Source organism: Camarhynchus parvulus, chromosome Z (assembly GCF_901933205.1).
Source record: "Camarhynchus parvulus chromosome Z, STF_HiC, whole genome shotgun sequence".
NCBI lineage: Eukaryota > Metazoa > Chordata > Aves > Passeriformes > Thraupidae > Camarhynchus > Camarhynchus parvulus.
The window spans coordinates 70,231,092-70,300,860 of NC_044601.1; the positions used below are offsets into that span (position 1 = coordinate 70,231,092).

The window sequence follows — 69,769 nt, forward strand, 5'->3', positions numbered from 1 at the left end:
AGTCCTACACCAACATGGGCAGAAACACCTTCTGCCACACCAAGTTGCTCCAAGCCCCGTCCAACCTGATCCTGAACACTTCTAATGATGGGGCATCTACCACCTCTCTGAGCTACCTGAATGCTTGATCACTGATTAAAAATGTTTGTAAAATTACTTATTAGGCACTTTGAGTCCACTTTGAGCAAGTTGCAATACCGGAGAGTGTAGGGGGATACAGTATGGGTAAATGAAGGTGGTATAGAATGTAAGGACGCAGGGTGCCTTACGCTGTGCACTTCAACAGTGGCAGCAGGCTGGGGAAAGTTGTGACAATGAGGAGAGTCCATGGTCGTGCTGGTTGCAGTTGGATAAAGCTGTTTCTCCTCAAAGTGAGACCCCTGCCCGCAATGTCCCGCAGTTGTCTGGCTTATACCTCTGGCCCGGTTCTAAAGCCACATTCGACCTTCTCAGCACCAGCTGGGAACCTGCAGGAGGTCTCGCCCTCGAACTCGACACTCACATGTCAACATGGGTACAACCGCACCCGGTCTGCTCCCTCTCGGTGTCCGACGGGACGTACCCGGGGCGCGGTGCCCCCTCAGGGCCGGGCCCCCTCGGGCCCCCTCAGGGCGCGGCGCCCCCTCAGGGCCGGGCCCCCTCGGGCCCCCTCAGGGCGCGGCGCCCCCTCACGGCCGGGCCCCCTCGGGCCCCCTCAGGGCGCGGTGCCCCCTCAGGGTTGGGTCCCCTCGGGCCCCCTCAGGGCGCGGTGCCCCCTCAGGGCCGGGCCCCCTCGGGCCCCTCAGGGGCGCGGTGCCCGCTCTCCCCTCAGCCGGACCCCGCTCACCGCCCCGTCCCGCGCTGCCCGCGCTCCCCGCGCGGCGCTTCCTTCCGGGCGGCAGCACCGCCCCGGCGAGCAGCCATGGAGCGCGGCGCGGCGGGGCTGCTGCCCCTGAGCCGCCTGGCCCGGCCGCTGCTCCGCAGGCTCAGCGAGCTGCTGGACCGCGCGGCGCCCGGCAAGGGCTGGCGGGAGCTGGCGCAGCGCGCGGGGAGCCGCGGCACGGTGCGGCTGAGGTGAGCGCGGGCGGCGGCGGCGGGGCGCGGGCAGCGCTGCGTGTTTATCTCTCTGATCCCCTAAAACACTGACAGTCTGCTTGGTAAGTGACGGTATCACCACATACTGAAGGTATCTCGCCCCCAGGTTTGCGTGGCAGCGTGATTTAAGGAAGGAAACGTTGATAAATCTTTTTAGTGGAAATACGTAACCTTGTATTCTCTTTAGATCGCTGTCATTATTTCTTTATTTGTGTTGATTGAATCCGCTGTGATTGAAAGTGCGTGATGACAACGACACCAAAGTTGAATCTATAAAGTTCAGACACAGTCAACTACGCTGCACAGTCGGTGTGTTAGGCTGGGCTCCAGCAGTCACTTGTTTAAAACAACTTTAAAATCAGTTTCCTGTACTTTGAAGTTAAGAGTCTGACTCACTCTTTACGGCTTCTGAATTAGGCTCATGGAAATGAAAGGTGCTGTACTACTTTTTTCTGCTGACACTTTAAAAGTGAAAAATAGAAGATTTCTTAATACATTTGCTGAGAATTGTGAGATATATGCATCTCTTTTACCATCCAGCTCACTAATACCAGTTTCTGTCTGTGGAGGTGTCACTGAATAACCTCTGAACTCCTGAAACTTGAAGGAAATGCTGCAAATATGTCCAAATCAGCTAGGAATTTCCCATCTCTATTTTTAGAAATCTTTTTATTTATCTGCAAGTGATTGTTTACCCAGGTTCTTTCTGAGAAAAAGGTATTGAGAAGGTGTGTGCTGTGTCTCTCTCACATTACTCCACAGCCCTCTGGACTTGGAGCAGTGCTCCCTCCAGGTGCTGGAGCCAGAAGGCAGTCCTAGCTGGAGTCTCCTGAAGCTGCTGGGGGATCGGGGCTGCACTGTGGTGGAGCTGGCGGAGTCCCTGCAGGCCCTGGAGCACACAGAGGCTCTCCGGTGTCTCAGCCATTCAGGTCAGTTCTGCGCTGTGCTTTCACTGCAGCCCTGGATTTTAGACTGGCAGCACTCAAGGTAGCCCTCTACAGTAACCAAAAACATCTTTAGTGCTTGGATTCTGGTAGTTGGGATCCAGATGATTCCCGAGGTTATTGGCTGATCTGATTCTGAGGTTAAATGTGAGCCAAGCCTTCATGCAGTGTCGTTGCAGACTTGGACTTGGCTGGGTGTTGTCATTCAGTCTGCTGACTGGGGTTTGGTCTCCAGTGGATTTGGTTTGGGACTATCCTGTAGCAAGATCTGGAATGGTTTAGGTTCAGAAAATAACTGTGTCATATTGGAGTGGTGTCAGAGTTGCTCTCCTGGCAGTTAAGCTTTGAAGTAGAAAATTTGACCTTGCAGAAAACCCCAGCCCTGTGTTCTGCAGGACTCAAAGGCATAAAGCTGAAACCAAAGATTCAGCTCATAAGAGTGCATAAGGAATAGCAGGAAAATATGCTCTGTTGGACTTAAACTCTGACTGCTTTGATTCCCTCAGGCTGGGCCTTAATCTGAACAGCTCAAAGAAATTGTTGAGAGTGAGCAAACATTTAAAACTGATAATACCTTTCCAAAAAGGGATCCATGATACCATGAGACATTATTTCCTTTAAAATTAAATACATGAATGATATACTTTAAATCTTTTATGAGCTCCATCGAGTACTGATCAATTTGAGCATGGATTTTGTGTAGTGGAAGACAATTTTGAATGTCCTAAAGTAATATAACTAATTGGAACTGTGTGTATACACAGTACAAACAAATTATTTTCAAGTATATTTAATGACAGAAATGTTCTGTGCTCCAAGGGCAATTTAAATGCAAATATAAATTATGGACTTGTATTTCTTCAAAACTTTCCTATGTGTAAATTCTGTCTTAAAGGTGTAAAGATTGTTGTACAGCCAGACTCTCAAGCAGTGCTATCTGGTCAGGTCGCCAAGTTGTGCTGCTGGGCAACAGGACACCCATTTGTGCAATACCAGTGGTTCAAGCAGGAAAGAGAGGTAAGAGTCCATAGAGAATGCAGCGTTTTTAAAACATAATGAATTTGGATTGTCCTTTTTTTAAGACTTATTCACAATGAGAGAAGATTGCTGTATATACTCATAAAACTCATAAGTTTAAGCAATGCTGGATGATCCTACAAACATGCTAAAACAAAACTGTGATTCCTTGTGTTCACACCACTTCATTACTGGGGGCTGTGAATGTGGAATGGGGCAGAAAGGAAGCTGTAAGTTCAGTTGTCTCAGCCTACCAGAAAGTGAAGGAGTTGAGGATGGTGTTAAGGACTTGGAAATAAATATTATAATGCTTGATCCTGGTTAAGATTAAACCAATCGAAATTGAAGGATTTTTGGTTCACCTCTGGTGCAGGTTCCCCACGGTAATTCTCCAGAACTGGTTTTGAGTCCAGTGAGTGTAAAGGATTCTGGCTTTTACATCTGTCGAGTGAACAGTGAATCTTCTTTCATGTTCAGTCGGTGGGCGCGCCTTGACGTTTGGGAGCTTCAGGATCCGCCTCACGGTGAGTGGCAAAAACACCTTCTGAAAGTGCCTTCCTGCTTCCTCAAGGCACTTGGGTCCCTGTTGCTGTGCTTAGGTTGTCTCACACTTCCTTTTCTTGTTACTTCCTTTCCTTTTTTTTAAGGGCTCTTAACAGGTTTGCCTGAAAACAAGTTGAGCATTTGTAATCAGCCTCAGCCACAAAACCTGACAGTGGGGGATGCTTTGGTACTAGAATGTGGAGCTGTTGGAAACCCAATTCCTCATTACCAATGGTTCAGAAATGGATTTCCTTTGGCAAATGGGAGCAAAAATGTCTACACAGTAAGTTACTGCAATGGGTCACACTTGGGAGCTAATGTTAACCACTTTGAGCTTACCACACAAAGTTCCCTTGAAGAAAATAATTTCTCCAGAACCTTGGTAACTTCTGATTAAATGCTTACTTGGAAGTGCTGCTTTTAGTTTTTTAACTCTTTTTTGCCTGTGGGGCTTAGATGCAAGGCTTAAATACCTGATGCAGGTATTTTTTGGAGGTCTGTTGGGATGATTGTGATGATGCTTGCATAGGTAACATACGTGGATGTGGGACATCAAGGAACATACTGGTGTCATGTGTTCAATGACCGGGAGGACGAAGACAGCAAGAAAGTAGAAGTCATTATAGGTAAGGAGTTCCTCTATTTCATACAGGTCAGCTCCTTTGTCCATTTCTTCCACATGACTAAAATTTTTTTTGAAGCTTTCAGTATTAAGACAAGCACATGCCTTCTCTATTTTTAGTTTATCCATTTGTTAAAACACCTGTGCTTGCATCCAGCAAATGGCATTTTAGAGTTTTGGGGTTTTATGGTAAGCAGCACAGAATTGCTGTCCCATTTTGGCCCTGCCAGTATGTATGTGGCTTGTTAGCAGATTGCTAGCTGATTTATGCTTTTTGACAACTAAAAACCACTTTAACCTTGCTGGGGATATGAACTCTGTTACATGGAGTCCTTCAGCAATCAGGAGAGGTGAGATTGATTGTTCATTTCAAGTAGAATGAATGAATTTCAGTGTCTGTGTATTTGCAGTGAACTGAAGAGGACTTCCTCACCTGAGAAATACCATAGAGTAGTACTCCTAAGTTTCAGGAATCATTACTGTACAGTGTTATGGCCAATGCAAATTTACACTGCTGTAAAGTGAGCCACATTGCACAGCAGCTTGACAGTGCCCTTTATCTTCCACCTTGTGTGCTAACTCTCATAACTGAGAGCTCATCTTCCAATTTTTTTCCCTCCTTAAAACACAAGGAAGGAAAGCTGTAGCGGTGGAGTGCACAGAAGGTAAGGTAAACCTCTAATTGTAGTTTTAAAAATTGGTGATGGGAGTGACAGGTTGTTGAGTGTGTTGCTGAAAGGCATGTGTGGGTTTTCAGGCAAACCTGGGTTTAAACAGTGATGGATGATGCAACAGTCCTTCTGCATGTGCTTCTCTCTTCTTTGCCTGGACACCATGATCTAGATCACACAGGAGAAAAAACAGGCTACTTCCTTCTTTTGTGGTATTCAAGTGATCTGGGGATTTCTTTGGTGGGGCTCAGGAGGCAACATCCTAGCAAGAAAATCTGGAGATATTCAGGAACCTGGGTGATCTTGGAGAGCTGGCTGTAGCTAGTTCCAATGCCAGCTCCATGTCTGCAGAAGTGTTTCTAGCAACATCCTTAGGATGATTTCTGTTCCCCTCTGCATTGTTGCAACAGGGAGGAGAAGTGTATTGTGACCCAGATGTTGGTGCCATCCCTCTCTGGACTGCTGAGCATCTCAGAGTCTGCAGTATCCGCAGCACAGGGGATTGGGTACAGTGATGTGAGGCTGCTCCCAGAGAGCACTGCTGCTTCAGAGATGTTCATTTTCTTTTCCCTGCTTTCCAGTGTTCTCAGAATAAAGAGGTGAAACCCCTGGTAGCTTAGGATGTTTGAAGATTGTGTCTGAAGTCTTTCTGAATACACATGGCTTCCCAAAATCAGATTTTTTGCTCAGGATGTTGCTTTTTCAGCAGCCCTTCAAACATCTGTTCTTCAGTGGGATGATTCTGATACCTTGTTCCTTTTTCCCTCAACCTACTTGCATGCCTGTGGGATTGAGGTGTCCTAACTGTCCCCCCTCTTTGTTTTTACATTTACTGTACTGCAATGCTGTGTCTAGCACAGCTTAATGTATTGCTGTAGGATTTTCTCTTCTCTGTGTGGAATAAACACAAAAGGTTTGATTTGCACAAATGCAAAGTCAAAAGTATTTTAGAAATGTAGTTTGTTTTCTGTGTTCAGCTTTGTTTAATAATGGCATGGCACTTATGTTTTTACTAATAAAATGGGGTTTCTGCTTCTTGTTTAAACTATTATTTTATTGGTGTTTTCCTTCACAGAAGATTTAAGTGATCTTCAGGAATCAGGTAAGTGATAAGTTTTGAAAAACTTTAACTTGGTATCTTCATTTTATGTTACACTGAAGGCTTGCTGGATTGCAGTATGAACTTTACAATATTTGGATGTACCTGTAACTGAGAATTGAATAGGAGCTGGTATCACTTAAGAGCAGCACAGCTTTCTAGTTCCAAGAGATTGAACTTGAAGCATATAGAGAATCATAGGGGTGCTGTTTGTAAAATAACCCAAGGCTGCACATATACTTACATGGATACAAAGGGAATTACCTTTTTTGTCCGGGGTTTCTTGGGACTCTCAGTTTTAGCACATTCCTGCTTTCTCAGATAATTAAAGAGAAAAAGATCTGAGGTGTCTTGCTATCAGTCATGTTGAGTGGCATATTTCTCCCAGTCATGTTGGAGTCAGCCAATGTGATTTGAAGCCTGTTAGGTGGTTAGTGTAGTAGTGTAGCTCCAGAGGGGATTATCCCTGATACAGTTTTCCCAAAACCTCAACTCCCAAAGATAGTTTCCTGGGTTAGATATCAAATACGTTTTCCCAGCCTCAGTTTCAACCACTGAAAGGCTTCTCTGTCATACTGTGTCATGTTATACAGGTGAGCCACTTTGGCACACTGCTTACTGTTTCTCTTGCCACAGCACTGGCTTTGCCACCCCTCTGTGAAGTACAGAATAAAATAATTTTCACGTTCAGATGGGAATCCCTGCTAAGCATCTCCCACCTTGCATGTTGCATTTTGTTGGGGAGGATGAACTGGTCAGATGTCATTGAAAATGCCAATGTGCAGTTTGTGAGATTCAGCATCTATTCTTTCTTAATCTATAGAATTAGCTATTCACATCCTGTCAGGATTGTTTGCTGGAAGAGGGTGAAGGAAATCATCTAAACAAAAACAACAATACCAACAAAACACCCCCAAACCCCACCAAAACCAAAGAGGGCTTTTTCTTGCATGGAACTAGCGACGTGTTAGAGAAAGCAGTGCTACTAGACTGTGGCTGTGGGGAAGATGCAGTTCATTTTCTGTAGTCACTGACACGCTGCTCTTTTCTTCTATTTCAAACAGACCCACAAGAAGAATCAAGTCACAGACCTGTGGGTAAGTAGTTTTGTACTGAAATGACTGTATGCATTTGACATCTAGGATGCAGATGTTGCTGCTCCTGAGTATTGCTGCTCCTGATACTGCCTGTGCAAAACCCATGGGGCAAATAGAGAGCTCCAGGGAGGGAGATCTGTGGATATTTGCGTAGTCCTTTTAGAATGATTGTTTGCCCTTTCAGGAGTAAACTGTGCCAAGGGCACCAGTGTTTTTAGTGACCTGTGAAGCGTTTGCAGCTTCTCATCTGTTTCAGTTTACTGCTTCAGATTCCTGTGCCAGGCCTTAGCCAGTGTGTTACTGCATTCCTTTGAACCCTTGGAGCCAGTGGTGTTGGGATGATGTGATAGAAAGCATCGCTATCCTGTCTGCTAAGGAAATGCTGTCCTTGCAGCTCTCCCCGTTCCGTCCTGTGGATGCTTTGGTGCTGAGCTGAAGCTCTTAAAAAGATGGATAGCACATGTGATATGAAGAATAGTTGCTGGGTTTTTAAATCACATTCTAAAATTTGCATTGTAGACTTGAGTGGTCAGGCATGTTGTCCCGTTGATACTTAACCAGATGGAAAGGCTGCTGGCCTCTGTCAGAATTTTATGGCTCTTTCAGGTTCATTAGTGTGAGGGGGAGTGTAAGTGTTCCCCTCTCACATGCAGGTGAGTTTTTTCCTTCAGGCTGAAAAGAGAGTTGAGCTGTGTTGTTGATGTGGGATGACTTGTAAAATCAGATAAAATATTGTCCCTGTAGTGAGATTGATACCCTTTACACTCTGGAAAACTTTAAATTTAAAGGTGTTGAATCCATGGAATATAGAAATGTGACATGGTTTTTCTCTTCCTCTGTGTGTCTTGGCAGCCACAGACAAGGTGGCTCTGTTAATAGGAAACATGAGCTACTGGAATCATCCCCAGCTCAAGGCTCCAATGGTAGATGTCTATGAATTGACCAGTTTGCTAAGGCAGCTGGATTTCAAAGTTGTATCTTTGCTGGATCTTACTGAGTCTGAGATGCGAAATGCAGTGGATGAATTTTTACTTCTCCTGGATGAAGGAGTTTATGGTAAGGACACGTAAATCCCTTCTGAAGTAGGTCCATTTTGTATGTATCAAGTAGCAAACATCTGGTATTTGCCTCAGCTAAACAACCTTCAGGGTAAATATGATGTATGTAGAATGGGAAGAATAAGTTAAAGGCACCCACCAGCACATCCTCTGACTTTGGTTAAAATGCTATTGTTCCTTTACTTTTACAACAGATCAGATGTTTGAACTTCATTCTTTAACCACACCTAAAACTGCAGTGCAGGCTTTTATTTTGTTTGATAGTACTTGCTTGCTTAGATTTGATTTTGGGCCGCAAAGCACAAGACAGAAGTGGGGGAGAGTATGATGGAATTGATGTATGGAGCAAAAGCCTTGCATGGAAAAGGCCAAGAGTGATCTGGTTTGGAGCGTAAGAAAAGTTCTTACGTTTTCTGCTGACTGCCATTATTTTGTCATTTTTCTAAGATTGTATTTGCTAAGATTGTATAGAAAACTCCAGAAATTATTTAGGACAGAGAGCAAAATGTTTTCCCAGGTCCCTATTTATTGGATTGCAGAATTCCTGTAGTAAAAGTCCATTTAAGAAAACATTATTTGATCCCTTTTTGGAACACAAGGTTATCTTATTTCTTAGCATGACTTTTTTTACGGATGTGTTACCTGATGCTCTCTCTGTGCAGAACTGCCTGCTCTGACATTTGGGCATTTATATCTGAGCCAAAACCTGCCTGACACGAAGCGTCAGTCTGGCAGGAATATGAGGCTTTTGAGAGCAGTTTGCTTTTATTATTCCCTGGGAAATAGATAGGCTTATCTATTTGGGTAAGCTTTGAGATTTTTGCACCTTCTCAATTTTACTCCCTAATTGTGGATGTGAATGTAGCAAATGAAGTACTGAAAGGCCTTAATTAATTTCTCAGCAGCACCATATGAAAGCTCTTACATGGCATATTTTTGCAGTTGTACTTTTCCAGCCAGTTGATACAAAAGGTAAGCAGAACAGTGTGGTGTTTTTTTCAGTGGTGTTTGGCAATAACTACTTCTGTTTAAAGGATTACTTTGTTCTTTCTGCATAGTGGCTATGAATGGCTTAAAGCCTATAAAAGATGCTGTCAGTGCACAAATAGGTAACGATTTATTGCCTTTTCTAGTGGGCATAGCTTCAAATAGAAGAGGCATAATGACTACTGCTGTTTAGTCCCTGCTACATATAAACCTGATGCTCGCTAGGTTGTGTAATTCTGGCTTACTGCCAGGAAAGTGGCATTTCAGATGCTGGTCCTTAAGAGCAGGAGTAGTAAACAAAGTGATGATGACTGTCTCCTCTGCTGTCTTAGTCTGTGCTGTTCTAAATGTAGCTTGCAATTAACATTGTATTGCACACAGGGTAAAAGCACAGACCCATGTGTTTGAAAGGCTAAAAATATTTAGGTTGCTTTCTTTTTAAATGAGAGGGGCTGAGAGAGGGAGGGAGGGAAGCAGGTATCAGTTAAATGCTGACGTCTCTGAGGAACTTGAGCCTACTTAAAATTGTTGTGTGCGAGTCTCTGTTGAGGCCCTCCAAATATGTTTACTCCACTTACCCCAGGTATGCGCAGATTTATTTCTGATCTTGAGCTCAACATATTAACTGTTGCAGGTACTTGGCACATAGCACAGTCATCTGCCAAGGATAGAAAAGGGATGTAGTCAGTCAGTCCAATTACTTACAGAATATATGCCCAGATACATAGAATCTTAAATATAACCCTGATTTAAGTCCAGAGCTGAGCTCTGGAAATCACATGAAGACTTTCTTTTTAGCCTAGGGCCTAGAAACAAGGTTATGCAGTTGCACTTTATACCATTTTTAGGTCTCTTGAAGCTCGCCAGGCTCAGGTAGCCCTCATATTTTCATTTCTTGTAGCTATGTGTACTGAAAAGGTGAAAACATCAAGCATGCCCACCTCCATGAGCTAGTATGTTAGAGTGAGGCTTATTTTGGATTTTATCTGAATCTGCCAGTGTTGCAGTGACTTAAATTTTTCAGCAAATGTTAGTAAGAATAACAACATAAGAATATGGTGTCTCCAGCCAGCATAAATGGTCAGATTTCTGTTGACTTTTATTCAGCTGAGCACTATACTCTAATTGCAGATCTGACCCACAGACTGCTTTGACTAGGTAAATAAAAATTCTTTTTAGAAGGTGGAATTTGCATCATTAAGGAAAACCAGCACTGGGAATAGGCAATAGGAAAATTCAATTAAATCATACAAGCCTCTGGTAACTGCATTTTATGGCAGTAGAGATTATTGAGTCTAAGATCATCTAATCTTCATGCAAATTTAAATGACTTAAATGTTTAAAATTTGCATGAATATATTGGACATATTGGACATTTTTATTCATATAAGGAATATCTAAGTCCTAGCTTGCAGTTCCCTTTCTCAGGGTTGAGAAAAACTTTCTTGTTTTATTGAAGATTCTAAATCTTAAAATGTTGTAGACTGTTGTGCAGTGACACATGAGGGACATGATGGCAGGATAATAATTTCTGGGTAGATAAGCATGCAAAGAGTTTGTTTAGTAGACCCAGAAGAGTCATGAGTCTGTGACTAGGAGATATAGCTGCAATCAGCTGAACATAAGCTGTTGGTAGTCGGTAATGGGGATGTGCTCTGGAGTCCTACCAAACTCCTCAGCATTATTTTTTTTTCCTGTCTATAAGCTGCAGACTTAGTGCTGCTCAGAGCTTTGTAATTGCACATGTGGAGAAGATGTTTTATGGTTGGCACATTTCCTTGTTCCTGTCTGTGAATTACACATAACAGGCTGTCTCTGTTAGAGGTCATAGCTATTAGAGCATTTTAAGAGTATTTAACTTGGTGTGTTTATGCAAATGTCTAACTGATTCTATTGCATGTGTGATTTTTGTGCTTCTTTTAATTTATTGTGTTGGTGTATTGTGGAGTTGATGTAATTGTGGCTTGGGGTGGCTTCAGTGAACTCCCTGGCCCAGAGTCAGCACCGTGCATGACGGTTTTGACCCATTTTGAAATGGACAGAAGTCTCTGATGCCCTGCTCACTATTGCACCTGTTTTGAACTCAGGTTTGTTATATTATGCTGGCCATGGCTACGAAAACTACGGGAACAGTTTCCTGGTTCCTGTTGATGCCCCGAACCCCTACCGCTCAGCAAACTGCCTGTGCGTGCAGAACATCCTGCGGCAGATGCAGGAGAAGCGGACGGGACTCAACGTGTTCCTGCTGGACATGTGTCGCAAAAGGTACCCCCTGCACCCCCGGAGGGACAGCTGCCCTCAGCTCTCTGGGCTCTTCACAGAAACCTGGGCCTCCTGCACATGACAAGTCTTTAGGCTGGAAATTCACTGTACTGCAAAGTCCATGGTTCTGAGGATTCACAGCCTGCACCTGAATGCTTTTAGCAACAGTAGGATTCACCCAGAGATTTCTGCCCATGGCCTTGGATAGAGATGTGAACCTGGTGCTTAGACTTTGTCCCCATGGGTACATACCTGCTTCCTGATTTCAATTACATTTGTTTCTTTTCTGCTGCTGTTTTTTAGACATTATAAACAGACTGATCAGATAAAAGTAAAATTTGGCATCTTAAAAAAGAAACAGGGCCCTTTCTCCTGGGATCATTATCCATCTTCTTCATTACAGGGAGGAAGGAAAGCCCTGTGATCAAAGGCATGTTAACTTAGCAGAAGGGCTCAAGTGAAGTGCTTATGTTAGAATTCCTGAGAGCCGTGGATTTTGCTTCCATACTGAGGATGTTGTATCTTTATTTAGAGGTTAAAAACCAACTGATTTATGGGATTTTTTCTACACAAAGTACTGTGTTCTTTCCATGTTGAGAAACTACTATGATCAATTAAACTTGCACTTCAAATCAGCTCTTCGGTCAGCACTTCTGGCAATTGGTCTCTGAGGGATGTTTCATAACAGAAAGTTGCTGGCACTTCAGTATCTGTGGAGCCTCCAGACTTCTTTGCTAATGAAATGCCCACGACGAATTCAGCTTCACAATCTGCTGTCCAAATAGAAAATCCATCTACGTAAGCTTTGTACTGACAGCGCCATGTTTGGCGGGGAAAAGAGAAATTATAAAAACATGCCATTTTTGAAATAACCTAAAATGGGTGAATATCAGAATTGTGTTTTGCAGAGATTGCAGCCAAACTCTACTGGTTACTAGGGCATGCCCTTCTCTGGGTAATGCCTGGTGCCTCTGCCTTTACGCTGCCCCCTCAGGCAGAGTGTTGATGGTGCTGACTTTTGTATTTGAGCAGTCAGGATCCATTACACACTTGGAGGAGTGAAACAAATTACTGGTTCTGAACTCTCTCTGTTTTGTGCTTTGATTTTGTTGCCATTGTGAGTTCTCAAATAACTATTTTACTTTCTTGTGTTTCCATTTATTACAGAAATGAATATGATGACACAATTCTTATTTTGGATGCTCTGAAGGTTACGGCCAACATTGTTTTTGGATACGCAACGTAAGGAAGTTATTTTTCTGTGCCACAGAAATGACTGAGATTGTATAGCTGATCTTTTTCAGAATTGTGCTGTGGGCCAGTAACCTTGGTCACTTTTCAAGTGCAAAAACTGCTGAATAGAAGTAGTCAGGAGCTTTACTAAAGTTGTCAGTAAGAAATTTAAGCTCCTCATATGAGCAGTTTGATAAACAGGTCTAGTCTGTGATGTCATTTTTAAGAGAAACTTCCATCAGCTGCTTGCAAGGGAAGATGAAGAGCAGGTTGGCCTTGGACATAACCTGGTTTTCAAATTGTAGTGTTTCTTTCCCCATTCCCAGTATAAATTTACTCTTAATCCTGCACATTTTTCAGTGTTTTTTCCTTGACTGATTCTGATGATCTCACAGGTGCCAAGGAGCAGAAGCTTATGAAATTCAGCAGCTGGGGTTGGCCAATGGAATCTTCATGAAGTTCCTGAAGGGCCGTTTGTTAGAAGACAAGAAGGTCACTGTTCTGCTTGATGAGGTTGCAGAAGGTGAACTCCAGCTAACTGCACTAACTGTCTCCTCAGTCTGCATTACTGAAAACAACTTTGCTTCTGTGTCTTTCCTCTCATGGTGAATGTGTTACATGAATTAAATCTTTTTTGTTGTGCTTTGTTAGATAGCAGGTGCTACTGGGCAGCGTATGAACAACATTCCTGATGCTCAGCTTCTTTAATAGTGTTCAGTTTTATACTTTCCTCTTCAGTGAACCTTACTTGTTCTGAGTATCTTTCTGCATGGAGCTTTGAATTGTCCATCCACAGAACTGCTCTTCTGTCGTGTGGTGCCAGCTGCTTGTGGTAGTCCAGTCGTTTGCATGATCATTTAAACAATTAACATAATCCTACTTCCCTCAGGGTGCTATAGCAATGATAATGATTTGTTCTCTAAGTGCAGTAAAAAGAGCAGTGCACTGTGTTAATTTGCCTGGCTCAGTGATTGTATTTTTGATAGGAGAAGCACTAAAGTGAAAAGTGTGGAGGGAAAGCGTACTGCTTCTGTGCAGACACCTGCTCCAAGCACAGAACACTGTCAGACTGGTGTGTGCAGGTGCATCAGCCCAGCTCTGCCCTGGGTTCAGCAGCCTGGGGCAGCTGCAGGTCACAGAGCTTTGTGTTCTGTTCAGGAGTGCAGGGAAAGATTGACTGGTCAGGCAGCGTGACAAGCAGTGGGAGTATTCCCAGGTGTTGGGTGCCAGGGAGTACACAGGTTCTGTGCAGACAGTGCCAGAGGAATGTTCCCATTAAGTGTTCCATGGAAAAGGCTGTAGCCTGCTGGCTCCGTGGTTCTTGCTGTGCCTGTGCCACAAGAGTGCAGTGCTGGCTCATGGTCAGCTTGGTGGCCACTAGGTCCCCAAGCAGGTCCTTCCTTGCAGAGGTCCTTCCCTGCAGATCTGTGTCCCAGTGAGTCAGGGCCCTTCGTGGGCCTCTGCCAGAGATCATTCCTGCTTGGGAGCAGAAATTAGTGTTCCCTCTTACTGGACTTGATGACATTCCTCTCTGCTCAATTCCACAGCCTGTCCAGGACCCTCTAAAGAGCAGTACAGTCTTGTGGGGGATCAGCCACTTCTCTCAGTTTTTAATCATCTGCAAACTTTCCAAGTTTTGTTCTCTCTCCTGACACATAGGTCATTAGTTGCTGTTAAATAATCAATACTGGATCCTTGTATCTAAACCTAAATACTCCCCTTGCCCCCAGTTCTTTACAGTAATCTCCTCCAATGGAATTACTCACATTCTTGAAATTAGCCACTCTAATTAGGACCTTACCCAGTCAGAGCTGTGATGCTGCTTGGACTGGCTCTGGGGAATAGGGGACGATGTTGGCCAGGCTGCATGCAACCCCTCGGGGCTCTGCAGAACTGCTCTGGCCTTCAGGGAAGGAAGAGCTGAGCAAGGAGTACCTGTAAAACTGCAGCTCTTGATGCATGTGCTGGCTCTGCCATAACCATAGTAACCACACATTGCAGGAAGGTACTTAATTCAGTTGGAATTGCAGCAGCATTGATTTTGAAAGAACCTCTCTGCATCTTGTTTTTAGATATGGGCAAGTGTCCCCTTACCAAAGGCAAGCAAGCCCTGGAGATCCGCAGCAGCTTGTCAGAGAAAAGGGCATTAACTGATCCTGTTCAGCAAAGCACATCTTCTGCAGAGTGCCTGGCACGGAACCTGCAGTGGGCCAAGGCTCATGGTACAGTACAGTCTGCTTTCAGATGATCCTGCTGCCATGATGGGAGGAGGGAGGGCATGCACTACTGAGTGGAAATGGAAGAAATTCAAGGCTATAGCTACATTTTCATTGCTATGTTCAGTTGAAAGGTTTTGGGTTGGGGTTTACCCCTACATGAGATAGTAACAAACAAGGTGACATGTAGAATTCATGTATATTCAGTATATTTAAGACCACTCAGACCCTGGAAGGGAGACTTATGGGTTGTCTGTCTTCTGGGACAGTGTCCCAGAACTGCTTGTCTAGCAGTGACATTTGTAAGATGTCACTGGTCTCATTCTAAAGTCATCACCTAAAATAGCCAGGTGAACTGTATGGTAAATGTGCATGATGAGAAGAAGTTTTCAATGCAGACAACTAAGAAAGCTAAAATAAGATTGAGAGGAGTTCCAGGCTTCCTAGCCTTTTAAGAAGGCCAGTGGGGTTTAAGACTTGTTTTTACCTTTTTCACCTAAACCTGTTGGAGTACATCTTCAATTTCTTTGACAGTTGGGGCAGAGGGTCAGGGATGGCATTTCTAAGACCACTTGTCATATAGGAAGGCTCTCTCAGAGATGCAGATGTTTATTTGATCCCAAGCACTTAATTCTTGTTTGTTAAATGATTGAAAAAGAAAAATGCATATGCTAAATTTATATTTAGACTGTAACAATGTGTTATTTATTGGCAGAGCTTCCAGAAAGTATGTCCCTTGAATTCCAGTGTGGTGTTCAGATTCAGTTGGGGTTTGCAGCCGAGTTCTCCAATGTCATGATCATCTATACACAGATAATTAAGAAGCCCCCTGAGATCACAGCTTGCAGAGCCCACATCACAGACTTCCCTCTCGTAAGTGCTTCCTGCTGCTGTCTCATGACCTTGCTCCACTGAAGTTGAAAATATTCTGCTCCACCCATATCAAGTTGCATCTTGTGTAATAAAATGGGTCTAAAATGCTCTAACTTCTCAAACTGAAAGAAATACTATTTTATGATCTACAGATTCTGTATCATCAATTAAGTTCTATTTTTTTTCTTGCAATAGGACTTGGATGTAGATCCTAAAGAGGCCAATAAAGGAACTCCTGAGGAAACTGGAAGCTATTTAGTATCAAAGGACCTTCCCAAACACTGCCTCTACACCAGGCTGAGTTCACTGCAAAAACTAAGGGTTAGTATATATTGTTCATTGCGAGTTTGCCCAGATAATTGACACTATTTATGTTGCTTTGCAGTTCTGTTGAGGGAGCTGTGTATTGTTAGTGTAGTAACTTCTTTGGAAGGAAAGAATGGATAATAACACAGTTCAGTGACTTTAATTTCAGCTGAAAAGTAAAAGGCAGGGAATTGATGCATATGCAATCCTGAAACTGGTGTGCAAGGCCCTTTGTATTTTCCAGGCCCATGCTCTGAGGGTGTTCCTATGCATTTTAGGAGGAACATGTCCTGAAGCAGAGCTGCCTCTTACACAGTCATTAGTAGGAGATGAAAGTGCTGTGTATCATCAGCCTGTGCTCCTGGGCACAGTTTTTGGAAGGTTCTCTTCAGCAGACTGGGGCACTGCTAAGCCTCTGTATCTTTGTGTCATGAACATCTGTGCCAGACACAGCCTGGCATCTCTTCTTCAGTGCTTTTGGCAGTTGAGGTAACACAAGTGCTTCTGGAAACACAGACTGTTCAGTGAACAAGCAGTGACCAAAAGAGGACCTCAGGAAACAAGGCCTGCCCATTGTGTGTCTCTAGCTCCTAAAGAGGTCACTGTGCTTCTCCAGGGGACTGGAGCTTCTCTAAGGGTTTCCTGTAGTGTTTATTTGCAGAGGAAGTATAACTTTTTCTCTCCCCTTCTTTCTGCTTTTACAGGAACATTTAATCTTCACTGTTTGCTTGCACTATGAGTATTCAGGAATAGAAGATACAATGGATGAAAGAAAGGAGATTAATGTTGGGAAGCCCCTTATTGCTAAACTGGGGCTTCACCCTGGATTCAAAACCCAGAACTGTCTCCAGACATGCTGCATGCCTGGTTATCCTTTTCATAATCCAGTAGAATCAAGTCCAGAGGCAGCTGAATACTACATCCCTAGTCATTGCCAACCCAGTTCCTCTCCAGGTGTTTACCATCCAAACTGTGCTTGCTCAGACAGCATCACCCAACCAGAGGCATGTTCCTGCAATGGAACTGCCAGGATGTTGTCTCCAAGACACCAAGTACAGCATTACTCACCCACTGTGGAAAAGCAGAATGTACCAGTAGAGACCACTGATGATACTGTTGAACTGGAATTCTTCCTCTCTGACAGCCTTAGCTTCTCTGAACAGCAATAGCTGGGATGTGTTTGGACTAGATCAGAGTGGCATCCTTGAACAGAGGGGCTTCCACACTGCCTCTCCATCTTCTGGAGTTTGGAAACTTCTGGACAAGGCCCTGGAGAGTCTAGAGTAGGTGCTGGGAATGAGGTTGTGACGAAAATTTTTCATACCTTAAGAGACAAAACTGGACCAATAGATTTAGGAATGAAAAATGCATTCTTTCTATTTTTTTTTTCACCTACTAGTTGTTGTTTGGTACAGAGAAAAATCTGAACTGCTCCAAGTTTCCTATGCTGTTCTTTGGCCATTGTGTGTTAGGATTGGTCACTGATGTTCCAGTGCCTGGGATGTAGCCAGAAAGCAGCTCTGACTGCATTCTCCTCTCTGATTGCCACATGTCCAGTGTCTGGCAGCATCTGAGAGGGCTAAGATCTGTACAAGGAACCCAAAACCTGAAGAGCCAACAAATCGACATCACTTCTGTTTTTAAGAGAACCACAGATTATCAGAGGCAGCAAAGTCACAGAATCATACTGTGGTGGATTGTTTCTATCTTGATTTTTTCTTTTACATAACACTCTTAAGATTTTTGCTGATCTGATACCTGATTGTTCATGTTCTGGAAGAACACTAATTGGAAAGATGAGGGCAAGTGCCTGCTCAGCAAGCAAGGTATTGTATGGTCAGTCTCACAGACATGCTGAGGGCTAAAACAAGAATCACAAGAAAAGTGATGTTTATTAGGTCATTGAAAGTCTTGATGCTTTGAAAATGCAAAAAATATTGGGGTGTAAGGAAACTAAAATCAAAGAGAGTTTTCAGACAGGGGGAGTAGCCTTTCTTGTACTGGTAATATTGAGAGGAAGAATTGCTTTAATTGAGATCCTCATCATAAAAACAAGATAAGTGAATGTTATTGAGGCAGACAAGCCAGTTTCAATCTGCAGTGGAGAGTGCTGCAATTTGGTGGCCTGGCAATGTCCTGGTGTGGCCATAAAACTTTTGAGCTGGGAATGTTAATGCTTCTTTAACTAAATCTGGTGATCTTCAGGTTGCTCTGTGCTGAAAGGTGGATATAGGTACATGGATATAGCTATTTCCAGGATGACAGCCATGCTTGAAGTGATCTGTACATGAGCTTGAATTTCTGTTTTCCTTCTGCAGGGTGTTAAATACCATCATACCTATTAATGAATGAGATGTACCTGCATTAACTATTCTGTGCAGTTGACTTCTAAATCAGATTATAGCTTGAGACATGGTCTAGGAGTGTACTACTTAGCTAATACTTTGTCAGTTTCCTAATTTGTATAAAAGCTTATTATTTTTTCTTACTGGGTAATAAATTGTTGTCCATAAAATTATGTACTATGTGCATATGTAGTTGCTACATTCTTCTACACCTTCCAGCCTTAAAAAGCCCAAAACTTTATTGAAACAAAACATGTAAGGAAAGATTTTCTTTAACAGAAAAGAAGGGGAAATCTGAATCATGAGCTTCAGCTCAAGATATACAGATCTGGGCCTGGGCTGATAGCCTTGCTCCTCGAAGCTCAACCCTTGCCTCCTGAGAGGTGCAAAGGTGTTTGATCTTTAATAGGTACCCTTGGACATACTTGTATATGCACATATGTACTTGTGTGTGTGTTTGTGAATTGATTTAAATCCTCTCTGGGGAGTATAGTATGGATATTGCCATCTTAGATCTAGAATTAAATTCCTGCTGCGCTTATCAGAATTGAATCATTTCACAAATGTTAAATAGTCAGCAGTTAGGTGGTGCCAAATTCTTCAGGCGTAAACCCCTGCCCAGCTCTGAACCCTGTGACTCAGCAGCAGGGCCTCTCTTAGCCTTTGGCATTCATGGTGCCTGTGTAAATCATTGTACATTGATTCTAGACAGATTTTCCTCTGTGTGCATCATGCATGTAGCAGTTACCAGAGTGAGCCCTGCCATTCAACCTCATCACCCGTTTGCACATTTACATTAAACCTGCTTTTGCTGATACCTTTAACAGAGTTCTCTAAGTGACTTGTCCAAATTGTATGACAAAAGTCTGCCTGTGGCAGTAGAGTGTGTAACGGAAAACTTTATCTGTCTGAACCCTCTTTAAAAAGAGAATGGTGATGGAAGGGCATTTTCTCACTGCAGCACTGTCTATAGGAAGTGCTCTAACTCTTTTAATCATTAGTGTTTAGAGTGAAATACTCTGGTTCTTCAGTGCAAGCAGCACCCATTTCCTTTGGCCTAGGTCCAGGAAAGCACTTTAAAAGTTCAACGGGCATAAATTAACATTTCAATTTAAGTGAAATTGGTGGGATTAAAAGACATGCCTAAACCTAGGCAGTTGTTACTGCTCTCTTTGACTTGTGGTACGCTTTCTAAATCAAAGCCTCAGGGGTTTGTTTTTTCCCTACAGTGCAGTTATTTGCAGATAATTATTTTTTGCTGAAGTAATCTGGTAGGATAAATTACTTTGCCCTCTGCATTGCTGTATGGTTTTGTATAACTGAAGTGTTTGTTACCTGGGTTTGGATGCTGAATACGTTTAGAAGGAAGGTTTAAGGTGATCTATGTAAACTCAGGCTTCTCTGGCAAAAGAAGGGTTCATGTGCTTCACAAGACACTTCTCCCATTGTCCCTCACTGCACTGCAGTAAGGTGAGAGTACATTTACCTTCTGTACCTCCATAGAGCTGTGCAGGCTGACTGCTCTTGTTATCCTGAGAGTCCTGAAACTGCCTCTGGCTCCAGAAGACCATCTGCACCATGGAACTCTTCAGCAGATTTCAGGCTGGTGTTGCTGTCTCCGTAGTTACTGCCATGGTTCATGCATCAACTACTTTTCCTCATTCTGTCAGCTAATTAGTAACTTTGGCAGCTTTCACATGCAGTAAGGTCCTGGGCTATGCTCACCTTGACATAGATTCCTCAGTGCTGTAATATGGATATGTTTCAGTATTACTTCTTCCTTGCGCAGAATTCTAGTTCAGGTACAGTAAGATCTGCTCACATTTTAGAGTCCAGAATTCTGAGCTCCAAGTTTTTTGCTGGGAATTGGAGATAGGTTTAAAGTATCAGGTGGAGGAGAGCAGGTTGGGAATTTGATTGTTGGGTTTTTTTAAAAGATTGACCATTTAGTAATTGCAGTAGTAGAGGAATGGGGTGGGGACATTTCCCTGTTGTGGCATTTAGGCAGTTAGTAATTTCTAAGGTATGGCTGCAGCAATTTAGTCATAGCAGGCTTATTTTAAGAGCTGATGAGGAGAAGTGCTGTGTCCCATGCTTGTTGCTGCAGGCAGTGAGCAGGATCCCTGCGGGGGTGTGTTACCACAGCAACCAGCCTCCACATCTGCAGCGCATGTGGGAGGGAACCACCAGGCCTCCCCATCTGCCCCGCAGACAGAATCTGCTGGCACCCTGCTTTCAGCCTTCAAAGCCACTCACAATTAGGATGAAAGGTCTTCAACCTGTTATGCAAATTACTTCACTACACATAAGATCAAGCAGCTCTCAGATGCTTCCTGGGCTCTCTGATGACTTAACGTGGTGGTTATGATTTATTTCATCTCTCTAAACCTGCGCCAGCTCTGCTTTCCGACATCCTGTAAGAAGAGGGATTGACTGTGCGTGGCAGGACAGACTCCCTCAATATGCTGAGTTGGAAGGGACCTACAAGGATCACGGAGTCCAGCTCCTTGCTGTGCACAAGGCCATTCCCAAGAGTCACCCCCTGTGCCTGACAGCATTGTCCAAATGCTCCTGGAGCTCTGGCAGCCTTGGGGCTGTGATCATTCCCTGGAGAGCCTGCTCAGTGCCCTCTAGGGCACCCTCTAGGGGAAGAACCTTTTTCTAATATCTAACCTAAACCATCCCCTGCCATTTCCTTGGGTCCTGTCAAAGTCACCACGAAGAAAATATCAATGCCCAGAGAGGTAAGCACCTTTTCTGTGGGTTACCATCAGGCAGCCTGTCAGCAATTGCTCAGATTATTCCCCTCTGAAAGGGCTGTTTTTCAGAGCTGTAGATGTTTAAAGCAGTCCCAGGAGTCTTCTGTGTTCACATCCTGTCTCCTTTGTGCCTGCCAGCTCTTTTCCTCTCTTTCCTCTTCTGCTGAATGCCAGCAGTATGCATGAGACCTGCCTTGCAGGACCGGGATTGGTCCAGAAATTTTTCAGGACTGCTTTGAGATATTCATAACATACCAAATCTGGTGGTTTTTTGGTCTGTAAGAAGCATAACAGTCTTTTAAGAAGCTACAGAGTCACTATAAAACACTAGTTTGCTGATTCTCAAAGCTTTGTAGGCTTTGTTTCATCCCTGCCTCTGGGATATGCAGAAAATTGCTGCAGATTCTGGTTCAGTGTTGCAGCTGCAAGAAAACACAATTTTGTAACACCCATTGGATTACTCTAGCCCTTATTTTAGTGGAAATAGTGGGTTTATTTGAATCAGAAAATAGCTGTGCTTCATGACAAGCTGTTTAGCCATGGTGGCAGGTGGAGAACTGCAGCTGTTTGCACCTCACTGCATCCCAGCACATGAATCAGAGGTGGGACTCATGACCACTGCAGAGCCTCCCTCTAGTTCCTCTCTTGCTGTCTGCACTGGGATAATCCAGGTTTTAACAAGAGTACAACATGCTTTCCTGTGGTGGGATACACAGGAGCAAGCCACTTGCCAGCTGGAGTGAGTTTTACTTGGAATGAGGTGTTTTACCCTCCACTCTGGTGTTGCCTTGCCATCAGCATCTTTTTTCCTTTTCTGATCTGATGAGAAGAGCCACGTGCCCAGCAGGCCCTTAGTACCCTGCATGTGCTGGGACACCTCTACACCTCCCATCATCCTGTTCTATAAAACAATCCATGGGGACTCCTCATCTCTGCTGTTGGCAATCCAATAATCCCTTCTTTTCTTTATAAGCTCTGATAAACAAAAACCTTTTGTTGTTGTTGTTTTGTGGAAACTGTAAGTTTCCACAACTGGAAAAGTTCTGTCGATATCATGCAACAATTCTTAACAGAATATGATAGCAAAGAAGGATTAAACCCAGGTTTGTTACCTAAAGGTTCCCAAGATAAATAACTGCCCTTTCTCAAGTAATTTTGTGTACAGTTATTTTCCTTTTGGCCTATAGTCTTGATGCTAGACAATAGTTACAGTACAGTTAACGTGTAGTTAATAACAGGGCTGTCTTGAGAATGGTATTAATAATGTTTTTCCTTATACGAGTTATCCTGAGTCACTGGTGACAGCAGCTTCTCAAGCTGGCAGATGGTGTCTCTGTAAGAAAACATGTTTTCTTGTCTTGCCCATCAGCTCATTCCCAGACTGAGCAAAGAGAACTCGGTGGTAGTAGCATCTGTTGATGGAATAGTTCCTGTTAAACTCCATCTGCCTGCCAGCTCTGGGATGTTCAAACTGTGGTGTGTATATAAGGTACAAGAGGTATTATTAGAATTCTGATGTATCACAAACTAGAGTGGGTTTAATTATGTAAGATGAACATTTTTGGAAAGCTCTAAGAAGCAATAAAGAAATCTCATGAGTAGAGAGATGATGCCCAGCAGTTGCTTTTTCAGCCTGCATTATTATTTGCACCCATGCAGTGCAAGATGGAGATTTTTGACTGATCTGAAGCCAAGCCAGTTCTTGCACGGTGGCTGCGCGGGAGCCTGACTTCTGAAGCAGAGGTTTCAGAGGTGAAAGGACAAAGAGAAAAGATCCCTGGGGCTGGAAGGGAGGATGAACCCCCCAGACAACGTGAGCCTAATTTGGCCAGGCAGGTGCAGGCAGCCCCAGCAGTGTCACTAGTGACAGCAGCAGGTGCCTGGCTGTTGGCTGCTCGTGGCCCCTGCACTGCGTGGGAAGCCCACGCTCAAGCACAGCGGCTGGGGGAACCCCTGTGTGCCCCCACAGCTCGTGTCCCACAGGGAGCCGTGCTCTGTCACTGGGGGACCCTTCCAGGCAGGGGCTGCAAGCTGGCGCTGGAGCTGGAGCTGCTGCAGCTGTTCTTTCACATGAAACAAGTCAAGAGCCTGCCCACCTGTACTGCAGAGGGGAAAGCCATGTGGGACTGCTAATCTGGCTGATGGAACCAAGCAGGGGCTGCTGCTGAGCAGTGAAACCCTTAGGGCTGGATGCTGCTCTGGTGGCTCTCCCCTCCTCTGTACCCAAGACTTTTATGGCAGCAGACAGGAAAGCTTGCAACATGGGAAGTAGTGTTGTTACACAAACGAAATGGAATTTGTATAATCCTGACTCATCTTCGGTAGGTGGGGATGAATCAGATGTCCTTTTTCCAGCAGGAGATGCCAAGGACCAGCATGGAAAGTATGAGTGCTTGAAAGACTCCCTGGCCATGCTGGCCACAAACCAGCAAGGCCCCTTGATTTAACTTTGCTTTCATTGTAGGAAGATCATCATGGGCAGCTTGGAATCAGGAACCACAGCCAGGCTGAGCTGCTGCTGCCACCCTCATCTGTGAGGACAGCATTTCCTGAAATAAACAAAGGAAAAGTGGCAGAAAAATCACTCTTGGGTTCCTCCTTCTTTTATTATGTGCTTCCAGAGAAGGCTCTGGAAAGGCAGAAGTGCAAGCACAGCTGCTGCTGGTCTCGAGCGCCTGTGTGCCCGTTCCTGCAGAGGGGCAGCACCTCTCGTGTCACACAGCACCAGCCCCAGCGCCTCTCCCCAGCTGTGCAGGTGGCAGCCCCGAGGGACCAGCAGGAAGGCTGCCAAGCTGTGTGATTTGGGATGCATTTCTCAAGCAGCTGTGCACTGTCTCCCACTTCCTAAAGCCCTCCCAAAGCAAGGGTGCAGCTGTGCCTGTTGTGTCTGTTCTCCCAGACACAGAACCCACTTGGGTTCTGCAATACAGTGTCTTCTCTCTCTTCTCCGTCTCCTCTTCCAAGAAAGAAGTGTGTGGAGCACACAGATGATGTCTGGCCCTGCTCATGCCCCTAAGTCATGGCTGCAGTTGTCACACCTTGCGGGACCACATAGGTAAACTGCTGGCAGTTTCTGTCCTCTGCTTCCCTGCTTGAAGTGATGTATTGGGTAGTTTGGTGGGATATATACTCAGCTATACTAAGATTTTCTGAGAAAATTGTATTAGATAACATCTAGGACCAAATGTAAGTTTTACAGCAACACTTGCTTTCTTTGTGTGGTTTGCAGGATCACTGCATGGGCATTACTCATCTCCCACACCGTGCTCAGGTTCAGCGCTCTCCGTTTGCTGGGTAAATGCACAGAACACACAGCACAGGAGCTGTTGATGGCACCATCTGCAAAAGCCTAATGGCTCATTCATTAAGCAGTGGGAACCGGCACCACCACAGTCTAATCAGATATTGTATGATGAATAATTCAGAAATAATCCTCGTATACTTGAATAAATATAAGGAGGAGGAGGAAGGAAAAAGCCCCGTACATATGGCACGTATGGGAACAAAACAGGCATTCTTCAATGTGCCAGGCTGCTGAGCTCTGTGGTACTGATGTTAATCACGCAGGTGGCTAATTCCTGATGAGGAGCTGACTGAGGGGTTCTGGCCCAGCACTCAGAACATGTTCGTAAGTGGAAAAGAGAATGGTGTCACAGAAAATCCAAAAATCCATCAGCCTTGCATTCTGCAATACGCCTGTGGTTGTGTTGTGTTGTGTAAGCAGGTTGGGGACTGAGTTGGGGAGGTCTGGCCTGAGGCTGTGCTCTTTGTGCTGCTGGAAAGATGGCTGTGATCAGGTGTGTGCTGTCCCTCAGCAGCTCCTGCCTGCACATCCTGAGTGCTGGTCTGGCCAAAGTGCTGGTGTGATGCTCAGGGCGCCTCGGGGTGCTAGATGCTGTATAAATGGAGTATATGGACATAAAGTATTAGGGTACATTTTTTTTCACCAGAGCCTGTAGTGACAGGGCAAGGGATTTAAATTTTTTAAGTTTTAAATTGACAGAGGGCAGGATTAGATTGGAAATAAGGAAGAAATTCTTCCCTGTCAGGGGAGTGAGGCACTGGCAGATTGCCCAGAGGAGCTGTGGCTGCCCTGCCTCTGGGGAGCAGTCGATTTTCTGCTGCTGCTCCTCTGGGAGTAGTCAATTTCTCCAAAAACAGTAGTCCTGTGCAGAAGAAATGCCTTCCCAGCTTTTGACAATCATCAAGTCATACAGGCTTTTCTATTTCACTTTTCCTATTTCATATCTAGAAATGCTTGGGCTGAAGGCAGGCTTTTGCCAGCAGATGTAACCCTGTGACAGTGCCTTCAGCTGTCTGCCTTGAACACCAGTGTCACTGCTTGGCAGCTTGGGGATGAGGCAGCAAGTGCTGCGGGCATATGGCCTGTGTGCCCAGCCTGCTCATGTGCAACACTGAGGCTCATCTATGTGCAGATTTTGAGCAAAGCCCTTTTTTCCCACTGGGAATACACTTCATACTGTAGTTCATATGTAGGTGAGTGTCTGAGAGCTGTGTGTTCTGCTCTTACCTGTTCAGAGGAGCTGGGACCTCTCAGCATGGCACAGCACAGTGTTACCTCGTACATGTGGAAAAACTGAGCTATTGACTGCAACTCCTCACAAACAGAACTGTTTTAATGATCCATGATCCTCACTAACCAACTGATTTCTTTGGATAATGCTTAGTTTGCTCTGGTTAACAGCCAGAAAAAAGGGTATAATTAAGCCCTGACAAATCCTCTTGGCTTTGTATTATATCTAAATCAGCATCTCTTTTACAGATTATTAAAAATGGGAGTCTCTTGTTGTTCAAGACATTGCAGTATTTGGGCCTTTACAGTACTTAACATCTTGAGAGTCATCAGGGTTTCTCACTCTTCATGCTCCTTGGGCATTGCAAATGTTCACTCTGTAGTTACAGATTCTCTCCTACAGATGGATCGCATGAGTTGCCATCTTCCATGAACACATCCTTTAGATCTAGGGGAAACTGCCTGTTGTGGAGATGTTCCTCAGCTCTGGGCAGTGTTTGTAGATTTCTCCCTACCAAAGTCCTTATCTCCTATGAGATCGCCTTCTTTTAATAAAACTCATAATTTTAAAAAGCAATCCTGGGGGCTTTAGTCCAAAATGTAATAGAAGATATATTTTAATAACCAGGAAAGGAAAATGATTTTTTCCCCAAGAAAATACCTAGAGATTAGTGATAGGAACATCTGAAAAGGGGAAATTTAATTGTAAGCTGGTCTTTAAATATTGAATGTTTAAATATACGTGGTTAAAGGAAAGTACCACTGCATTCTAAACAATGATAAAAAGAAAAATATAAGTATTCTAAAACAAGAAATATAAGCTTCTGCTCTGCTCTTGTTGATCACGTGTTACAAGACATTTTATGGTGAAAAAAGCAATGGAATTAACAAACACTATTAAGCATTTGCCAGAAGGTGTAAAACTATTACTCTGAAAACAAATTTAGGATTGGAAATATGGAATCTGTATTTTACCCTTCTTGCTTTAAGTTAAGCATGTTTTGCTAGCTAGAAAGGGAATATTCTCTTATTGTTCCCCAAAAGCAGGAAGGACAAAACAGGCAGTATTTATTCTGGCATTAAAAAAATCAAATGTAAATTGACTTCAGTTTTTATTGTGTCAATCCACCTGCAAAATCCTCTCTGGTCCCAGCACATCTTTAAAGTGCAGAAGCTCTGTTTGATGCAGTTAAAATTGATCCCTGTACAGAAGGCATGAAATGAATACACCACTGTTCAGAGTTCTGAATTTCAAGAGCCTTAAAATCCTTAGAAGTTAAATAATTAAGGAGTTATTATTGCACTCAAGTTCAGCATTCGCTGTAGCATCAGTGTTGTGGGTTGGCAGCAGTCCTTGCCGACTGCTCAGAAGGAACAGCAGGCCGCACTGGAGGCATTTCTTCAGGAAAAGGAAAGGAGGGGCTCAAGGTTCCCAGAGAGAGAAATATGAGTTATGGGACTCTGGGAGATCCCACCTCAGAGCTGGAGTCCAGCTGCAAGGATCCACTGGTGATGGTTTAATTGGTTGGGAATGACATTGTCCATGCCAGGACAGCAGGGCTGGGCACTTTGAACCTGGCTGCTGCAAAGCCAAGGGATAACATAGGATAACTTAAACAAGGAGAATTTCCTCCACCACGGCTTCTAAGGATTATGTAGCAGAGTGTCTGGGAGAGTGAACAGGACCTCTGGTCTAAGACTTCAGAGCCAACACATAAGGTCAACATGCCAAAAACTCCCAATGCAGAAGTGACTGCAGGGACACTCATGGTGCTGAACCTCTTTTTTTGTGTGCTTGAATTAAAAAAAACACTGGACGAGTGCTATCAGCCTGGCATGACTTGTAAGATATACTTTAAATTCTCTTCATTTTATGTGTTTTAAGTCAAATACTTAGGGTGACAGACTTCTCCTATGGAGTTGTCAAGGACACCTGGCTGGAAGGAAAACAAGTCGATTTCCTTCCTGGCTGGAAGGAAAACAAGTGTGAAAGGCAGCACGCGCAAGGACCTTTGTGCCATGTATGAACTGTGAAATTGATTAACATTTCAGATATTAATACCAGAGTAGTAGTAGCAGCTGCCATCTTCTTTTATGCTATTATGCAAGCCAACCACAGAAATTCAATGGAAGTAAAGAGAGTGTAGTTTTCACGTCTTTAATCAAATCAGTTTAGTGGTGAATTTGGAAGAAATAGAGTGTTGTAATTATCACGGCCTAATTCTACAAGTCACTTGGAGGATGAGCCCAAGGCTTGTGCAAGCTGAATTGCATGACCCTTCTTGAACATTAAAACTAGTGCACAAATCCACTTTCATATAATACTAAAATCGATTTATTATATTAAAATTCAAGTCAGTAGAACCTATGGTCTGCTGCTGTTTTGGTTAACTGGAATAAGTTAGAATTTTTATGTGGAGGCAAGATTGGAGCAGCCAGGGTATGGCGATGGGTAATTTCCTGCCCTACGGATACCTGCGGGCACAGCTACTGGGGCAGCTTCCCAGAAGGAGCTGTGCTTGTGCAGAACGCCTTTGGGACTCTGCTGCCTTCCTAACAGGCTCGTAAGAGACGCTAAGACAGCAGACGCTAATGCACTAATACACATTATTTTATCTAGATTATTTCGTATACTGTATGCCCATAGCGTAAACTTGAGATGGGTGTTATGTATTTAAAGCCATTAATATGCTTCAATAAAGCGATTCGCATGCAGAACTTTACATTCTGAAAATGGTGCTGCACGGTGATACCGGAGAGGGCGGGATCTCGCCCTGCCGTTACTAGCAATGGCGATGCCGCCGGGATGCTGCGCAGCCAACAAAGGCGGCCGGTCAGAGGCAGCGCACGGGCCGCAGGCGCTGCGCAGGCGGGCCGGAGAGTGCCCGGGTAACGGGGTGTGGAAGGAAACGCAGCATCGCTCCGGGACACGGCTCCCGGCCGCACCCCGGGACCTGGGGGGTGACCCCGGCCGGGCCCGGGCACGGCGGCCGCAGCGCCGGCGGAGGGGCTGAGCCGCCAGAGCTGGCAGCGTGTGGCTCCTCCCGTCCTTTGTTGGCCTGCAACCGGAGCAGCGGCCGCGGGCTCTTCCCCCGGCTGCCCTTCGAGGCCTGAGGCGCTCGGGCACGGGGAGAGCCCGACGGGCCCCGGGGAGCGTCTCCCACGGCACCCGGGCGGCGCCGGCTTCGGCGCGGAGGAGATCGGCCCGGCGGCCGGCGCGGCTCTGCCCGCCGGCAGCGCTCGGAAACCCCCCCGAGCTGTGCGGGCTGCGGGAGGCCGCGACCTGGCCCCGGCCCCGCGGCGCTCGGCGGCCCCGCAGCCTCCCCGCCCCCGGCACTCTCCAGGGAGCCGTTCCACACGGAATCACACGGGAGCGTCTCCCCATCTGTGCCGCCGAACACCCCCACCCCCACCGCCCAGCCCCGCAGCCTCCTGCCATTATGTTCCTCCGACGCGGGGCCGGGCCGCACCGCGGGCCGTAGCCCTGCCCGAGCCCGCCGGCTCCGGCCGCAGCAGGTGTGTCGCATGGGGACCGGAGGTTGCATGCTATGGGGTCGCTTCCTCCCGGCCCGGCGGCGGCCGGAGGCCCGCGGGCACCCGTGCAGGGACTGCCCGGGCCGGCGGCTCCGGGCCGGCCGGGCGGGGGCGGATCGTTCTCCCCGCCGCCGAAGGGGCCACGGCCTCTCCTCCCCGGCCGTCCCCAGGGTTCGCAAGGCCCGCTCGGACAGGGCCAGTTCGGGCTGGCAGCGCGCAGACCCGCGGGGAGGTGCCCGGGGCCGCGGCAGCCCGGAGGAGGGAGCGGCCCCCCGGGCCGAGGGGCCGAGGGAGGGCCGGCCGCGGTTGCGGCCGCAGCAGCCTGTGCAGGGAAGACGGGCCGAGGCAGCGGAAGAACATGGTGGTTCTCCCCAGAACGGGGTGGGGATGAGGGATGCGAAGAAGGTGTCTCCGCAGGGAGGGGTGCAGGGTTGTGCCCGAGACCTCTTGTTCAGTTGCAGGTGCAGCCAGGGGCAGAGGGGCTTTGTCGGGGTCGCCCACCCAGCCGGAGGGAGCCCTGCACAGCAGCATCTCCCGCAGCCTCCGAGAGGAGGGGGTTTCAGCGCGTAGGCGGAGGTGGTTACTGGTGTTCCCAGAGCAAGGGTGAGTAGCCAAGAGGAGCGGGGTGGCTGCTGTCTCGGTCTGGGTGCCTGTCAGCCATGCAGGAGGAAGGCCCTTGCGTGGCCGAGGTGAAGGGGAGCGGGCAGGAGCAGAGCGGCCACGGGCACAGGTGGGTGCGGACCCCCGGAGCGGCGTGGGCACCGCAAGGGGCTGAGACGCTGGGCAGGCATCGCCTGAGAGGCGCAGGGCCGGGCAGGCGGTCGGTCCGCACGGTCTCTGCGGGGTGGGAGCTGCGCAGAGCCTGGCCGGGCCTCCCCTGCCGGCGGGTGCAAGCCGGGGGGGCTGCCCAGCCGTGGGGCTGCAGCTCGCTGCTTCTCAAGGCCTCCAGCATAGTCGAATAGCAAAAGAAAAAAAATCAGTGTAGCAGCCAAGTCGGTGCTGCGAGGAGGGGGCAAAGGAACTATTTTGTAGGCATCTTGCTACTGCGGAAATGGCTTTCTTGAGGGGAGGGAGGCGCATTTGTGGGTACTCTATAGTAATGCTGCTCAGAGCACAGAAAATGCCACTCGGGCGGCCCCAGATGGAACGAGGAGCGGGGAGGGCAGATGGGAGAAGCCCTTGATCGGGCACCCCATGGCCGTGGGCATGAGGGGGCAGATGTGACGCGTGCGAGCAGCCACCCCTCATCTGGGGGAGCAGAGGGGCAGCAGCCCGGGTTAGCAGCCTGTCTCCCAGGGCTGTGGCCGAGCCTGCCTGGTGCTGCAAGAGAGATCCTATGAGGATTTTTATTGCGGTCTCTTTGTTAGCTACAGCCAGGCACGCACACACAGCTCTCAGCCAGGTTGTGGGAGGTAAGTGGGGGAGGCGAGCAGGGGAGCGTGTGGGGGGCTCTGGGGAGCAGGGGCCGCGTGGGCCGGGCAGGAGGGGAGCCGGGGCACAGGGCTGTGCCGGCCCCATGCCACACAAAAAACAGTCCCTGCGATTTTCAGGGTCTTGTTGGCAACTCAGCGAGGGTTGCCATAGCTTTTTATGTAGGGTGACCAGAACCGGCTGGAACTGGTTTGAGGCAGATCAGCTCCTGAACACAATGCAGTCACTGAGCTACTACACTGGGATAGCTTCCTCCCTTCATGGCAGCCAAAAGCAGAGGAGCTTGCAGAAAGATACCATCCCAAAACAGTATGTGAATGCACACTTTAGACACACAGCACTGGTATGTGGCTAACGTAGTCATAAAGGGTTCTGTATGTAAATGTACATATTTGCAGTAACTGAGATTACTTTGGCTTTTCGTGCCTTTTTATGCTTAAGGAATGGGCAAGAGCTGAGATTTATGACCCTTACTAAAATATTTTTGCTTTGCAAGGGTGGGACACTGGTTATACAGTCTATTTTAAAACTAAACTAAATAAAATGGATTGAATTATTTGTAATTGTAGATATGTTTGTGACTGAGGATGCTTTGCATGCTGTTTTATTTACAGGGTGCTGTCTTGTGGTTTGCTTCCTTAGGAAACATTAATGGGGGGGGGGGTTCTGTGCCTTTCTCTAAGGCCAGAAGGAAACAATATTGTTGTAGAATTGTGCATAAAAGCATTGAAAAGATGCTGTAAGGCATACTCATTTTCCTTTTTTTTTTCTTGTAGGCCTATTGATTTGGGCTGCCTTTAACCCTTTGGTGTTTGCAGAGGTAATGCGGCTGTGGCAGTAACTGAGCACTGGCTAAAAAAATCCTTCAAAGGTCAAGGTTCACAAGGTGAGACGTGGTGTTTTGGGCTGAATAGAACAATAGATTGGAGTTACATCCTGATTGCACACTTGGCACATTAGGAAGGAAACAATTGTTTAAGTGTTAATGAAGAAATGCTATTAAGGTCCTCTAGTTTTAAAAGGATTAAAGCTATTATTTGTAAAGACTTACTGATATCTTGGTTAAATACAGTATTTTCACTGAAATATATCAGATAAACTTTTTTTTCACAGCGTAGTGATACGAATAGGCCTCTGAATGACAATCATGAATTGCCGAGCAGTTGTGGCAGGGAGCTGTTCTGTGCTGTATTAAGAGACTCACACATGCAGGATTTGCTGTCTGATTATTTACAAGTTGTTGTTTGACCACATCTCAGTGACCCAATACTTGGTTTTTAATTAAGGTCTTCAGTGTTAAACACGTACTTAATATCACCTACAGAGAAAAAAACTGTGCAAAAGAAATACTATGGAGGGCTTTTCTTAAACTGTTGTAACCTGGGGAGGATTTTGCAGCAGCCAAGTGGAAAGATGTATTTTGGGGGCTGGATGGAACTCCAGTGGTGTAAATTATAATATTGTGCATAGGAAACTGCATGGGCAGTGCAGCAACTGCAGAGGGATGACTGCTTTCAACTTAAAGCAATGGATAATGGATAGAATTTTTGTTTTTCTTTCTGAACTAGAAAATACAAAATGTGTACTTAGATTTGAGCTGACATTTTTATCTCCTAGTGAAATCTGAAGGAGTCAGAGAGAGGGAGAGGGGCAGAGAGAAGGAAGCAGTAATGAATCTAGCAAAGGGAAGAACAAAGGCTGTTAGAGCTTGCACAGTGGATCACTAAACATTTTGCCTGGGGGATTCTTTTGCTGGAACTGTTACTTCCTATAACAGGAAATCAGCAACTCTAGAATCCTAACCAGTGTGATTTTTTAAAAATCTTCCCAGCCCTGGCTGTGTTAGCTGGTTTGGTAACCTACAATCAAGATAATATGGAGGCAGAGCATTGGAAATACTCTGTTGTGGTGTGAAATGGGGTCCTTTCCTCTGTGCTCAGCAGAACAGACAGTCCTAAAAGCCTTGAGAGGTTGTGGATACTGGGTAAGTTGTGTGCTGGCTGCTGAGGCAGGGTGACAATACAAGGGAACCTTTTTGTTTCTGACTGCAGTAGATTACGTAAGGCACTGAGCTATTAATCGTAGAAAAGTGAAAATAGCATTCTACCATTTGGCCTGAAATTCTGGGTTTGTGAGCTTTACTGCAGCTGTGATAAGCTGTTTTTCAGGTTTGATAGAGCAGTGAATAGCTCGTGGCAGAGCAAAGTGCCTGACAGATCACTGTGCTGATTTCTGCTCCTGTTCTTCAGCATCAGGATGCGGAGGGTCTGTATTTGACTAGAGACGTCTGTGGCAGAATGATGCTGCAAACAGGAGTTCTTGTTGCATGCTAGGAATGGGATCTCCTCCTGATGAGGATGCATGTTCTTTTCCAAGTGTCAGCTAAAATTCATATATTACACAAGAGCATCTTTTGGGATTTTTTTTCCTTCTGCCACAATAGTAGGCAGCTTTAAAATTTTAAGTTCTTGGATTGTGACAGAATTCCTTGAATCTGTTTTGTTTGGGTTTTTGAATGCTATCTGTATGATGAATTTTTGTTTTTAGCAAAGGAGATTTTGAATTTGCAGGGATTTTTGGTGGCTGTAAGATGAGAAAACTGAATAGATGGAGTCTGCAGTGTTCTTGGTGAGTTATCTTTTTTCAGTCTAGTAATATCTGTAAAGGCTCTTCATCAGGAGATTTGGATTGTGCACGCAGGCCAGCTTTCCAGCAGCAAATGCTAATGCTGGAGGGCTGCTCTTCTGTATCAGCACCCAGGATCTCATTCTGCATTGGTCTCAGTTATTTGATTTTCAGAATGAGGGTAAGGATTTATCACATTCCAAGTCCCTTTGGAATGAATTGACTAACTGTGGTTTCCCTAGCCATATGCCTATGTGCTAAAATACAAATATACAGCAGAGTACCAGGAATATATGTTCAGAAAAACCCAAACTCGACCCTAATGTTCTCGGGCCTGCTTGTTGCCCTGCTGGGCCCTGCCTGGCTGGGAGAGCTCCCTGAGAGGCTACAGCTGCTCGTGCTGTGCTTTGGCCACAATTGTCACCCACTTCACAAAAAGTACCTAAAGGAAAGAGGTGAGAAGCTTGTGCCATTTAGAATGTAATTCCAGTCTGCATTCGTTTGGAAATCTCAACATTCTCGTCATTGTTGTTGTGCATTTGAATTATTCACATGGTACTGCCCCAGCCTATTTTTCATATAGAAGTACAAAATTAAAACGTGATTTTAATTAATTTCTAAGTAGACTAGAAAAAGAGTGGTATGTAGATTTCCCTGCTTTTCAGGAATTCATCTCTGTTTTAGGAGGGATTTGGGAAGTAGGTAGACCCAAACCCTGGCCTGAATCTCTTGATAAATATAGGTGGTTTTCATGTGGCCAGCTGTAGCTGGGGATGGCCTGTTCAGCCCCATGCTGTGCATAAGGAGATTGCTTGCTCACGTGTTGAAACATCCCTGTTCTTTTTGCCAGCCAAAGGCTGATTGTCCTGAACTTTGAACCAGCTGTGTGTGGCTCTCTTCTGACTGTGCTAGCCGTGGTTCAGACTCCAGAAGATTCCCCTCTTTTTTCCCATCTTGTTTTCTCATACCCAAAGAGAATCTGAAATACCCAGTTCAAAAATTGATGTGTTGGACTACAGGATGAGGCTCCTAAGGAGTCATAAACTACAAGTAACACTATTTTGGCTGTCAAAATGGTGGATTAAGTCTTTTACTCATTGAGTCTTGAGCATGAAAGCAAATTGGATTTTCCCCTTTTTTGAAGGCAGGTGGTTATGGTGTATAATATAGAAAAAGTAGGTTCTTGGGATAAATTTTAACTGTAAAACACCCCATACTTCACAAAGGTGTTTACATTAGGACAGGCGTGACCTTACTGATGCTGTAGATGCTAAATAGATGCTAAATAAGACCATTATCCTAAGAAATCGAAAATTCCTAGGGTAAGAATTACTTTGCATATTACAAAAGGAATTTCTGTGATTTGTGGAACTGGGTGTTTGTCTGGGTTTTGCAACAGTAGCAGGCCATGGGCCCTTTGATAGTGAAAAGGAACCTATTCATTATGTATATAAGCATGAGAACCATTGCTGACTGTGGTTGAAGTGGCCTCTTGCACATCTCACTTGCCTGCTGAGTATGTCAGACCAGGCCAGGCTGTGATTGGAGATGTGGTTCCCATTTCCTGAAGAAGGTTTGTGGTTAGATTAGCGTATTGCTTTGTCTGTCTGTACAACGCTTGGCTTTCAGAGCAAATGACTGGAAGTGTAAGTCAGTCATAATTACTGATAACCAATGAACTGCTCATCATCTGTGTGTTAAGATGGAATTTGTCTAATGTTGGGATACATGTTACTGTAATTCTGATTGAATCCCTTATGTCTTCTCTACCTGATGAAATTTCTTGTCACAACAATACAGAAACCAAAACCCAAAAAAGTATGGTTTTGTGCTGGTTAGGCTGGTATTGCTCCCTGTGTAGGCATTTTATTCCAGAATGAGCTTGATGTTACTTAGGCATCATTACTCTTGTTTGGAGGTGGAGTAATTATTCCAGATTACTGGAATTTTGCTCTGGAATAGTGTATCTGCCTGGGAATCAGTAGAAGTAATATACTTTTGTAATAAACATACAGACTAATTCCTGTATGTGGCTATAACAGAACCAAGACGCTGCCATTTGCCAGACCCTGAAAAGAGGTTTCTCAGTGTTCTCACAGTGTTCTCATTTCACAAAACTGGAAAGAATGCTGGTGTTTTTGGAAAAACGTGCAAAAGAAAACGTCTCCATCCTACAGTGTGCACAATTCTCAAATGTATGTAGTACATAGAGGAGTAAAAACAAGAGTTTAGGGCAGGTAAAGGAATGTAGTCACAAGAATGTGAATGCCATAGGTAGAGGAAGATTAAATTTCGTGGTTTTCCTTTTTCCTTTGATAACAAATGGATTTGCTGCTGAGGGAACTGAAGTTGAGTAATTGTCTGAACAAAAGCAAGGAATTAGATATTTAGATGGGATTTGAAGGCATAGGGTAGGAATTCAGTAAGGCAGAAAAGATGGTCTGGTCCAGTTAAAGCAATTGTATAAAGTTGTTAGACTTGTGGTTTAGCTATTTGGAAGATCTGGGTGAATAGAAAGGTGAGTGTCAAGGAGGAAGAGTTGGTTGGTTCTTCAAAGGTTAAGGATTAAATAAAAGAGTAAAAATTGAGAATGTGAGAAGTATTTACAGGCATCATGTTAGGCCAGAGAAGGAATTAGACTCACAGCTCGTCTGGCAGCAAAGGTGTCGCTTGATTTTGATCTTGGATAAAAGGCGGAGTTTTATCCTTAAAAAAGGAAAGAGTTACTAAAAGGTTTGTGGAGGGAAAAAAACCAAGGAGGGGAGGAATATGGCTCCAGAGTCCTGGCAGTTGTGGTGGAAACATAGTTTATATACTGAATCTTAAGATGAGTGCCCTAGAATAGTGAGAAGGACATTAATAAAATGGCCAGGTTAGACCTTCTCTTCCTTGTGTATCACAACTGACCATGTTTTGTCTCCCTTTTTGTTTAACTTTGATTGCTTGAAAAGTTAGAAGAATGAGAGAAGTTCTTGATAAGGGCAGCCGTAGTTCTCAGTAAAGGACAGCTCTGTCTCCTCTGCTGGGCAGTTGTGATCTTAAACATACTTGGAGGAAGAGGAATTAAGTGTGTAAGCAGGTCTTCATTCATTGTTATGGGTAAACGTTAATTAAACTCCAGGATATATAATTGGAAGAAGTTTCAGACTAGGGAGACTATCTAGCTCTTTTTGAGTGTATGCAACAACTGTGAAAAGACACCTATGGACAGATGTACAACCAGAATGCAACTAATTAGTATCCCAGATTATGAGAAACTGTGTCAAAGCTTTCTGTCAGTTTACATGGATTTGATATGCTTTGGTATTCGCAGTCTTTTCCATTTAATCCTCAGAGAAACTCGCTTTGTGATTTTCATTCTATGCATGCATCTATTTTTTTATTAAGAACTTCACAGGTTAGACAAAGGGCCCAAAATCATTAAGTGAACTGTGTACACAAATTTCCAAACTCTTCTATATTTATTTGAAGCTGTTTCATGAAATGTCCGTGTCTATTCCAGTATCCTTTAAAAATTTTCCTCAGTTGCTTTCTCATAGTCCACAAGGACTTCCAGGTAGCCAGTGTTGATGAATACCTAAGTCTTACAGATGTTTATTACTTTATACTTCATTGTTTTCAGGAAGACTCCTCAGATTAATAGTGCAGCTGTTAAGGAGAGGAATTGCAAATGTCTCATGTTGTTTTTATGCATGTCCAGGTATTTTGCAGTCTGGGTGGGTGAGGATAGGAGTGAGTGTAGGAGAGGGAACAGGAAGAAAGTCACTGCAATTTAGGCCCAGAATAAAATTGCCAGGTTACTATCTGTGGAGTTTATAAATTACTATAGTTCTTGGTGTAATAATTCAGCTGTACACTTGGTCACTGTTCTGTAATGTATAATCTCTGAAAACATTACTTCAGAAGTGAAATAGCACTTCTTTGCATGGCAGATGTGAACAAGCACTTGTTTTGTATAAGACTGGGCTACTAGAGCTTAAAGTGATGACTTTCTGCTTATTTTACAGATTTGCTTACAATCAAATACATGGCCATGGGGGATATGAAGACCCCAGATTTTGATGACCTTCTTGCAGCCTTTGACATACCAGACATGGTAGATCCCAAAGCAGCTATTGAATCTGGACATGATGACCACGAAAGCCACATAAAACAAAATGCTCACGCAGATGAAGACTCCCATGTCCCATCATCATCTGATGTTGGGGTGAGCGTCATTGTGAAAAATGTGCGTACTATTGATTCTTCCGAAGGTCTGGATAAGGATGGCCACCATTCCACAGGCAATAGCTTGCACAACGGCTTTCTAACATCAGCAGCTCTTGAGAGTTACAGTAAAGATGAAGGGAAATCACTTAAAGATGATGGGTCAGCTTCTGAGACTACGCTGAAGGATTCAGCTTTCAACCAGTTCAGCCCAATATCAAGTGCGGAAGAATTTGATGATGATGAGAGAATTGAGGTGGATGACCCCCCAGATAAAGAAGAGATACGTGCAAATTTCAGAGCAAATGTCTTGGCGGGATCTCTATCGCAGCAGGAATATGACAAACTAAAGGCACTTGGAGGGGAGAACTTAATTAAATCTGGAATCACTGTTTCAAGTAGTATAGATAAAAATAAAACCGGTAAACGAGAGACAGAGACAAGTTCCATGAATTTAGGTGTCTATGAGCCTTTTAAAACTCGAAAAACAGAGGACAAGTTACTAAAAGACACTTCTGAGAAGCTTCTTGAAAACAGGGTACTTGATGGAAAACTGAGTACTGAAAAATGTGACACAAATCTTGCCAGCATTTCCCAGTCCAAAGCAAAGTCATCAGCAAAGCTTTCGTCCTGCATTGCTGCAATTGCAGCACTGAGTGCTAAAAAGGCAGCTACAGATAGCAGTAAAGATTTACAGTCTAATTCAGGAGAGTCTTCTCCATTACCAAAAGACATGAGTGAAAGTCCCCGGGCTATTGAAAAATCTCCTGAGTCTCAGAGTCTCATTGATGGTGCTAAGAAGCCGTCTGTCAAACCGCCCGATAGTCCCAGAAGCGTCTCAAGTGAGAACAGCAGCAAAGGGTCTCCGTCTTCTCCCGCAGGGTCAACACCAGCAATTCCTAAGGTTCGCATAAAAACCATCAAGACTTCTTCTGGGGAGATCAAGAGAACTGTTACTAGAGTGTTGCCAGAAGTTGATTTGGACTCTGGTAAAAAGCCAGAGCAGAGTGCTTCCATGGTAACCTCCATGACATCTCTCCTGTCCTCACCAACTTCCGCTGCTGTTCTCTCCTCTCCTCCCAGAGCTCCTCTGCAGTCCTCAGTTGTCACCAATGCAGTTGGATCTGCAGAACTTGCCCCCAAGCAGGTCACTATCAAACCCGTGGCTACTGCCTTCCTGCCCGTTTCAGCAGTGAAAACTGCAGGTTCCCAAGTGATCAATCTGAAGCTGGCTAACAACACCACAGTGAAAGCCACTGTCATCTCTGCTGCATCCGTGCAGAGCGCCAGCAGCGCCATTATCAAAGCTGCCAACGCCATCCAGCAGCAGACGGTCGTGGTGCCAGCATCGAGCCTTGCCAGTGCCAAACTCGTGCCAAAGACAGTCCATCTTGCCAACCTTAACCTTTTGCCTCAGGGTGCTCAAACCACCTCTGAACTGCGCCAAGTGCTAACAAAACCCCAGCAGCAAATCAAGCAGGCAATAATTTCTGCAGCCACCTCCCAGCCTTCAAAAAAAGTGTCTCGAGTGCAGGTGGTGTCATCTCTCCAGAGCTCTGTAGTGGAAGCATTCAATAAGGTGCTGAGCAGTGTCAATCCCGTACCAGTTTACGTCCCAAACCTCAGCCCCCCTGCCAATGCTGGAATCACACTACCGACACGAGGGTACAAGTGCTTGGAGTGCGGCGACTCGTTTGCTCTCGAGAAGAGCCTGACCCAGCATTACGACAGGAGGAGCGTGCGAATTGAAGTGACTTGTAATCATTGTACAAAGAATTTAGTTTTCTACAATAAATGTAGTCTCCTGTCCCATGCTCGTGGGCACAAGGAGAAAGGCGTCGTGATGCAGTGTTCCCACCTGATCCTAAAACCAGTCCCAGCAGATCAAATGATAGCATCTCCTTCCAGCAATACTGCTGTGGCCGTGCTCCAGAGCGCAGGGGGAGCTGGCACGCACTCCCTAACAAAGATCCAGACTGGCTTAACTGGGACAGTGATCTCGGCCCCCGCGAGCTCTCCTGTCATTCCAGCTATGCCGCTAGACGAAGATCCATCAAAACTCTGTAGACATAGTCTAAAGTGTTTGGAGTGCAATGAAGTTTTCCAAGATGAGACATCTCTTGCAACTCATTTCCAGCAGGCCGCAGACACAAGTGGACAAGTAGAGTATCCTATGTTTACATTCCAATGTTTCATCTATAAGCCTAGGAGACTTTGGATATGTTTTTACTTTCATTTAGCTGTTATTATCTGAACCTCTGTGATTAAAATGATAAATGAAAACCATAGAAAGTCTTGCAAGCACTTACATAGTGAATGTCAACACTTTTTAAATAAGACTTAGAATCTTTATAGGCCCTGAAGTCTGAAATTGACACTTATATTTTTGCTAAAATTTAGCATTAGCTTTCTTACAGCTGAACATGATAATGCAGAAAATAATCGTGGGTATTACTAATCATATGTTAATGCTTCTTTCTGTGCTTTGGAATTTGACTAGCCAGTGGAATCCACTTAATTGGCACCCTCATTAACAGCCCATCTATTCAACCTGAATGATAGCTTTAAGTGATTCATTCTAGATTGGTCTTCAGGTTTCAGAGTTTTCACCAAGTGCCCTAAGTGAGAGAGGCATTCCCCTCACGTGCAGGGAGGGACTCAGGCAGTGACAAATGGCACACTGACTACTGACAGGAATGCTGCTGTTTGCCTCAGCTCTTCCTCAGAAAGTGCAAAGTGCTGTTCTCACTTGCACGTCTTCCTTTCTGTGTGACCATTGGTTTAGTTGGTTCCATTTCTTTTCCTCTTACAAATGCTAATGAGTTCAACACAAAAACCATTTGAAAATTATTTACTAATGTATGTGGCCTGACCTGAAAGAAATACGTCATTCAATAAAATATAATATTAATCAGTGTGCGATGTATTTTATAATCCTGGCAGAGTGAAAGTGGTCATTTAAATGATATGGTTGGATCTCTGTTGGGGTGTGCCAATTAAAAGGGATTCTGGTGTGTTTCAAAGCATTCAGGTGAGCTTGGTGCTCCAGCTTCTTGCTGCGGGGGAAGCTGAAAACCTGCAAGCATGCTCAAGACAGGAATGCCCCAGGAGTCTTTCTGGAAATCACACAAAGTGGACAGGCTAAAAATTTTCAAGTCCTGCAGTTAGGAAAAAAATGCAGTAGTCCTAGGAGCACAGGCAGGTTCCTGTCAGGATTATTCACTGCATGTGGGACCTATTCTGTACCATGAAGCAGCTCCACTGCACCTACCACTACAGTTAGTACTGTAAAGAGATTTGCACGTGGAAATAGCCTTGATTGGTAGCTCTGCCTTAGCTCCTCCCTTTCACTGGCTGGCAGAATTAGACTGAAATTACCTGAATTGCAGATGGAATGCCATGCAAGTGAATTTCTGTTTGTAAGATAGTACAAGTTTGCATGCCTCAGGGAGTTTCCTTCAGCAGAACATGTCCATCCATAGGTGTTGCTGCAGTTCTGAACAGGATCTAATGGCTGACCATTAGAGTACATTCTGCACCAGCTCGGGCTACTTCATACTTAGGCTGTTTAGCTAACTGATTTGCTGATGCTTATTGGTTGTAGATAGATTTTTTTCTTCCCCCATAATAAGCCCATTAGGTAACATTCCATCTAAGGTCCAGTAGACCTAGCAAAGACCTGGTGGTTTTGGTACTGGAAAAGCAAGCAGGAAAGAAAGTGACAAGACAAAGCAGTTGAGTGAGGGACAGAGAACTGGTTGGGAGGATGAGGCTAAAATAGAAATTGAAAGAGAACAAAGATAAAGTGGTGTTCTCATTTTCACGGTGTGAGGATTTTTGTCTTTATGGCCAAGTGAATGAAACCTTTTGCCCTTTCCTTTCCTCCTCTGTCTGGTGCTTTTGCCCTGTTGCTGCTGAGTTGCTCTCCCTACGTGTCCTTTAGATACTGTTTATTCTGGCAATTTACTAAAGGAAAGCAATTGTGATGTTCACAGAACATGAAAATGCAGCTGCAGGGAGGTGGAGAGAGAAGTGTGGGTTCCCAGGTACTGCTGTTCAAGGAGGGAAGGCCCTGGAGCTGCAGGAGCAGCTGGCATTGCCTGCTGCCTGTCTGGGTGTTTGTGTCTCCTCATGGAAACCGGCTCTGCTGAGCTGCAGGTTTAAAAAAACCGGTGCAAAGCACTGGAGGAAAATAAGCTACTTTCATGTTCTTCCGTTGGAAAAGAACACTTAATAAATGTAGTTTTAAATGTTCTTTGTTGAAGTATCCTTTTACATCTTAATTACACATTTTTGTAGTCCTTGTCATATGTCAAGCAGCCACTGTTTTTTATGTTGAGTTCGGTTGCATCCTGTAGGGGTAGTGTTTCCTGGAGAAAGGCTCTGTATGGGCATTTATTACTACATTTGTTGCTACTTTTTCATTAGATGTTACCTCTTGAGAAGCTAGCTTGGATGAGAAATACCCTGACTTGTTTTCCTTCTTAGTGCTTGGCACTGTCTTTTTGCTGTAAAACTGCCATTATTGTGTGGGGAAGAAGACAGGGAAGTTAGATGAGATTGGTATTTTTTCTTTGGAAGGAAGAAAGAGTAAAAATGAACACTTAGATTTTGCAAACAAGTAGTAGGAAAAAAGGTTATTTGCAGCTTACTGTTCTTTCTAGTGTCCCATCTAATTGCTCCTGAAATGGAAAATGTATAGTTTTGTGTTTCCAATGAGTAAGTAGCTGCTCTTATACTCCTGTTACGAAGGCAGAATGTTTTGTTTAAAATAAGCAATGGTAGGACAATCTTATCAATGAAAATACATTCACTCTGAAGTTGTTACCTTTCTGTAATGTTTTATTGCCATTAATATTCCTGTTAAAGGAATATTAATCTAAAGGCATATTCCTGCTAAAGGAGTATTAACCCTGACTCACTGATAGGTTTTCTGGCTGAATAAAACCCTCATGTACTTGCTGGGGGGAAAAGGTAGCAAATCTGGGCTAATGAATGTTAGTGTTGCTCTTAGTTATAGATAGGAGTATATAGCTCCCATGGAAACTGCATAGCTCATTTCCCTTCATACTCAGCGTATGTGTGTATCTTTATTTTCCACCTCCACCATTTTTCCTTCTAACCCTTTTTTTTTTCTGAAACTTTGACTTTAAATGCAGGCAGGTGATGATTTTCACAAACTGTGTTTTATTTTGGTGTGGGTTGGAATGAGAGAACTGGAAGTTAATGCCACCTTAAGCCCAAAATAAAATGGTAAGCAAACGTGCTGAATGTCAGAATTTCACAGTAGATGCTTCTTGTTCTACTGTAATCAGTTACAATTAAACATTTTCTGTACTCATTGAAATAGCAGAGCAGGGGCCTTAACTAAGAGCATTACTGGCATGTTGGGTCAGCAAATGAGTCTGGCAGATTGCTGCAAAATCAGAAAGATCACTGAGCTGGGGCTGGAATGTTGTGTGGCTCTTCTGTGGCATCACATCCCAGTTTCCTTCAGAAGTCCTGCAAGCCAAAGGCTTTGGAAGGACTGTGAAACCTCCAAATGTTTCTGTTACTGGAATAACAAGTTCTGGTCTGCTGTTTTCTTACGTAATCAAATTATGCTCCAGATTCTCCAATATTGTATTACAGCTTGTTAATACAGGAATAGCCAAAGAGAGATTTGGGGAATGGTACTGAGCCCAGTAAATGTGGCACTTATTGCTGGTCAGAGGGTTTTGCCTTTATCTGAATTTAAGACAAAGTTAACACCCCAAAACATCTCTGGTCAGCCTGAGGCTGTGAGTCCCCCACTTTTGGGCACTCTTTGGTCAATGAAGGCCAAGTATTTGGCATTTCAAAGTGAGTATTTCTTTGTGTCTCAGTATAGCGTTGCTGTGTCCCAAAGGCTGTAAGCAGGTGCCAGTTTGAAATCCCTGTAGATAGCTGAAGTCAGGCAGAGCCTTGCAGGAGAGCAGTGCATGTACCCATGCTGAACAGTACTGTAGTGGGCTGGCAGGAGTGCCAGTGGAACCTGCATTGCAGCGATGGCATGTTTGCTTTGCTCAACATGCTGTAATTTAATGGTTCACATTTTGCCATCTTGCTGCGTCAGGACATGGGAGAACTCTGCTTGTACAGAGACTGTGTTCAAACACACCAGGCCACAGTGCTCCCAGAGCATTTATTTCAGGATTTCTTCATGCATATGTTAGTAAATAATTTATAATGCAGATCTGGAGATCTTTTTTTGGTCAATATTCTTGCAGAGTGTACACATCACTACATATGCCAGAACATTCTTAGAACATTCCTAAAAACATGCAAGTACATGTTCAAAAACATACTGATGTCATGAAGGAGTCTTGGGTCTGATTTTAAATCTTTGCAAGTCATTAGTGAGGTTCACAAGTCCCAGGCCATAAGAGACAATAGCAGTAATTTGATTCTGGAGTTGTATGTAGCCCCCTTGCACTATGAAGGTAATCTGGGAAGGCACCTCAGTAATATTTCTGTAAAGCACGTGTATCTCCCATGGTCAGGGGTGTAGGAAGGAGCTCTGTAGCCCAGGATGCCAGTCAGTCTGGCTACCAGCACTTGCCAGCTCTGCTAGCAGGCTTGTGTTTGTACTTGCTACTGCATTGGGTCCCATCCCAGTTAGGACATTTAACCTTTATTTGCTGTATTGCAGTGTTTGACACAAGACGTTATGTAGAGCTGAACCAAACCTTTTGTCTCATCTATTCTGGTTTATCATTTAGAAGACATGCAATATCTGCCAGATGCTGCTTCCTAACCAGTGCAGTTTTGCATCACACCAGAGAATTCATCAGCATAAATCTCCATACACGTGTCCTGAATGTGGAGCAATCTGCAGATCTGTCCACTTCCAGACCCATGTCACTAAGAACTGCCTGCATTATACCCGAAGAGTTGGGTTTCGGTCAGTATAATGATTCCTTTTGCTGTCAATTGATGTATAATTTATGGTTTTTAAAGTGGTTTTCCATTTTCATAAGCACTGTTTGGACAATACCAGCTTCATGGGTTTGAGATTGTCATGGCAACAGTACTATTAGTACTGAAATTTTGGAATAAATACATTAGGATTCTGCTTTGTTTTGGGCATCCACTTTTGTATATGATTAAATCAGAATATTAGCTAGTGTAACACAGATTCAGGACTTCACGGTTTATAAAGTCAAGAGAATTCAGATGCATTATCTTCATTTCAGGTTTTCAGAAACCTTCTTGAGTTTTTCCAGACCACTGAATTTTAGATTGTTCTTTCTGGTAGAAGAGTCATTGTCAGTACTTCCAGAATGTATGGTTGATATGTTAATGCTGCATCTGTCTGGTTGTTCTCTTTTCTGTGGCAAATCAAGATTCGTAGACTTTATCACTTTACATCGCTTGGAAATTGCCTTTCTCAAACCCTGTCTTTTGGTTCTCCTTTGTTACTCTTCAGTTTCCCTTTGACTTTTACATTTCCCTGTAATGGCAACTCACTGAGAAAATGGGGAGCAGAGGCATTTCATAGAAATGTTTAGTTTTGAAAGACTTGAAAAGATGCTTTCTGTTAGCATTTTCATTGCACTTGAATGGCAGGCAGCACAGCAAGAGATCGGAAGAGCCACCTGTACCTTGAGCTTTGCTTAGCACTCCAAAAACATGTCCACTTCACCCTGTCTGCCTAGAAAAAGGCCATTGAAAATCTTCCACCCTTAAGGTGCCACAGTTCATTTTCCAGGATGGCTGTGCAATTGTCCCCTAAGGGATGAAAGCATTTTTACTGCATCAAGCCTCTGTTTTCAGCTTGAATTCATGGCCTGACATAACTCCAAGCTCTTCTCATTTCTTTGAGTTATTTTCTCTTACCCTTTTCTCTAAAGCAGTAGTCTTTCTTGTCCTGCATTTCTCCTCCATCTGCTTCCTGCACTCCACTGCTCTTCCCTCTAATGTATGTCTCTTGGGTTTGTACATGGAATCACCTCTAGGAACTCCTGGCCTGCCCCAGTAACACCAGCAGAAAGAATCTCCTTCACTGGGAATCTATGCCACTAAACTTTTCAAGATGTCTCATAAAATCTCATGTCATAGTGAGTCGAGAATATCTTGATCTGGTGAGACTAAACCAAAGTCACCCAGGCAAGCAAAAAGCAGTCTCTGGGGATGTTACTGTCTCCCTCCTTAGCCTCCCCAGCCTTTCCTACAACTGTGGTGCTTTTCCCCATGAGCAGCACAGCCTGTCCTGCCTCTCCACAGGGCCTCTGCCAGGACGTTCCCTTTGACTCCAGTGGTTCAGGCTAGTTGTCTGCACTGAATCTGCTGAGAACTTCAGCCTGAAGTTTCCCTGCATCCTGTGGAGGTGAAAGCAAGCAGCTGTTAGAACAGTCCCCAGAGGAAGGCTTGGGCCTTAGGAACTGTGTGATATACAATGGTGGATGCTGAGGATCAGTTGTTGTGTGGCATCACTCGAGAGTAAAGTCAAGCCGTGGCACGGGGAGGTGGCAATGCCACCCTGCCCTCTGAGGGACACCTCAGGAGCACGTGTGTCACTGAGTGCATCACGCTGTGCACAGCTGTGACAAAGTGCTCAGCTCTCTGGGACAGCTTTTAACAGAGCCAAAAAGACCAGAATAATCTGCTTTACAGAATGCATTGGTAAGCAGACTAGATGGGTATAAACTCAATGAATATTATTAAGAGTGTAAATTAAATGCCCAGAAAAAGAATGGATGACATTTCATAAAATTCAAGGGTGATAAATTTTAAAAGTAAAATGGGATCTTTGAATTCAATGTAGAACTGTATTTCCTGCTTTATTGCTATCATCAGGGCAGTGAAACTATTGAAAAATTAAATTGACATTTACATGAAAACAATCATACTGCCATGATAGATACTAAAATTAAAATTCTGGAAGGGTGGAGGCCTTCTACGTTCGAAGAGTTTGTAAAAGTCTTACTGCAAAATACTGATCAATAAGAAATTGTCTCATTTGACAGGTAATTGCTGATTGCACTATCTTCTTGGACTGATTTGGGAGCATTTGCTACTGGAGATGCAGGGCATTAAAGGGGATCATTGTGTATAAAATTCTTATGTTCTAATATTAATTCAATTTTTTAATCATTTCATTTTAGAATAGATGCAGAAAGGTCACAAATTTTCGTCACAGCAGAAGTATGTTTTTGAAAAATATTTTCTGAATTCCAATATGATATATTGATCTGATAGGGATTTGGTTTCATTTTCCTGAGTTTCAATCCAAGTGCTGATTTGATTACATGTCCAGAAAATCATTACCAGTATATTGTCATTAAATCTAAACAAGGGAAATGGTGAAAATATTTTCCTTACTGGTTTTCCATTTGGTGGTAGTTTCTAAATTGCTGTGGTGTACTTTAAACAATGCCCTGCATGTGATAAAAATGCATTCTGGAAAATCTCTTTCCAAATTTGCCGAGGATTTAAGCATTTTTCTGCAATCAGTAGAGTGCTTGTCTGTCCACCCTTCTATCTGTTTTATTGTAATAACATAAAAACATGTCCTGACCTCATATCTCTTAGATTTTCAAATGACAATGTGTGAGATTTCTCTCCCCTTACTTTGTGATCCACAAATCGCTGGTTATGTTGATTCTTTCGGGGTTGTTGAAGTTGACAGAGTGATGTAGTTTTATCAGCTGTTCTCCATGTGTGTTTCTCTCTGGCCTTTGCTTGAACACCCATGTTGATGATGTCCAGCCCTGCTGGGGGCAGGCTGCACTGACTCTCCTCCGCTCTCTCCGCAGCTGCGTGCACTGCAATGTCGTGTACTCTGACGTGGCGGCACTCAAGTCTCACATTCAAGGTTGTCACTGTGAAGTCTTTTACAAGTGTCCTATCTGTCCCATGGCATTTAAATCTGCTCCCAGCACACACTCCCATGCCTACACACAACACCCGGGTATCAAGATAGGCGAACCAAAGTAAGCAAACTCTATCTTCTACTGCACTTGCCTGCATTTGAGTGATGTGTGAAATTGCATTGTGTCCTGTGCTTGCAGGACACCTCTGACAGCCACCCGTTTGTCAGCCTGCTGGGAATGTGGGATTTGTGTAGTGCTTTCATGACTTTTCAGCTGGGAGTTCATTGGGCAAAGGTGACATTTCTCTGAATGCACTAGCAGCTCTTTAAGTACTGCATGCTACAAGAGAGTGATTACAAAATGTAATTACACAAATTATTTGGACAGGTGGTCAGAGCGTTGCTCGTTCTGATGTTTTAATCTGCTTAGTTCATCTGCATTTTTACTGTGAATTAAAATAATGTGATTCCTAAAAGAGATGCTAATACTAATTGGTGCTTATGTGGTGATTTTCATAACGTGGTTGAGAAGTTGGGAAAAAGTGATTTTATCTGTTTATATAAGCTTTTTTCCAATAGGTAATCTCTTTCTGGCTTGAGGCAGAAGTGTTTTTGTTCTGTGGCTAGGAAAGTTTCCCATAAAGGTGGTAGTTTGCTGAAGGTGGTGACACAGGGTACAAGTAGGACTTGGCTTCAGGGTCTTTTTTTAAAGCTGTTGGACAGCTGTGCTGAAGGTGCTGCTGTGTGTGCAGACTCCTCCAGCCCTCAGGTGTGAGCCTCTGAGCACCCCTGCTCCTCCATCTGCCTGTCCCTCACTGCCACAATGCACTGCGGAGATCAAACAGGGACTGAGCGCCGTGTTCTCTCTGGGGTGTGCAGAGCACCAGCACGGTAACAACTGGCACACTCAAGAACATAGAAGGTGTCTTGCGATGTAATAACCAGCGTTCCTAAGAGTTCAGTTTCTCACTGTTTCTTCTAACATATTAACAGCAGATTTTTTTTCTTCGTTTACACTTCCATCAAAGCAAACTTGCCATGTCTGATAGCAAATGGAAGTAATTTTTGCCTAGTGGGAAGTGATACATTGTTTAAATTCGGGATGGTATCATCAGTCAGGGGCTGTTAGATACCAGCATTTAAAACTTTTTTCAGGTTCCCATAGTTCTCATGAGAGAAATCTAAAAGATTAAGATCACTGTTTGTGTAAGATGCTACACATATGAAAAGTCAACTGTGCTTGATCTGCCAAATTGTTTCTGATCAGGTTAATGAATTAAGTATTTTGCATTAGTTTTTTTCCATATAGATGCACTTATAATTGCATTCCTCTACAAATTTACTTTGATTATAAAAAATGAAATGAAATTTTATTATGTATACTAGTGTAGTAAGTCACAGAATCCATAGTGGAGCAGTCCTCTTAAGAAGTGGTATTTCCTTTAAATGTGCCAGTTTTAATCACAATGCTGCCTTAAATGCATGCAGAGTGACTGGTAGGATTTTTGCAGCCCTTGCAGTGCTCAGAGTTCTTGCTTGCCTAGTTCCGATCAGAGCTGCCAGGCTGTATTTGAGGCAGTGCATTCACATTTGGGTTATCTGTGGTGCACCACGGAGCAGCCAGGCTGCGTGCCTGGCACCCAGTGCCAGCCTGCCAGCCCCATTGCTGAGCCCAGGGCTGTGGCACAGGGCAGGGACACTGCCATGGCTCCAGCAGTGCCCCGGGCCTTCGCAGGCACTCTGCATTAGGGCACACTCCTCTCTTACAGCAGTGGGGCTCCTGGGCAATCTGGCTGCCTGCCCCTGGCATTTACTTGGAACTCTGTGATGTACAATTGCATTACTAACAGTTTCAGCACAACAGATGCACTAAACTATTTGGTGTATGAAAAATGACTTTTATATGCAGGGATTCTCAGTGGGATGAAATGAGATTATTTTAATATAGGGAAATGGATGGCTGTCTTGTCTTTCAACCCTGGGAAGCTCTCTCCTGTAACATACTCTTAAGCTCTGGTTTCCCAGAAAACCACCGAGGTGATTTTTTTTCAGTAAGCAGTGTCTAGGAGTGGCACTAAGATATTTTTCATGGCTGATCTCTTTTTGAATACTGGAGAAATTCTTGTTTATCAAGCCAAATTATGGATATTTACGGTACTATTGGTAAAAAGTGTATTATCCCACAAGTTCCTTTTTTTCAAGAAAAAAAACTGGGAAGGAGGAATACTATCCTCTGGTGCAGAAGCTTTCCAAATGCTAAATGTCTTTTATATGACTAAAAGTATTTTCCTGAGATAACACTTGTATTTATTCCAAGATAGTACATGAATTTGCTAAGCAGATTTTTGGGAAGTGAAAAGGCCATGTGCCTGCTTTGGTGTGTCCTGTGGGGCAGGAGCAGTGCTGAGGAACCAGCCTGGGAGTGGGATGGGATGGGATGGGATGGGATGGGATGGGATGGGATGGGATGGGATGGGATGGGATGGGATGGGATGGGATGGGATGAACTGCCTGACTTATTCCAGCATCCCTGTAAATGACATCCTGTGGAAGCACAACTGCCTTTAAGCTTTGGACAGCATTTTAGGCAGTTGCATGTTAAACACTGACTACTTCAATTAAATTAAAACAAAAACAAAACCAGTGTACATGTTAAGGATTGAAATTTTTTTTTTGCTGTTTTTGCTGTGTTTGAAGGAAATACTCCAGGTGTGTATAGTCATAACTCATACTGTACTCACTGAATTTAAGTGAGTACAATCTTTGCCCAGAGACTTGTCTGAAATTTGGATCTTTACCACATAGTTCTGCTTCTGTGAAGGCAGGTAAAGTACTTTAGCTGCCATAGAAAATACAGAGATTCAGCTCGTGGTGTTTTTAGAGAGTTACAGTTTTTACATGTGATAAATTCAGAAAGAATTTCTACAAATCTCCAGATCTGCAGTGAAGGGTTCACCACAGAAAGCAGGACAATAGTACATTGATTATCAGAGGATGCTGTGTAAATAATACGTTTATCTTAGCATGTGTGAGAAACTGGGACCCCTTGATAGCACGAAAACAAAGTCTTTCCCAGTTAATATGAAGCAGTGTATTGTTTTTCATTTGGAGTTCCAGAATAGCTTGGACATGGAAGCAATGCCCATGTTCTTGTCATCTGAAAACAGACTGCAGAGTGATCCCTGGAGCTCTGGAACAATGCACTATCAATGGTAATTACTTAGAGGGATATAGAAAGGATATTATGTGGCTAATGAGAAGATTTAGCACTTTAGCAGGTAGGAGGGTTTGATGGTTGTTTTTTTAAGTGGAAGTGACTCTTAAAGATGGGAAGTGCCTGTTGCTGTACTGAGCACCTGTGGCTGGTTCTTTTATTGTGGCTAAACTTTCTCTGCAGCACTACAGATTACATGGCTTAGATTTCTCTCTCATCTCATGATCTGTGGTTAGAAAACTGCTGTAAGAACAGGAGTCTGGGGAACCTATGTTCAAAAGTCACACGTGCTCCAAGAAAGGAAGTGTTTGTGGTGTCTCTACATTTCTGTGGCAGATTCATCAAGCTTTGGAATGGCAGATCAGGGAAATCCTGTCCTGCACTGTTGGAGCTTCAGGCATTGACAGAGTCTAGGTTTGACATTTAGGAGCATCACAGCCATGAACATTGCCAAAAATGTATTTATCTTGAAGTATGTTCCTAACTACAATAGAATGAATCACTCCCATATACAATATACAGGTTTGTTACCCGGAGCAGGGATATTACCCTTTAGCTACAATGTGAGTTCAGAAACTGAAGGTGTTGAACTGTCAGAGTATCCTGAGCAGATGTTGTTTTGTATCTGTAACTGGCACATGGTACTGTTTTCTGGCTTCTTGTTTGCACTTTTAAATTTTTTTTCTATTTTTCTGTTTCTTCTACTGCTCCTATATTTTGAAATTGGAGGATGTTTTGAATTAGTTTAACTTTTTTCAGGCAGTGTGAAACAATTGCTTAAACATGTCAGATCTTATCTGTGATGAGAAAAAAAGTTAATGTCATGATTCTTGCAAATAGATCATCAACATGACTGACACTGTTTATTGTGCTTCTGTTTTTAGAATAATATATAAATGCTCTATGTGTGACACTGTGTTTACTCTACAACCTTTGCTCTATCGCCACTTTGATCAGCACATTGAAAACCAGAAGGTGTCTGTTTTCAAGTGTCCAGACTGTTCTCTTCTATATGCACAGAAACAGCTTATGATGGATCATATCAAGGTGTGTAGGCATCTTCTCGTTTCCTTCATTATACCATTTGTCATGCAATACATGCTGTGAAAAGGCACAGAGTAACAAGACTGCTGAGAGAGATGTTAACAATGCTGAGGGGATAATCTGTGAATGTTGTTCTCAAATGTTAAACTTTTATATTGTGTCTGGTCTTCAGCATATCCGTAATGATTCAGTCGGTTTTTCTGTAAGAATGTTGATTTTGGTGTACTGGGAATATCTCAGCAAGTCCAATCCTAACAAATACTGAGTTCTATTTACAGTATTTTAAGTATTGTTCCAATTGTTAGTAGCTGAGAATGCTGAGTGCATCACAAAATCAAACCTTTGATGCCCAGAATTCACCAGGAAGCAGTATGTTGCTAGATGTAGAGGTTACCTGTGTTATATGAACTTGAACATGTGTGCTTTGAAAAAAACTCCGGTGGATTTCCCCATAAACACCCTTAAGAACTGACGATTCACTGTCATCCTTGTAAGTCCTGGTCTGAAGGATCAGCAGCCCCCTGGCCATCATTTGCTAGCCTCTTACCTCATGTCATACAGACCAAAGATGAGGGTTTTCTGCCTTACTAACCCCTGGTGCCTGAACACACAGTGGGACTGTGGAGCTCGCTGTGCTTCTCTGGCAGTGACACAATTTCTGAATACCATTTCTCTACCGCAGAGTGGAAGGCCAGACATCTTTTTTGGCTGCTAAAACCATAATTTTGCATTTTAGTCCCAGCTATGGCACTTGTAGCCACAGAATTCTCTGAAGTAGTGTTGAAAATAAGATCACAAATCTTGAAAAAAACAGGTGGTCTTAAAGCCAGTCTTCATCTTGAGGAGCACATGAGGGAAATGCTGAGCCAGGATGTTCAGAAATACAAGGACTGGGTATTTTCATTGTTTCTGAAGTAGCATCACTAGTTCTTGCATGTTTACTGCAAGATACCCTAGATGCTCCTCTCATGCAGCAATGCAAAACTGATTTCGGTTTCCTTTGATCTACTCAGATGGTTGGGTTTTTTTTACTAAATAGGCAAATTCTGTGTATTGCAGTGTGGTCTTGTTTCTGTAGTTAGTTTTTCCTGACTCAGATATTACTGGAAAAGTATTGTTCTATCTGTACACAAGTACTTCCTGAAGACAACACTTTCAGGAGCTCGATCTGACTGCAGTTAGGGCCAGAAGCTGTCTTTACAGAAATTGGGTGCTTAGCATCTCCCATTTCAGAGATGTGCTCGCTTACTTGCACACTACTTAACTGCTTTGGCTTTAGTGTTTGTTCCATGACAGTATTTGAACTTCCAGCCAGTGGGGTTTTAGCATGATTCATGATAAATGAGTCAGACATTTTTGAGACTAAAATTAGAGGATTAATCAATACATGTGCAGTAGCAGTATGGCTGGTTTTGCATTTAGGATGGGTGTATAGCAGTTGGGACTGGAGCAAAGCATTGTGAATTGGAATTCAGTTAAGGGGGACTGAAAAAACAGTAACAGGTTATAGATAAAAGCAGAAAAGGATTCAGGGAGAGGATAAAAGCACAAAAGGACTCAGGGAGAGTACAAGTGCCAGACAGAGGCAGAGCTCAGCTGCATAGAAAGTAATGGTTTGGTATGGCTAGACATAAACCATCAAGGCAGAGACAGACCTGGTGAAAGTAGGACAGAAAGGGACAGAAGGAAGCTCAGGAGGAGATTATTTAAAGCTACAGAAAATAACCCAGAATAATTCCTGTAGATGCCAATATTTCTTGATGGCGAAATGTATGTCTTATTTTCCTGTAATGACTCGCTACAAGAAAATTTCCAGCAGCCAGTGAGAGCAGATGGTGAAGGACTTGCCTGGCCTGGCCTGGAGGTGCAATACTCCCTGTTTGGCCAGCACTGGGACTCCATACTATGCTTTAATGCTCTTGGTGTAGTTTCAAATAAGAAACGAAATTTCAAATATTGTATTTACAAGACATTTGGAAAGTTGAGCACTAACATTTTACATGCTGACAGGTTAGGCTGGAATGGAATCTCCAGGTCAGCTTCAGTTGCCTGAGAGTACCGGAACCCTGTTTCCCGCTCCCCTGTGCAGTGGGATACTAAAGCCAGCCTCCTCCTTTACTACACACCTGCACTTTGCTCTTAGTTGTTGGTCCTGTGCACTTTGCTTTTTATTAACAGTTATGAGCCCTTTTTTCTTCCCTGCTAAACTGCAACTTAAACTTAACCTCCAAAGTAAGTCTCGGGTTTTTTTTTTTTGTGAAAATACCTATCTACGGTGTCAGTTACTGTTAGGTCATGCTAGGTCTTGCCTTTACTTAATCCTGTTTCTTTACAAACGTGATCTGATTATAATAGTATGCCAAAGAAGTACCTGAAGGCTTTTGGTTGAGTACAACTGTGTATATCTATGTCAGTTTTGTACCTTTTTTTCTCTGTCTTTTATTATAGTCTATGCATGGAACTTTGAAAAGTGTCGAGGGGCCACCAAACCTGGGGATAAATCTGCCTCTTAGTACTAAACCCACAACTCAAAACTCAGCCAGTCACAACAAGGAGGACACAAAATCTATCAATGGAACAGAAAAGTTGGAGAAGAAATCTCCTTCTCCCATAAAGAAAGCAGAACCTAAAAAAGTCACTAGCCCTGGCTGGACATGTTGGGAGTGTGACAGGCTCTTCACTCAGAGGGACGTTTACATCTCCCACATGAGGAAAGAACATGGAAAGGTAAAGGCATATATTCAGTACAAAAAGGTGAATTAAACCTGAAAGGTGAAGTATTTGTTTCTACATTCCATTTGTGTTTCTGAAAATAATTCCTTTAAGTCCCACTATTATTACTTACTGTTCTTATATCTATTTCATCTTTTTTTGCTTTGGCTGCTTAGTTTTTTTCAGTTTCTACATCATTCTACTGAGAAAATCAATTGTAGACTTGTTCATTCAGTACTGAAATTTTTTCAAGATGGAAAGAGTGACAGATATTGCTGTATTTCATCCAAACCATCTAATCTGTTCCAGGTTCTTATTTCTTCTTTGTGCCTTCTCAGTTCCCTCTCTTTACAGTGGTGTGGTCAACATGGCAGTGCTGGGGTAACAGCTGGACCCAGTTTTAAAGATCTTTTCCAGCTTAAACAATTTGACTCTGTTCTGTTCTGAAGCTCAGTGCCTGTTAGCCTCAGGGAGTGACGACTCAGTCATGTTTTACTCATCCACTGAGTGCCAACTGGTGTTTCATTTAAAGGCAGACACATTCCATAGTTGAGCTGTTATTCTAATCTGACACTTAAAGAGTTCAGCTGAGTTAACAAGTTGAATTTTGTATTTAAAGCACCTGAATTTGAGCTATCTTACTTAAAATGGATTGAAAGTGAAATGTGGGAATGTTGCATCCTCACGTCAGTAGAGAGACTGTTTGATGTTCTTCCTGCGCTCAACAGCGTTTCCAGTTAAATGAAATTAAAAAGACTGACAGGCAGGAAGGCAGCAGTGACCCTGCTTAGCTGTGGCAGGCTCCAGCCCCTTGCTGACATGTGGCAGCCACCAGCCAAGCCAGTCTTCACCTTTGCAATGCTCTGACTCTTTCCTCAGCTGGGAACCAGGGAGCCAAACTGATGTACTGTGCTGCACTGCAGCAAAAGAGCAGGACTGGGAGGGATAATAGACTGATTTTGTCTTAAGTGGAGGAGAACCACTCTGAATGAAAATCCATCGTTTTCAAGATTCTAATGTGCTGCAATAAATGATTGCACATTTCCAGAGGTTTCTATTACAGTTATTATCTCTAAAGCTGTTCTGCAAGTTATTTATTCTGTTTATAAACGTTTTATGGAAAAGCTGAAAATGCTGGACTACTAAGTGTCATCTTCAATTTTGTTAGGACGACTTCAAGCAAACAGCACCCCAGCATCACTGCCTCCAGTAACTCCCACCCCATTCCTTCAGCTTCCTGCTGCCCAAATATTAATTCAGCAGAGCTTTTACTGGCAATCAGAAATGCCTTTAGGACTGAATGCATTGTACATTTATGCAATTCTTAAAAACAAAGCAGCACAACCTCCCAATGAAACTGTCACTTCAGAGTGAACTAGAGAGCGATATTCAGTCTGATTCCATCCACAGCAGAGTAGCCAAAGGCATGTAAAAGAAGGTTTGTAACATATCAATAATGCTTTTTAAATATTGGCTTTAAATCTGTGCCTTTCTCTCTCTGATGTTTATGTGCAATGTTAGCTCAAGAATAGCCCTTATTATGAAATATTAGATAATTGTTGCACTCAAATCCTGGCCTGAAGGCCTCTTTCATTGCTTCCATTCAGGTGCTGGTTTTTATCCCCACTCAAGGAGTTCTTTGAATAACACAGGAGGCACACAGATACTAAAATGAACAGAAATACAATTCCATGTCTTTCAGAAATAGGGGATACAGACCAGGTGCTACATTCCTTCCCAACCTGTCAAAATTTCTAGCAATTGTTAGCTGTCAAAAAGACTATGTTGAAAAACTAAACTTCTACCATAGAGAGCATAGAAATGAGCACAAGATAACCAAGTATGTCATATGGATCTGATAAATAGAGGAACTAATTTACAGTCTTATTTTCTTAACAATCATAGGTGTGGGTTAAATGCTCTAAAGTGATCCTTTCAGAATGATTGTTTAAAACGGTAATTAAGCAATTCATATGCTATTCACAAAATCCATTGTCATGCAACGTATATGAAAATACTAGTTTCAAACTTCTAGTTTCTGCTTTTGTAGGAGCAGAGTGAAAGAGCTGTAACCCCTAGCTGATCCCAGGCTGGATTATGCAGAGGTATTCTTAGGAGAGGTATTGCTGTGTATATCCCCTTTGGACAGATCCTTATGGTTCCAGCCCTTACTGGGAACTGTGTATGCAGACAGACAGACAGATTCACCTTTTCTGATCCTCCCCTGAGGATTCTGGAGGAAGGGAGCCAGCTGAAGGGTAGGAAATTTTGTAGCCACCTTGGTGTGACTCTCTACCTGATCTTAAAAGTGCTGCCAAAAAAACCCAAAAGTTACCAGCCCAGCCAAGGGAGGGTTGCAACAAGCCTGTATAACTCCTGTCTGAAACTGGATCATGTGTGTCTGCCTTCCACCAGGCACCCATCTGCTGAGCTCCTTGCACTCGTGTGCAGGTGTGCTTCTGTGAAGGGCAGATGTTTTCTAAGTAGGAATGACCAACTCCAACTTAGTCATTGATCATCCTCTTCTGTCAAGACAAGATGCTGTACAACAGATCATGCTGCACTTAATTACAGAAATAACTTTTCAGTTCTTTTTAGTTTGGCTGCCATTGCAGAATCTAATGCATCCAAAATTCTGTTTGGGTCTCTATCTTGAGTCTCCCCAAGGAATTCAGAACAAGTGTGGGGTCACAGCTAGCTGCCTCACAGAGTGCCCCAGGTCCTGCTGAGCATCATCCTCCTTCTGCTTTTCTGACCACGGGCTTGACACTCTGCTCACTGCCACACACCTAGAGTGTGACTGCTCCAGCCCTTCTCAATTTCTTCCTTTACTTTTCCTACCCCTCGACCAGCTGCAACATCAGCCCCACAGAATTCCCCAAACAGATGGCCATCAAGTTGGCATCAGATCGTACTGCTCATTTTGTCATGAATTTCCTGAGTTCTGACAGTGTGTCAGTGTCTGTGAGTTTCAAGTTTGGTCCTTCTTCTGTGCTCTTCACCACTCTCTGTATGAGGATGAGGAGCTCCTGGTCAGCAGCTGAGGACATGGTTTGGTGATGGGAAGGGAAAGCAACCCCCTCATCCTGCTGCCTTTATTGATCCAGAAATAGTCCTCTGATCTTCCCTGTTTCTTTGGTGGAAGAAATTCTCTTCATCCACTGTCCTTGACACCAGTTCACACCTGGAGACAGGTGTGTGTGTGTGTGTAGCTCATGGGGCCACACTGCTTTGAAAGAGGTCCAGCTCTGACTTGCACAGTGTTGAAGAGGGGCTGTACGTGAAGTACAGTACCAAAAACGGGTAAGTGAGGTTTCTTTCCTATTTATCAGAAGGTTCAGCACAGGCACCACTTTTACTGAGCTTTTTTAATGAAAGTCTTTCTCTTATTTTTTTTAAAGCAAATGAAGAAACATCCTTGTCGGCAATGTGACAAATCTTTCAGTTCGTCCCACAGCTTATGTCGGCACAATCGTATCAAGCACAAAGGCATTAGGAAGGTTTATACGTGCTCGTAAGTTCTGGTTTAATTTATTTAGAAATGGAATACAAAAACCATTGTTAGTTGAACATCTTTCCTTAACTGTGGAAAAGCCAGTGTCCCATTCTTTCAGATGCCCAGGACAGGCCAAACCAATTACCTATCCTACCTGCAGAAACATGTCAGGCTCCTGAGAGTGCAGTGTGTAAAGGCTACAGTCTGAAATTTGGCTGAGCTGAGAGTTCACAGTTCCACTCTGGGGAAACTGGTTTTCAGGAGTATCTCAAATACAAACCCATTCTTCCAGTCTACAAAAGGCACTTGTTAAGCATGACACTTGAATGTGTGTGTCTGTGTGTGTGTATCTGCAGGCACTGCCCAGATTCCAGACGTACTTTTACCAAGAGGCTGATGCTGGAAAAACATATTCAGTTGATGCACGGCATTAAAGACCCTGATGTGAAAGAAATGACTGAATCTACCAACATGGAAGAAAGGGAAGTAAAAGAAGACACAAAGGTAATCACTTAGAAGACTCATTCAATCACTGAGAATTATTTTTTTGGGGTATATATTCAGGATCTTTAAATAAATACAGGTACTTTGATGCCATAAATGACTCATCTTCTGTGAAGTAGAGCCCCAAATGGATAGTTTATCAGAGTTGTTTTAGAATTTGCCAAGGGAAAGGTTCTGACATTTGCAAGTCACAAATAGTTATGAAAAGAACTGCGTATTTATGCTTACATGGCACACCATTTCTGTCTCTCTGTTAGGTTCCTAGTCCAAAGCGTAAATTGGAAGAACCTGTAATAGAGTTCAGACCTCCACGAGGTGCAATCACTCAGCCATTAAAGAAGCTGAAGATAAATGTTTTTAAAGTTCACAAGTGTGCAGTTTGTGGCTTTACAACAGAAAATCTTCTCCAGTTTCATGAACATATTCCTCAGCATAAATCTGATGGCTCTTCGTACCAATGCAGGGAATGTGGACTCTGCTACACATCTCATGTGTCCCTTTCCAGACACCTCTTCATTGTACATAAGCTGAAGGAGCCTCAGCCAGTATCAAAGCAGAATGGGTCTGGGGAGGATAATCAGCAGGAAAACAAACCCAGCCACGAGGACGACTCTTCCAACAGTGTGGCCTCAGACAGACGATGCAAAGTGTGCGCAAAGACTTTTGAAACTGAAGCGGCCTTAAACACTCACATGAGAACACATGGCATGGCCTTCATCAAGTCCAAAAGAATGAGTTCAGCTGACAAGTGATCAGATTGTTTGGGATGCAGAAATCTCACTCCACATTGGAATACTAATGACATTTTTGCTACAGAAAGTTCAAGGTATAATAGTATTAACAGTACTGTTCAGGCTGTTGCAATATATTCTGCATAAAAGTGTCCCCTTCACCTCATTGTCTATACCCTCAGAACCATTGAAGCAGTATTTGAGTTGAAAAATGTTTGTATATATTTAAACTAATAATTTTTATACTCTTTGGTTATGTGTTTGTATCAGTAACTAGTGGAAAAATTTTTTTTTTCTGGTTATTTTCTGTTCTTTTGTAGTAAGTTTCTTTAAAACAGAGTTCTGAATGCCAGGGCAGTTCCTTAGGTTCTCTTAAACTGTTTGGTTTTTGAATGCTTCTGAAAGAAAATTTAGCTAATGGAAGTTTAGCATCAAGAGGAGGTGCTAGGAGGGGAGAGGAGAGAGGAAGCAAGCTCAGGGGAGGGTCCAAGAACTTGGACCTCCAAATGTCTAAGGAAGCTTTTAAACTTTTTCTTACAAAATACATTATAAAAAAAGACAAAAGTACCACTGCACGTGTAAAATAAAGTGCTGGTTTTTAGGTGGCAACACCAGAACAGGTGCAGACCTCCTGGAGTGGTGAAGTACTTTTGAAGAGTATAAATGCACAACTCTGAGTATCATGAAGTGACATTTTTAGGTCACCAGGTGCTTGTGATCAAAGCTCAAATTGTTACAAATGGGCTGGGCTGCTCTGGATTTAAGAAATAAGATGTAATTAGAGGAATAGGTTTATAATGATGATGTTTTTTGTCATGTAATTTATTAAACATGCAGAAGTGAGTACGCAGCATTATGTATTTTCCTTGCTGGTTATTGCAAGGAAATAGTTGACCCTTGCTGCAGGGGTTGGGATTTGCCAGCTCCATCTGATCATGCCAAACGTTCTGGTGCTCAGTGTCACACACAGCCACAACTGGGAAGGAGCCAGCCCCAGCCAGGAGTGGGACTGGGGCCTGCAGCTTTAGCACGGGCCAGACATTGCAAACTCCTGTCCAGCACCACTAGTTTTGCTTGCACAAGTACAAAAAGGTACCATACTGTCCCTTTCAGATAGAGTTCTCTGTGAGAGTATATTTTTAGTTTGTTTTTGCATTTTATACCTTGTATGTAACCCTACAAAAAATTTTTGTACTTTTTTTTAAAACAAATTGTGTATATATAGATAGCTGCATGATAAACAGTAGTAATTGTTGGGTTCCTTAAAAGTCTTGCTGCTGTCAGATGTTACTATACACTATGTCCATTACGACTGTATTAAACACATTTCATATGTAAATAAATGTGGAGCATTTTGCCCCCAAAAATTGTGAGATTCTGTTATTTATCATTAAATTCTAATAGTTTTAAAATTTGAAGTGTTTAAAAAAATATGGGTCCTCTCAACCACCTCTGTAAAACTTAATCATTCCGGAAATTGTTTCTCAGATACATCAGTTCTGCCCTCTCCATCCTCATTCCTAGTTTGGCTCCTGGGTAGATGCTTGTTAGCCCATTTCTATTACTGGCATATCAAGTGCTTGTGAGGTACTTCATCCTACAGTGGGCAAGCACCACTGCCACCACTGCCCTTCCCGTTTAGTGGATACCTCTAAACACTTGTTTGTTGATGTGCACTGTCAACTGTACAACAAATGAGTTATCACTATGCAGAATGGTGTTTTGTATACAGTGAACAGATAATAAAAGTTCAATTTTCACAGCCATTACTATTACTTTTCTTTCTTTTCCCTTTTCACTGTCTTACACCTGCAAGTAACCTGATGGTGCAAATGGCATCACGGTGCCAGGGTGTCACACTGGCACTCGTGTCCCCAGAGGAGCTCCTGCACAGCCAGGGAGTGCAGCCCAGCTGCTTGGCACTGGGCTCTCTTCAGGTCTAACTGGCAGAACAGTTTAACTCTCCCGCCAGTAATCTCTTGAAAGGTTTAAGGGACGCAGGGTCTTGAAGTGCCCCATAAGCTCCAGCCACATTTCTGTGACAGAGCTGACATACCTCCTTAACAGGAGGACAATGTCCTGAAAAGCAGGAGGTGAACAGAAGGTTGTAAAGCAACGTTAGATATGGTGAAAAGGCACCAATATCAGTAGGCATGCCTAAAGGAATTATTTCCTGTTGTAAACTATAGAAAAAATGTTTAAACTTATTTTAGTCCAAGATCTGACATTTGAGTTGTTTGCTTTTAATTAACAATGTGACACTCACAGTCAGTGATGACATAAATACTCCTCTTTTTTACCCCTTTCCTGTGAGGACTGAGTAATGGATTAAACCTCACAAAACCTCTCTGAGAGTTAGGAAAGGGATCATGTAGACTCCACCATTTTGCAGCCACTCTTGTGGTTGTAAACAAAGGTGCTGAACAGTACAACCTCAAATTGCAACAGAAACTAAGGCTATATATCTCCTCCTGTTGTGTGCCTTCCCATTCCATCCCTTCTGCTCTCCAAGGAGGTGGGGAGCGCAATGAGACCTCTGCCCAAATATCCAGCTGCAAACTGCCCAACCAGGACTGCACCAACGTTCAGCTCCACCTGCCACCACAGCCACAATAAAACTGCTTTTTCACCTGCTAATACTGGTTAACAGCTCACCTCAGGGCATGCGGGCAGTGCCTGCCATGTGCATCTGCCTCCTTTGTCCCTGGGGTGCCTGGGCATGACACAGGGGTGCTGTGGCCTCCCTGCACGGTGCCCCCAGACACCTCCCTCGGGAGCTTTGAGCCCTGGCCTGCTTGGCTGGAGCTACAGCCAGAGCTAAACCTGGCCGCCCACAATCCCTGGGATTCTCTACACTTGTCTGGTGTTTGTATTTCTGAAGGGCATTTACAGATGCACAACTTGACCTGCCAAAGGCCCAAATGTTCTCAGTTCTTAACCTCTGTCTACCTGTGGGGAATTCAGTTTGGCAAGCCTATTTATTTTAAAAGGATTTTTAAAACTGCGACCTTTTCATTCTGTTAATATTACCTTTCTCAGTACACTTAGCGTACACACATAGCTGCCAGGCCAATAACTGCACACAGAAGAACCTATTTAAGTTTAAAACCTTTCTCAAATATTAGGGCAGTTCGGTAGTCAATTATTTGTATTTGAATTTCAGCTTATTACTCAAAGGTTATCTGCCTGGGCTCTGTGAAGGGTGAATAGGAGCAGTGGGGAATGGGCTGACAAGAGAAATGAATACAGAACTGATCACCCATGGAAGGCACAAGCGTTCCTGACCTACATCCCTGGGCTCTGTGTACAGAGCAGATTCTGCAGCCAGGAGTGGATCTGGACACAGGAGCATGGAAGAAGGAGCTACTTCCTGGCTCATCCCTGGCACTTCCTCACTTTGGGAAAAGAAATTTGATTTGCTCCTCAACAGTGGCCATAGAAAAACCTGGTTTTGATGTTATTTCTTTCCTAGTTGGCAAAAAAGAGCCTTCCGCACTGAGGACCAAATGGCCCATTTGAGGCGCTGCACTGGGAATGACCCAGATTCACCTGGAAAATTAACTGGAGGCACTACTGCTCTCTTCTCTGAGCCCCAGGATTCTATTTTGAAGGAAGAAATGGATTTGAAACAGTAATGTGACTATTAGCCTAATAAGCTGAGCACAGTACCCTTCTCAGCTATGTCCCCTTATATGATTTGGCGAAAGACTTTATGCAGTTCATTTCTTTTCTGTTCTCAAATTGTGCTAGTTTGTATTCAATGGCTCTAATGCGCTGGTGGGGATATGGACGCAGTGCATTACCAGCACTGCTCTCCCCGGGTCAGCCCAGCACTTGGCTAGCAGTGCCATACCTCTGCGGGCCAGACCAATATTGCAGGTCAAGCACAGCAATATTTCCTGATTTAGTGATTGTTTCTGATTTTTTTTTCCCCTGTTCCATGGGAGAAGGGGAAGAAAAAGAGAACATTAGTCGCTAAATTCAATTGAGTGTTCGAATAGCTGGATCCTTCCCTCCCCTTACCCTTCTTCCCGAGCAAAAGAAATTATTTTCACAAATAAACTATTCCCTGAAACAAATCCACTCAGCTGAAATCCAATTAGCTCTGCAGACACCGGCTCACAGAGCAGACTCAAAATGTTGACTCATACCCTTAGAAAGTGACACTGGGGTTGCAAACTGTGCCTGTGAGTGCTCCTTGCCAGCTCCCAAGGCACATGACAAGGCTTGGGAGAGGAGTGACACAAGACAAAAGCCACACATGCTCCCAAGCAGTGGCTTCCAAAGTGGGAGTACGCATCCATGGGCATGCAGGAAGCAAATAGTCTTTCTACTGTTACAAAACTGCAATGAAACACAAATATTAAAAGTATCCAGAAGAGGGGAGAGTTCTGCACCCATAACCAGTGCCCTGGAAAACAAAGAGCTGTCATTCAATATTATATATACAGGTAGTACTAATGCCTGGCTGTGTGCAAAGGTCTGGCAAATCTGTCAGAATGTCAAGAGCTACATTTTCTGTGTACTAAAAAAGTAGCATGATTTTCTAGCTGCAGAGCTTCAGAAGATCTGCTGTACAAATATTGAAGTCAAACATCTAGCACAGGGAAAGATTTCAAAATACATGTAACCTTTAATAATCGAAATCATGCAGATGGTAAAATAACAAAGCCACCAAGAAAGGTGTGGGTGATTCCCAGCATCTCTAGAAAAGGAAGAAAAGCAACTTCATGGTATGTTTCTCTTGCCTCACCACAAACAATGGAGGAGTCCAAGTGTTTTCTGAGCTATCAAACACCAAGCACAACCAAACCAACAGGCAAAGGAACTGCAGTGTCAGAATTAAGTGTGGGTTTGTGCCTCAGACAAAAGAAAGTCCCCTCTATGTGAGAAAAAAACCATGAGCAGCTTCGATCCTCCCAGGTCCCAACACAAAGCTGCCTTCTCACTTTTCTAAATTCTCCATACACTGACTCTGCTTCTTCCCTCTGCTTGTTACAGAACTAGATTTTACCACCTCGATTTCCACTTTTAATCCTCTCCATCAGGAATGACTGCCAGGAATTGTTCCAACACTGCACTATGTCACTCATGTTCTCTCAGCTGCTGCCATCTCCCTTTGCAAGAACATTTTTCTGCCTGTTTTTGATGAATAAAGCACTACCCAAAAATAACACTCAGATTATTCTTCTATGACAGCTATTTGTCTTTGTTATGTGAGTGGCAGTATTGCAATTCTAGTCTAGAATGAAAATTCATCCATTTATATTCAGCCATTCCTTGTGTGACCAGGTAATAGAGAAGTCTCAAATATTTACTGTAAAGTGCAAATATATCATTAAATACAAAGTAAGGATTAAATCTAGTGTACTTAAGGAGGAATTTGGGTGTGATACACAGTCTTTTGGAACAAAAGCTGGTTCCTTGTGGGTTTTTTTTTTCATATTGATGCAGATATGGTACCCAGCATTAATATAATTAATTAATAGCTAAAATGGAATGTACAGCTATAACCACAAGAAATGACAGAGATTTCCTCCCAGTAGCAAAGCAAATTTAACAAAGAAGTTTTTGTCAAATTGTTTTGCATTGCTATGAGTTAGTGGTCTGAACCCTAGTGTAAATTAATGGTATGTTCAATGAGGTTTTTAGACACTGAGGTTTATTAGTCTCCCTTATGTTGATTGTACAGCCTGTATCAATTTTGTCCCAATCACCATTTTTAATCTCTGTTTTCTTGGGGTTCTCTTACAAAAATGAAGGCAAGCAGATTTGTACACAAAGGCAAAAAACTCTATTAAAAAAAAATCTGTCCAAATAGTATGGTATGAAAAACCTACTCAGGGAATTGCAGAAAACCTTTTGCTGGGCAAGAGTCAATACAACATTTCAGCGGGCAGATCCCACTTGTACAGAAGATATAACTTTGTTACACACCTTTTTTGTTAAACTCTTAATTGCACAAAGAAAATTCACAATCTTTTCACCACCTTTGAGTCTGCTCTTGTATATTTTCCTTCTCTCTTAGTAATTAGTTCTGAATATTGTATCTGCTCAAAGGGGATAGTAGCAGATGCTTTTCTCTGAGTATTTAAAGGGTAGCAGAGAACTAACCTGAAACGACGTAAACTTAGAGGAACTCTTGCATAGTAAGTAAAAGAATACTGGTGTCACCATAATATAATTAGATGAAGGAAAGGATCGTATCTAGATCACGCCTACCTGGTGTCCCTGGAGCTTTCTTTCCAATTTGCCATTTCTGTTCATTCCTGAGAGCATCACACCTTCCTTCCCCTGTGGTCTAGTGTCAGTTCTGCCTCTCTTAGTCAGTCCTAGTCTGTTTCATCCAACTGTTTACCAACATTACAGTCTTGATGTATTTCTAGCAAATTACAAAAACACTGCTCTGGTCAGACGGTTTGTTTCCATTTATCTTAGTAGCATTTCCACGTGTTCTCTGTTCACCCATTCTCAGTCTTCAGGGGCTAATTTTAAACTTGGTGAATGCCTGACTCGGTTTGGCCCATTTAATTCCCAGGAAATCGGGCTCTGGGCTGTGATTTTTATCTGTCTGGTTGCTTACTGTTTCAGGCTCATCTAACCACTCAGCGACGAACTGGAAACGGGTGTGAAGTCTGCCTGTGCTGTTGGGGGTCTGACCCACTGCCCGGCACACCGAGCAGCCCCGGCCCATCGCTGAGGGCACCGAGGGGCTGCCGCACACGGCTGCGGCTTTTCTGGGCCTCTGTGCCCTTTGACCGGGGAGTGTCGCGGTGCCTGAGCAAACGCTGAGGTCACCGCTAGCTGCTGCCTTGAAATTATTCCGCTCACAGCTGCCGAGGAGGACGCGGCCGTGCCGCTCGCTACCTTCGCACTCCTCCGCCGCCACGGCCCTCACGGCCCCTCACGGCTCCTCACGGCCCCTCACGGCCCCTCACAGCTCTCATGGCCCCTCACGGCCCCTCACAGCTCTCATGGCCCCTCACAGACCTTCACGGCCCCTCACGGCCTCTCAGGACCCTCACGGCCCCTCACGGCGACCCCGCGCTCTGCACAGCGCCCCCTGGCGCACAGCGCCCCCTGGCGGACGCCGCCGCCCGCCCCTCACGGCGCCCGCCCCCCACGGAGCGCGCGCGCCCCCCAGCGCCCCCCCGCCTCCCTTCCCGCCAATCAGCTGCGCACACGCAGCGGCGGCCCCGGGATGCCTGCGGCAGTCGCCTGACCCAAGACTCTCCAAGACTCTCTGCGCCCGGGAGAGCAGCGCAGCTGTCCCGATGTCTCTCGGGCGGGTGCGGCTCTTCCCGCCGAGTTGAGGGGTCCGAGCCTTCACCGACGGTCCTTCGGCACAGCCAGCTGCTCAGGCACCTCGAAGGGCGAAAAGCAAGGGGCCTCATCCTCAGGACCTTGCGCCGCGGTGCGTCTGGGAGTTATAGTTCACCTGGTCGCGGAGGCCCCCTGTGCCTCAGCAGGGCGGGAGGGGAAGGGGACTACAGATCCCAGAGAGCAGCGCGGGTGCCGCTGCCATCGCCGGCGCTGCGCGGGCAGTGCGGGCAGTGCGGGCCCGGAGCGCGGGAGCCGCGGCGGGGCCGCCATGGATCTGTTCGGGGACCTGCGGCGCATGAACAAGCGGCAGGTACCGGGGCGCTCCGCCCGCACCGGGAGCGGCCCATTGCAAACGCCAGCTGGCAGGGTCCTTCCCACCGCTGTCCCCCTGTGCTGCCGAGAAAAGGAACAGAAAATGAAGGAGTGTGGTTAAAGCACCTCCGCTGCTGGAAGGACTGGCGGAGCAGCAGCATTTGGGGGCAGAAAGTCAAATCAGTGATTTTCTAGATAAGTTTCAGTATGACAGTTGCAGGAAATGATCTTTTGTCGTCCCTCGTCTCCTCCAGCTGCTCTTTTTAAACAAAAGTCGCTCTCAGAAGGTCAGGCTGTGCCCGGTGTCCCACGCAATGTCCCTCTGGGGCAGTTCCGAGCTCGACAGGGAGGGGGGAAGGCAGGGCCGTGGGACCCAGCCAGCTCTGAGCGTTTGCCAGGTCGCTTCCCGGCTTTGTAAGCCTTTCTCAGAGTGTTTGCGTCTGTCACCGACACACAGGAGGGGATTAAGCCGAGACTAAGGCACGCAGAGGATTCCAGCTTTATGCTGCAGCTTGGTGTATTCTGACATGGCAACCTGTGCTACCAGGCTTGTGCTGGAATAGGATTCTAGCATAAAAGCCTAGAATTTGTGGTGCACTTGAGTTAAAGTTCTATGTTGTGCTTCTAAATACAATACAGGACCTTTAAAACCCGATTTTCTTGTTTCACGCAGCTATATTACCAAGTCTTAAATTTTGCTATGATTGTGTCTTCTGCCCTCATGATCTGGAAAGGGCTGATCGTGGTGACTGGCAGTGAGAGCCCCATTGTTGTGGTGCTCAGGTGAGTCAATGGAAAGGCTTTCTGCTTCAAGTCCAGGTATTGTTGTGCCTTTTGCCTCCTCCCCCTTCCCCTTGGATGCAGTTGGAATTTGAAATGTCACCTCTTTAAGGAGGGACTCAAGCACTCACTTTCTTCTCGCTGTGTTTGGACTCTGGCAAAAGTCACACTGTCAGTAGCCATGGCCCAGTTCCCACTGAGGTTTGTAGGAGCAGTAAATGTGTGAGACCTTTTAAAACCCAAGGTCCTTCACTCAGTGGGTAAACCCCTGCAGATTGCTTTCAGGGATTTGGGTTCTGTTAAAGGTCTGAGCAGTGTTACTGAATGGGTGAGGCTGCAGATCTCTGTTAAAATTTTGGGTTTATCTGTAAGAATTAAATGTTCTTTGATTTCATGGTGCTTCTTTCATTTATGCCAACAAACTCTCTCTTTCTTGTTTGTAGTGGCAGCATGGAGCCAGCTTTTCACAGGGGAGACCTGCTGTTCCTAACAAATTTCCATGATGACCCAATCAGAGCTGGTGAAATAGTTGTTTTTAAAGTTGAAGGCAGAGACATTCCAATAGTTCACAGAGTTATCAAAGTACATGAAAAGTAATGCAACTTGGTGTTTTTCTGTTTGTAAAGCTCCTTTCCTTCCCCATGGCTTTCAGTGTCAGTTTAGTTGTGGTTTAGTGTGTGAGAAAGGCACGTGAGGATCAGCAGTGAGGGAAAGCTTAGCTGTAGGATGTCATCCAGTTCTGTGTTGCACTTGGTGAGGGTCTGAGACCTTTCCCTAAGGGCTGGAGCAGGTGGAGCTGTGCCCAGGAGGAATCCTGGCAGCAGGAATGTGCATGGGAGCAGAATCTGCTGCTGTGCTGCTGCTTGTGCAGTTGGGATTTTGGTTGGAAGAGCAGATTTTTCATGGAAGGTGGAGATTCACAATCAGGGTGCAGCCTGACGGTGTATGAGCTTTGCTAACTGAAGTTTTCCAAATTTGATTCAGGATAAAAGAAGAGACTCTTGTTATTCTTGTGTCCCTTGGCTGCACTGCCCATGGCAATTCTGGCTAGAAAGCAGCAGGGAGAGGGCTTGGTGTGGCCGGGATTGCAGATGCCTGCCTTGCTAAACAGTTCCTAACAAAGCACAGTTCTGCTCCCAGCTCTGCACAGGGAAGAGCCAAGCTGCAGGTGGCAAGCCCTGACCTATTTGCTCCATGAACTGAAGGTGTTTATTCCTTCAGTAACATCTGTTCTTCCATTTTAAAATTTCCAAGAACCGCCTATTTAATTTTTTTTCTTACCTAATTTGTCTTTGTGAGAAGTCCTCATTTCTTGATATTAGTACTTAAGCAAAATTCATGTGAACACTGTAAACTTTAGAACTTTATTTGAATTTGTGTTTTGTCGAAGATGCTGATAAACACACAGGGTTTTGCTGAGGAAGTTTAGTGCCTGCATGGACAATGTCCCTTTCGTGTCCATTGTGTAATTGCTTACATCAATTGACAATCTAGGAGTGTTGTAAAAAATGTTTCTTGCTAATATCTGTTGATAGACAAAGTCAGTAAAGTCTGTAATGTTAATGACTTAATGGTGCTTGTTCAATAAGCAGGGCTGAAAGCAAACATTGTTATCTAATCTTGTAGCGCTTTTCATCCTCATTTGCTTTGTAGATGTTAATTGAGATTTTTAGATTAAGTGCTATTTAGTTTATCACCTCATTGCCTTCTAGAGGAAATGGGAACATCAAATTTCTCACTAAAGGGGATAATAATGAAGTTGATGATAGAGGCTTGTACAAAGAAGGTCAGAACTGGTTAGAGAAGAAAGATGTTGTTGGAAGAGCAAGAGGGTAAGTAAAGCAAAATGTACTTTGTAATTAAAGAGAAAAATTAGCTCTTAAATCGGTTCTGCTGTTGATACAAACCAGATCTGATGTATTTTTTAAATTTCTTAGATAGAATCGTAATTTAAAAGAAAACCTGGAAAAGTTTCTTCCTATAGTCCTCAGACTGATGTGGAGTGGGGGGTGGAAAGGGGCATCTAACAAATAGTTCACCTGAAAATACAATATTAACCAGCTTCTCCTTGTGATTGCTGGGAATTTCTAGGAAATTGTTTTGGCATTCCACAGGAATTTTATGGAAGGTTTGGGCTTTTGACTTTGTCTCCTTCTCCTTCAGTTGAGCTGAAGTCTCTTCAGATTTTCTCAGATAACTTTGGTTAAGGAAAACTAATGAATTTTACTCCTATTCAGATCCGCATTAGGCGTAAATTATGGGATTGCACTGAAATATTCCAGACTGAGTAACATTAAAATACTTCCATGTAACGTTTGAGGGTTAATTTTACATTCACCTGTTTTATCAATTGCAGGTTTTTGCCCTATGTAGGAATGGTAACTA

At 44.0% G+C, this 69,769-nt stretch overlaps 3 protein-coding genes across 12 annotated transcripts in view; all 3 read left to right on the plus strand.

The window, feature by feature from the left end:
• The first annotated feature begins 886 nt into the window (after positions 1-886).
• Positions 887-19,121, plus strand: MALT1 (MALT1 paracaspase). Of its 3 annotated transcripts, none has more exons than XM_030969329.1 (17): positions 887-1,053; positions 1,837-2,003; positions 2,914-3,035; positions 3,409-3,559; positions 3,683-3,861; positions 4,108-4,204; positions 4,833-4,865; positions 5,947-5,973; positions 7,035-7,067; positions 7,920-8,123; positions 11,200-11,377; positions 12,542-12,616; positions 13,003-13,130; positions 14,680-14,829; positions 15,539-15,696; positions 15,892-16,017; positions 16,707-19,121. In XM_030969329.1, exons 1-17 carry the CDS (start codon positions 902-904, stop codon positions 17,169-17,171), a joined length of 2,445 nt encoding a protein of 814 aa, XP_030825189.1. In that variant the 5' UTR covers positions 887-901; the 3' UTR covers positions 17,172-19,121. The 3 variants fall into 3 exon arrangements, with proteins under 3 accessions (XP_030825189.1, XP_030825190.1, XP_030825191.1); XM_030969330.1 differs by having other exon boundaries at positions 3,695-3,861; XM_030969331.1 differs by lacking the exon at positions 4,833-4,865.
• Positions 19,122-28,490: 9,369 nt separating this feature from the next.
• Positions 28,491-60,336, plus strand: ZNF532 (zinc finger protein 532). Of its 7 annotated transcripts, none has more exons than XM_030968335.1 (11): positions 28,491-29,156; positions 29,630-29,777; positions 31,382-31,491; positions 37,238-39,597; positions 44,177-44,358; positions 47,213-47,389; positions 51,367-51,529; positions 53,975-54,253; positions 57,640-57,752; positions 58,091-58,238; positions 58,496-60,336. In XM_030968335.1, the coding sequence occupies exons 4-11, from the start codon at positions 37,258-37,260 to the stop codon at positions 58,988-58,990; spliced, it is 3,897 nt and encodes a 1,298-aa protein (XP_030824195.1). In that variant the 5' UTR covers positions 28,491-29,156; positions 29,630-29,777; positions 31,382-31,491; positions 37,238-37,257; the 3' UTR covers positions 58,991-60,336. The 7 variants fall into 7 exon arrangements, with proteins under 7 accessions (XP_030824195.1, XP_030824196.1, XP_030824194.1 ...); XM_030968336.1 differs by having other exon boundaries at positions 29,636-29,777; XM_030968334.1 differs by lacking the exon at positions 28,491-29,156 and having other exon boundaries at positions 29,310-29,777.
• Positions 60,337-66,486: 6,150 nt separating this feature from the next.
• Positions 66,487-69,769, plus strand: part of SEC11C (SEC11 homolog C, signal peptidase complex subunit) — a 5,006-nt gene continuing 1,723 nt past the window's right edge. Inside the window, exons 1-5 of one of the 2 annotated variants that reach the window (XM_030969054.1) lie at positions 66,487-66,602; positions 67,278-67,387; positions 67,828-67,977; positions 69,097-69,216; positions 69,741-69,769. The exon at positions 69,741-69,769 is cut by the window's right edge and continues 29 nt beyond it. In XM_030969054.1, the coding sequence (XP_030824914.1) occupies positions 66,561-66,602; positions 67,278-67,387; positions 67,828-67,977; positions 69,097-69,216; positions 69,741-69,769 (451 nt within the window). In that variant the 5' untranslated portion in view covers positions 66,487-66,560. Of the gene's footprint in view, positions 66,892-67,277; positions 67,388-67,827; positions 67,978-69,096; positions 69,217-69,740 lie in introns of both variants that reach the window. The other variant, XM_030969056.1, reaches the window with a different exon arrangement.

Excerpts from the sequence above, each read along its gene's own strand:
- MALT1 (XM_030969329.1), top strand. The coding sequence starts at position 902 with ATGGAGCGCGGCGCGGCGGGGCTGCTGCCCCTGAGCCGCCTGGCCCGG. Across the intron at positions 3,862-4,107 it reads GGAGCAAAAATGTCTACACA|GTAACATACGTGGATGTGGG; the intron begins GTAAGTTACTGC and ends ATGCTTGCATAG. Across the intron at positions 8,124-11,199 it reads CCTGGATGAAGGAGTTTATG|GTTTGTTATATTATGCTGGC; the intron begins GTAAGGACACGT and ends TTTTGAACTCAG.
- ZNF532 (XM_030968335.1), top strand. The coding sequence starts at position 37,258 with ATGGCCATGGGGGATATGAAGACCCCAGATTTTGATGACCTTCTTGCA. Across the intron at positions 39,598-44,176 it reads CCGCAGACACAAGTGGACAA|AAGACATGCAATATCTGCCA; the intron begins GTAGAGTATCCT and ends TTTATCATTTAG. Across the intron at positions 54,254-57,639 it reads TGAGGAAAGAACATGGAAAG|CAAATGAAGAAACATCCTTG; the intron begins GTAAAGGCATAT and ends TTTTTTTTAAAG.